General features: G+C 37.3%; 1 protein-coding gene across 1 annotated transcript; it reads left to right on the top strand.

Annotated features, from left to right (window-relative positions):
• Positions 1-13,862: 13,862 nt before the first annotated feature.
• LOC131037304 (uncharacterized) lies at positions 13,863-64,646 on the top strand. The gene is made up of 3 exons (XM_057969398.2): positions 13,863-14,292; positions 63,392-63,873; positions 64,092-64,646. The coding sequence occupies exons 1-3, from the start codon at positions 14,106-14,108 to the stop codon at positions 64,389-64,391; spliced, it is 969 nt and encodes a 322-aa protein (XP_057825381.1). The 5' UTR covers positions 13,863-14,105; the 3' UTR covers positions 64,392-64,646.
• The last annotated feature ends 7,443 nt before the right edge of the window (positions 64,647-72,089 follow it).

Here is a 72,089-nt window from a genome sequence, read left to right as displayed (position 1 = left end):
TGGAGATTTCTATGTTCTTAAAATTAGATATAAAGAAAGCATATGATAAGTTTGATTGGAGATTTCTATGTAAGTGTTTAGAAGCATTTGGCTTCAACGAACATTAATGGATAGATTTTATGTTTTATTGTATTTATACACCAAAATTTTTACTAATCATTAATGGATCTCTAGTGGGGTTTTTTGAGGCTTCTAGAGGGCTCAAACAGAGTGATCCAATATCCCCCTTCTTTTTTATTATTATGGCAGAGGCTTTGGGCAGAAATATCCAAAAGGCTCAACAGGTTGGGAAGATCAGAGGGATTAGTATCACTAGGGAGATTACAACGGTAACACATCAACAATTTGCAGACGATGCATTGCTATTGGGTGAAGGAACCCCTCAAGAAGCATCCAATTTCAAATACATCTTGGAGAAATACTCTAAAGTGTCGGGTCAACAAATTAGTATAGAAAAATCAGAAGTGTTCTTCTTTTTTCTTCAACCATGGGAGGAAGCACAAATCATCATAACACTTCATTTTCATCAGGGCAAGCTTCCTTGCACCTACCTAGGTCTTCCCTTGCAGAGTGGCATCAGACCAGTAAACTTTTGGGAAGGATTTAAAGAGAAACTGAATAGGAAACTCTCTTCTTGGAAGGGCATATGGTTGACTTGGGCGGGTCGAGTAATCATTCTAAAGGCAGTAATCTCAGCATTACCTATATATATGATGTCATGTTTAGTGCTCCCAATAGGGGTGGCTGAGAAGATCAACAAATACATGAGACAATTTTTCTAGCAAGGTTTACAAGAAAAAAAGAAGATGGTCATAATAGCGTGGGATTCTATTTCCAAGCCCAAAGAATTTGGAGGTTTGGGGCTTAGGAATCAACTATGGCAAAACACGGGTTTAGGAATTAAATTGGAGTGGAAATTATATGAACAAACTTAACTCAAATGGGTTAAAATTTTGAAGAGCAAGTATATAATAGGGGAAGATCAAACTACGATATTTAGGATTGAGTCTCCCCCGAGAGGGTCTAGAATTTGGAACTTTGTCCTTCCTTGTAGGGATATAATTATAAAAAATATTACTTGGGACATAGCAGATGGAGCTAAGGCTCACTTCTGGGATGACTCCTAGGGCAGACATCCCCCTATAAAATCTATGATGAACTTAGAAAAACTTCAGGAATCCTTGGAATAGAGGTGGGGTCTCTATGTTAAGAATTATGTGACTTTGGATGGGAATGGTCAGGTGGTTGGATGGGTTTAGAATGCCCTTCAAGATAGGGATGATCTTAGAGCTGACATTAATCAACTGAATGATATTTTGAATGATGAAATGTGGCATTCAGAGCTTCACAGGACAAATTGGTGTGGTCTAGAGCTAATTCAGGTGTAAATTCGGCTAAAGAGGGTTATAGGACAATAATAAGACAACAAGATTGGAGAATCTCAGATCTTCCTCTAAATATTTGTTGGAACATGAATCATCTATTGAAAGCTGGTATCTTTTCTTGGGCAATGCTAAAGGGTCGTTTCCTTACAACAGCCTGTTAGAGTATTCGGGTATTTACTTGATTAATTAAACATTCTTTGTTTAATTATTTAAGTTCCCTTTATCTCTTTTACACTTAAGCTAACTTTAGGTGCATATAATTAATTATTTTAATTAACTATTATGTGCAAACCTAGGTTTTCCCTTTTTAGGGTTTCTTGACCTATTAAAAGTCGAGTTCTTTCTTTTCATTGTAAGAATCACATTACATATTTTTGTGAATATTGAACTCTCTCTTTTTGAGCATATTCTCTGTGTTTTGTATGTTCTTTAGATTTTGCTTCATTGCTTCTCCTTGTAACAGGTTATTCGGCTTGTAGAAGATCTTCAGGCTCCTGTGGTGTTGTATTTTCTCAACTCCTACATGGTATCAGAGCGCAGATCTGCAACTACCTGTTCCTGTTTTTTGAGAATTTTGCATTTGAAGCAGATCTGGGGTTTCAGACATTTTTTTGTGTGCTTAGGGTTAAGGTTTTTTTTTTGAGCACATTGGGCCCAAACGGACCTCACCATCGTGCTCAAAAGACCCCAAAACCCCTATAGTCATATAAAATTTGTCCATTTTTGGCCCCTGAGCGTTTGGGTGATTTATTTTCTCTCTAAGCCAGGCCGTACAGCCCTGGCACGCAAATCGAGAAAAAAAATTTGAACGAAAAAAAATTGCCTTTTTATGGCATGCAGGCCGAATTGTTTTGAAAAAAAATAAAAAATAAAAAAAATCAAAACAAATCACAAAAAAACGTATAAAAAAAAAGAAGGTTTTTTTAAAAGCAATTTAGGGTACCGACCTGACAGGCCAGCGCCGTACGGACCTGTCAGGCCGGCCCCAACCGGCGCCGCAAGCCTCTGGCTCTAGCTCCGGCATCGCTGTAGGCTCCCGCCGGCCGAAACCTCCCGTTGTCGGCGACCACAACACCGCTCCGGCGAAGATTTCCGGCCCCCGCCGACAAGCCTCTGCGCTGCTCCGGTACCTGCTGGCGAGCCACCTCCGCCCGGCTGCGCTCCGCTCTGTCAGGCTGCGCCTCCTCCGCCCGACCGTTGCGTCGCTTCGCCCCAGCAACACCTCTGCTCCACGCAGCTACACCTCCGCCCGGCTCGAGCCCCACCTCCGCTCGGAGCACAACCATTCCCTCCTCTCTAGTCTTTTTGAGAGGGGGTTGGTTTTTTGGGTCTAGATCGTGCATCTGGAGTCGGATTTTGGCGAACGAATAGGCGTTGGAAAGGTGATTTCGAGCCGGACCTCATGGTGGTGGATTTTTTTCCTAGATATGCTGTTTGACTATGTTTTTTACTAGTCAAAGTCGGGCTTCTTTTTTGCACTTCCGGGGCCATAGAATGGGCAAACAGACTCGTTTTTTCGAGAACAAATAGGCGTCAAAAAGCTGGTTCTGAGGCCGACCTCATGTTGTTGGAAATTTTTTCCAATTTTTCTGTTTGACTATTTTTTTTGCAGTCAAAGTGAGGTCTCTTTTTTGCACTCCGGGAGACGTAGAAGGAGCATTCGACCTCTGTTTTTCGAAAACTTTATATTTTCGGAAAGCGTGTTCTATGTACTTTCCATAAATATGAGTTTTTTTTTCCAGATTCTTCTCCATGTATATTTTATTCAATTTTTTTCTTTTCAGCACTCTGGTGGATATCGTGGTTGTTTCAGGTCCTGGGATCTCTTTTCGGAGTAAGGTGTCTCTGTTCTGATTCTCATTTCTATTTCCAGTCTTCTTATCATTGTAGCTTGTAATTATGCAAATGCACTGAGATAAAGTGCCATCATGCATTGTTTACTTGGAATCTTGCATATCTTGTGTCCTGTTGTACATGCATTGTTGATCAAGTGCCATTAGGGGGTTGATGTTTGCCTTTGTTTGCCATCTTCCTTTGTCAAGTGAGTGTTCCTTCCACGACATTCACCTCGTGATAATGTGTCTCAGCACCTTATGATGTTCTTGGTTCTTCGTCATGCAGTTGTTTTTGGCTGTCCTTTTCAGTGTTCCTGTCCCTCTCCCACTTCCGCATTATGGGGAGGTTTATCCTTTTGGTTCTAATGCTTCCGTGGTTCGATTGATCAGCTCTTCAGGCTTTGGTTTCTCATGCCATCTGTATCTTCGATTTCAGTTGTTTTGCCTTGTTTGCCTCCTGATTCGAGTAGTGTCATTTGAGGGCACTCATGCAGATTACAGTCTTCTCTACCTGGTCATGTTCTAGTTCAGTGGATGTTCTTCAGATCAGCAGTTATTCTTCGACAGAGTTTGCATGTTCTTCATGCTTAAGTGGTGTTCTTTTATCTCTTTTTGGAGAGGAGTTTTTTCCCACTGGGTTTTCTCCTTTGTCTCCGTTTCATAGAGATTTCATTGTATTTGGGTACCTGATCAGGCCTTATTGCCGGGACCCATCTTTATTGCTTTCAGTAGCTGTTCTAGGTTTTAGCTTCTCCCTAAGTCTAGCTTAAGGGGGGGTGTTAGGGTATTCGGGTATTTACTTGATTAATTAAACATTCTTTGTTTAATTATTTAAGTTCCCTTCATCTCTTTTACACTTAAGCTAACTTTAGGTGCATATAATTAATTATTTTAATTAATTATTATGTGCAAACCTAGGTTTTCCCTTTTTAGGGTTTCTTGACCTATTAAAGGTTGAGTTCTTTCTTTTCATTGTAAGAATCACATTACATATTTTTGTGAATATTGAGCTCTCTCTTTTTGAGCATATTCTCTGTGTTTTGTATGTTCTTCAGATTTTGCTTCATTGCTTCTCCTTGTAACAGGTTATTCGGCTTGCAGAAGATCTTCAGGCTTTTGTGGTGTTGTATTTTCTCAACTCCTATACAGCCTAGTTCAAGAAAATTGGGTTTAGTGGACCCTCGAGATGTGTGCTCTGCGAAAAAGAAGAGGAGACCATCAATCACTTATTCCTACAATGCCCATTTACCATCAAATGTTGGCAATGGTTATGTGCAAAGTTAGGGTGGTCAACTGCTCTCCCAATAGATATTTTAAGTCTTTTAAAGAGTTGGCCTATCTTGAATAGGAATGGAATCTTTAGTGGATTATGGATAACCAACCCTTCACTTCTAGCATGGGAAATTTGGAAGGAAAGAGACAGACGAATCTTCAAGGATGCAAGAATGAATGTAGATATCCTCCTCAATAAGATTGAATTTTCTATTGTGGAGGTTGTGAATAGTAAGAATGAAAAACAAAATTTGGTGAAAAAGAGCTTCTCTAGCTGGGATGGGCAAGTGAGAGGAAAGTGGAGGGGTCTAAGAATTCCAAAATTCATTGGAGAAGGAGGAGAAGATAGTGTGCAAGCATGTCTTAGGTGCGTATGGACACCTCCTCAAGAGGGCTGGTATAAACTAAACTTTGACAGTGCTGCAAGAGGGAACCTAGGCATCTCGGGAGCAAGTTGTGTTATTCATTGTTGGGAGGGTAGAAAGATAGCTAGTATGGTAGTTCCATTGGTCATTGGTTCTAATAATCAAGCATAATTTCAAGCATTAATAATTGGTCTAATAAAATGCAAGGCTCTTAGCATCCATAAGTTGGAAATTTAGGGGGATTCAACCATTACAATCAATGCATTGAGACGTGAGGAAACATCTAACTGGAAGCTAAATGCTTTGCTTGGAAGACCATTAGAAATTTTAATTTTTTTTGAAGCCATCACCTTTAATTGTATATATAGAGAGGGCAATCAAATGGCGGATGAATTAGCGAATAAGGCAGGCGACGGGATAAAAATAGACTCATCTATTAACATTTAACAACTTTTATTTTTATTTGTTGAATAAGAGATCGAGGTCTTGGCAAGCGACTCCTTCAAGTTTCAAAAATGATATCTACCCGATTTGGCAGGATAACTTTAAATTTTTTAAAGCCGTTGATAAGCGTTGGTTAGTATGGGCCCATGGGTGATGATATGACAAACATGTATGCTGCCACCTGAGACGAGTCAGATATTCGGTCGATGCAATTCAAAAGAGTTTGACATGTAGAAATTAATGCCTCATTCAATGTCAAAGTGGGGATCCAACTAGAATGACATAATTTGTTAGAGTCTATTCATAGAGGGTGGATGAAACATTTATGGCTTGGGAGAAACTTCTCGAGCAAGGTTGGTTCAAGATTAAATACCTGCCTTTTCCGTCCAACATTCTTCAATTCTGTCTTTTTCAACATTAATTCTGCTCTAGTTTTACAAGTGATAGCAAATTTCCTGGCGGATAATGGAGTCCAATATCAAAATAGTGGTGAATAAAAGGCAAATGGCCTTTTGGGGCTCATATCAGACAAACGGCTACTCGGTGTCACCAAATTCTCACATGCTTTGAAGGAGATTTTAGGCATTGAATTTCTCATTGCCACACATCGATATTGGGTTAATACTTATATCCCAGCTCAATTTATGGCAACTATATTGATGGTAGTATAGCCGGAAATAGAAAGTCATATTCTTTGCAAGAGAATCTTCCAGGAGGAATTTTTAGGTGACATGGACATAGTTTTGGAAGAAATTGACATCAACCGGACAATCCCGCGACCTAAAGACTATGGCGTAGCGGAGGGAGATGGAAAGCTGATGACTCACCTTTCGATTCTGATCATATTAGATGTCGACTTTTAGGAGGTTAGAAAACCTCACATTCACACAAACCTGGATTTCCTAAAAAGACTTATGGTGTTTGTCGTGGATGGGTCGTTGGGTGCTCCAATTGGTGATGCGGTTGATCAGCAGGAGGGGTGGGTGAAATACTACAAAAGGATTCATGGTCTTCGAGCTGATGATGACAATTCTGACAATGAGATCTTGTCTTCAGGAATAATTACAGGGGCTTCTATTTGGTTTTCTCGCATTTTGATATGGTTTTATGGGTCTGTGACCACATTTTGGCAATGTAATAGGGGTTACAGTTTGTTAGTTTTTTTGCTAAATGTTTTCGGCGTTTATATCATGGATTGGGGATAATTTGTTGTATGTCTCCCAGAGTGTATCTGTTGTGAAATTTAGGCATGAAAAAGGGATAATGGTAGCGGTTGCAGGAGGGTGATTTGTTTTTAGGTACTTTGTTTGGTTTATGTGGGTCGTATTAGATATTTCTTGATGTAACAAAGCTGAATTTTGTTACATAAAAAAAAATACAGTAGAAAACATTTAAAAAAAAAATTATATATAAAAGAATTAATATTTCTATGGATTTGCATATGACATGGAGATATGGGATTTAGAGGGTTGAGCATAATTCTAGCATTTTTTATGCTTTTTTATGTAGATTACTATTATAAAGAAGTGAAAGAAGATATTAAATATTTTAGGGCATATTATCAAGCAACACAATTGCAATATTGTTTTGATTCTAAGAATTAAAATAAAATTTCTATCATTTAGTTTATCATCTTTATTGTGGGGTTCAAGTTTAAATATAGAAATAAATTTAAGAAATACATTTACAAATAATAATAATAAAAAAACATATTGTTTATCGTGTTCAAATATTATATATTAATTACATTATTTAGTAAAATTTATGAGGTTAAGTAAAAAATCGAAGAATACTACAATCATGAAATAAGAAACCAAGAAACCAGAACAAGAGAAAAATGATATTGTTTATGAAAAATATATAAACTAATTTTTAGAGTGTTGTGTTATAATTTATATTAAATTACCCTCAATTTAAATATCTAGTTCATGTCTACGTTGTTCTATAATATTAAAATTTAATATTTAGAAAAACTTATATATATATATATATATATATATTAAAATTAAGATATTAGATAGACGAACAATTTAAATTAATATTAAAATTAATGATATGAATTTTAAAAATAGACAAAATAAAAAACAAAATATTTTATCTCTTAATTAATTGTATAGACAAAATAATAAAGTAATCACACTCAATGACATATTCATGGGCTTTCTAGAGTAAATAATAGTGATGTAGGGGGCTCAGAGAGTGTTTGTGGCAAACCTGAGCTTGGCTGGGTTAAAGTTAATTTTGATGGGGCTTCGAAAGGTAAGGCGGGAGTCTCAGGCATCGAGTGTGGCCTGTGACGAGGAAGGTAAAGTTTTAATCAAAGGAGCACAAATATTGCAAGATGACACTAATAATAAAGCAGAGGCGCAAGCAACACTGCTTGCAGTTGAGTTGGTTGACAACCTCAAAATTTTGAAGTTATATTTGGAAGGAGATTCCAAAATAATTGTAGATGCAATCTCGAAGGGTTCTTCTCCATGCAGGTGGATAAGAAAATACATTTCAATCATTTGTTCAAAATTAAACTCTTTTCAAGATTTTCGGATTTCTCACATTAGGAGGGCAGGGAATGTGTAATGTCCCCTTTTTAGCGCAACATGATATGGGGTGTCGTTAGCCTATCTCGACATGGTCCCGAAGGCTAACAAGGACATTGGTGGGATCCCGAGGTGTTTTGGCCTAGGTGTTTTCAGTTTCAGGCCAATCGGTGCTGCTCTGACAGGGTTTCTAGACACTTACTATTAATAGTAAGTTAGTCCCCAAGCAGTGACTTGAAATTTTTAGTGTTTCCCTGGTTGGCATAATTATCAGTAAAAATGTTTGAAGGCGACAATGATTTAAAGAGATTATCAACAATGTTTTAATATTTAACGATAAAGTGTAAAGTTAAATTAAATATTTAACTTTATCGTTATATTATAAGGTTGGGAATATAAAGTAATGTTTAAAATATTAAAAGTTCCTTTTAATGTGTACATTGTGGGAAATAATATTTTATTCTAAAATGTATTATCCCACATTGAGGAAATGAAGTGTTTTGCATCCAGGAAGAAGATATAAATGGAGGTTGAGAGCTCTCTTTTGGGGTAGGCTGGGATGAGATTAATGTTATGCTGTTGGATTTCGTAGAGATCTGATTATTGGGCTTGGAGGACGGAATCCCTCTTTGCTAGCATTCTCTTCGCTGTTGAAAGACACAGTCAGGAGGATTAATGGTGTTTTCATTCAGGAAACACATTGGGCTTCATCTGGTGCTCTCGCATGAAGATTTTACAAGGGTTTGAAAGTGCAGATTTGAAAATAGTGTTTTTGCTACAGTACAGCATGAATAGTGTTTTTGCTACAGTACCACGTGAATAGTGATTTGCTACAGTACCGCGTGAATAGTGTTTTTGCTACAGTACTGCGTGAATAGTGTTTTGCTACAGTACCGCGTGAATAGTGTTTTGCTACAGTGCCGCGTGAATAGTAAAAATGCTACAGTGCCGTGAATAGTGCAGCTACAATGTGTGAACAGTGTTTTCAGCAGGTCTATACTTGTGGAGTTCAGGTTTGAATTTGTTTATTATCATATGGTCTGTAATATTCTTCAAATCTGATTTGTATGCTTGGAGTTGGAATTAAATAAATACCATCAACATTAATCTTCTTGTTTTTGGTATTTGATATGTCTGGTTGTTATTATATTGAATAAACTTTGAAAGCTTTACAAAAAATAACAGTTTATCCAATTTATCCTATTGCAAATCAAGAACCAAAAATCCAGTAGTCAGCTTGCAAGCCAACTGTTTGACAAAATTACACTAAGTAAAAAGGACATAGATTTAGTGCCGAACAGGGGGTGCCCATTACAGAATGGGGTGGACTTCTTATCTAATGCAGCATGTGAGTTAGCCCCTTTTGTAACACGATGGTGGGGTAGTAATGATGAGGAATTTATTTGGCAAACTTAGTGGTAGTTGATGTTGGTTGTTGTTTTTGCTCTAGTAATGAACTTAGTCTCACACCTCTGTACGTGAGCCCGTATTAATTGCAGTGGCCTTGGAGAATGATCTTGAGAGAAGGTGACGGTGTAGAATTAATGTTAAACATTTATGGAAGGTGGTGTGTGGGATGACAGTTTGATTTTTTACCTTCCTTTATTCCTTGAGGATTTGGTGGAGATATTTGCAGAAGGAAAGCATCTAAGACAAGGTGGTGGGAGGTGGCAGCATTGCTTTTACAAAAAATGGAAGTGAGCTTCACGCTTAAGTCCAGGAAATAGTAATGCCCTTTTCTTGGCCCTATTTCAGAACAAAGACTGTATGGAATGTTCTTGTTCAAGGATGAAAGGTTGATAAAATGTGTATAGTTGATTTTGGGTGATTCTTTTGGCTATTTGAGACATTGTTACCGGACGAACATGGATGTCTATTCACTGATAATGGCATAGGGGTTGGATTTGGGTGATTCAACGGAGGTGGTGAGAGGAGCAATGGAAGCAATTGCGCACCGAGATTACTTGGAAGGAATGGAGACAATTTTGGAATGGGCAATCTTTGGTGTGGGCTTCGATGCTCGGGAAAGAATTGAGAATTTGAATCATGAAGTTTTTGAGCACAATATTGCTTTTGTGAGGTGGTTAGAAGGTCCATTTAAAGAATGTTGCAGAGAGGAGGCTTGTCAGGGTTGGGAGGCTTTGAAGGTTTTTGTCTAGTTGATGGAGATTGAGGTTAAATTGCAAAGGTTGAAGGAGATTGAAGTTGCACAACAACGAGCGAAGGATGCGGGCCTTGAAGTATGCATAGCCAGAAGACCGAGAAAGAGAAAATTAGCGTCCATTCAGGCCTGATGGTGGCACTAGTAGTTGAACATTTTGTTACTTTCTGTGTTGATACTCGTTCTGGGGTTAATCCCTTGTTTCTTTTTCGCCATTGTAGACTGTTATGTATGTAGGGTAGTTTGTTTTGATACTCTGCACTACTCGGTGGACTTTTACTTTGGTTATTTTTTGAGCATGGTTTTGGCTCAAAACCATGGTTTAGTGGTTTGGGAGGGAGGCCTGTTAAGCAATTTTTTTGGTTGCTTAGTTGTTTCTGAAACTGGGTGGTTTGTGATTTTTTGCTGGATACTATGCATGCAGGATGTAAACTTTTAATTTTAATTAAAAAAAACTTATTACCGATAAAAAAAGAAGTAATCACACTTAATTTTAATATTGTAATTTTACATTTTTTTTAAGGATCATGATAACCAAATGGGCTATCTTCCAAAATCAACTGCCATAAATGTATTTTGCCCATGTAAACATAATCTCCATCAAAAAGATATTTTGCCCAAGTAAACATAATCTTCGTCTATAAAAGCATAAATATGCTTTTGTTTTTTCCCCTTCCTAAATTTCACGTAGGGAGGAAAAATGCTTGCTTATGTCTCTGCCTCCAGCTGTCAAATTACAATTAACTTATAATAATATTCTTCATTGAAAGCTGTCATTTCACTTACATTTTATTTAATGAGTTGTATATATAAAAATATGTAATTTTTTGTTTGGAAAATTAAATTTCTCACTTACTCTAATGTCATAACCCCTCTTTGGGCATAGGATTAAATAAAGACGATAATTAACATTTAATAATATTGAAAAATTGTCTCATTTATGAGACTTCACGATTTTCCTTTAATATATAATTATTAATATTTATTATTTATGATGATTATTATTTTACTTTAATATAACGTCCATATTTCAATTACTAATATTATATTAACTATTAAAAGGAGTTTTTACCATTAAATACATAAAATAGATATATTGAAAATATGATATAATATTACACTTACCATATAAAATAAATATAAAATATAACAAATATTGTCAAAATACATTATATTTATTATTTGGACTAATATCGTATTAATACCATATCATTGATAGAAACCTATCTACAAAATAAACAATTTATGACTACAAACTAAACACTCTCCTTAACCACACTAAGGTTATATTTAAGTATTGCATTATTTATTACCTTTTCATTTATTATTACAAATTACGCAAACTAAATAGTGTTAATATTGATTACGATTTAAAGATTAATTATCATGGAATGGTGTGATTAGAAAGTAATTATGAAGACATGAGTTGTGCCTCTACATTGTGACTTATCTTTTCAAATATAAGTGTATAATAAGGCATTTCTAACAATTAAGGGAAGGGGGAGCTCAGAGCAGGTAGTTCTCATTGGAGTCTTTGAACAATAAAGCGGAGATGGTATATGTTCTGCCATATGCAAGGCTAAGATACACACACACATGGAGTCTATTAATCAGGACTTATGTCAAATGAACCTAGGATTATAAATATTGGAAAGACTTGCATTTATCAGGGATAATTCTTAAAGTTCGCGGAAGCCTTACTATTGAGGTTGAGACTGGATAATCATTGTAAGCATTGATCCGAAGTGGTGCAAGCCATATTTTTGGAACAAATAAAGTGCAGTGGAGAGTGGTATTATTTGTATCAGATCAGACATTTATTTGTCCCCAATATCAACTATATGGAGACTATACTTGGCATGGGCTCTGGTTATGAGCAGGTTCGACAAAATAAAGAGAGTCTTTCCTTGGAATATTTTATTGTCATGACGTCAGTATTTGTAATGGGAAGATGTCTAGATAGTGCATAGAACCTTGGACTTTCGAAACAGGTCACGAGAAAGAGTTATGGATTATTCATTGTTATGAGAACAATGACATAACTGTTGGAGTATGTTCATTATCCGAGTCATTGCCTGATGTTGGCAATACCTTCTGCACAAAACGAAGAACATTGAAGACAAATAAGAGGTGTCGTTTCCATTAAATCCCACTATAGTTGATACTATCAAATAATTCGAGGCATTGGGAATGTCGATTGGGATTGTGATTTGGAGAAAATCACATCCCAATGTGTGTTCATTCATTGCACATCCGACGAAACTCCAAGATATAAGTGCCGACAAATACAAAGTTGCATTAGTCACGGATTTCACCGACTATCTCATATTATTGTGAATCAAAATGTTATGTTTGTGCGTGGTTTTGGCGTGAATTCATTCTGAGCCTTTACTAACCATTGAAGGATTGCCGGTTGAAGAATTCAGTGAGGAATCTAAGAACGTGGGATTCTTGAACTTCGGTTTGCAGATATACTTAAATGCACTTCCCGTGCCTTTGAGCATACTCATTCCTCTATAGTGTTCTCTTGCATATGGTTGAGACATTGCTTGGTGCAGTTTCATTTGAGACACTATCACAAAAACACACTTGGGGAGATTTATCAAAGTTCTAATATGTGTATTCATAGTGGGATCTGCTTGATGGAGTAATTGCCTTTGGCATCAATCAGGTTGTACAGTTCGTAGGATGTGAATAGAAGTAGGAAACACTTTCAAAAGCATCGCTTCATCTCATCAACAAAGCCCATCGAATCGGCCTATACCAATCATCCATTGGACAAGTCTTGTGAATATTAAATAAGGATCCAGCATCATAGCACCCTCTAGATAATATCTATTTCACTATACTAACTTCATAATAATATAATCTCTAATTTGACGTGGTCATTCTATTGGTGACTTCCACGAATCAGAACAGGTCATAACCGATATTAAGTTACAGGTGGTAACACCCTTGCTCTTGGTGGTATGCATAGGAGTGTACTCAGTATGAATGCTTAATATAAGAGGCATGATAATGTTCTTATGTAGAACTTAGTAATTATATATATATATATATATATAAAATTATAAAGGATAATATAATGATTATAATTACTATAATATATAATATAATACTATATGAGAATAAATTATATATATATATATATATATATATATATATATATATATATATATATATATATATATATATATATATATATATATATATATATATATATATATATATATATAAAATTGAGGTTATCAATCAGATTAAGTTATCAATTCGATATAAGATTATGATCGGATTCATGTTATGAAGCTTTGTCTCCTAATCAATGCAGTTTAAGAGTGTTGTGAAGGATTAATTATGGTTAAAACAGACCTAAACTAGTAGGGGACATTACATCTAACCAATAGAAATACCGTAAAATGATAGTTTTAAATTATTTAAAATAAAAATTTATGACAGACTATAAGATTTTTGTCCAAATTTTTTAATTCTCACCAATGATTGGATAAACTAATGAAAAAGAAAAATTGAATGAATGCATTAGTATCGTGTCTTGGAGGAACCAAAAATATATATTTTTAAAAATTATAAATTAGACCTTCATTATATATTGTGTTATAGTATATTTGAAATTAATTATTAATATTAAAATACTTTCAAAATAATCTTTTATAAAACTATCAAAAATCTTTAAATAGAAGAAATTCTTAAAATTCACAATATCGAATTTAGCAGACATAAAATATAAATAATAATAATAATAAATCTTATCCATCATTTGTTAACACCAAAAAAAAATGCTTTTAATGATTTACTGACGTCCACGAGACTGAACAGCCTATGAGACCAAGAAAAAAACACACATACGTGAAGTAATTAACCCCCCAAAAATTAAAAAAAATGAATCAGCTACAAGAGGGTGCCGACACCGGAGGCTGCGGCTCTCTGTGCCTCTAAACTGCTTTAAATCCTCTAACTATTCGTTTCGAGAAATTTTTATCATATTACGTTCAGAGTTCAAGAATCACCAGACCAAGACATACGAGAGATACAAATCAGTGTTATTCGGTATTACTTGACAGTGCTTTGCCATTGTGAATGGTAAGAAAATGGGCAGGGAAATTAAGATGGATAACTTGGAAGAAAGTGTAGTGAAGAGGATATCGGAGAGGCTATCGACTCTCACAGATCTCCATTTGCCACATTCCATGCGTTCAAGGCAGGACCCTGTTGCCCCCGCCGAGATTCAAGCTTTATTAAACGATTTGCTTTCTAGAGATGCCGCCCTTTTCTTAGGTATTTATGAAATCCTTTTTGTATTCCCGAAATGTCCATTTTGAAATCAATTTAAAAATTTAAGTAAATTAGGGTTTGTGTAAAACCCTGATTAGGTACGTGAAAGGGCCCTAGTTTTTTATTCATACCACTTGTTTGAACTTTGAACACAATAAAGTTCGGGTTTTCGTAGCAAGGGAAAATCTTTGAAATATTTTAGATATTTAATTTACTGCGTTGAGAAATGTTTGAGTTTTTAATTTGTTTATAATATACTTGTGGAGTATGGCATTTGTCATTTGAATATTCTTTTTGGTGTCTGGTTATGTGATACCTATTTCCTTCCCTTATATTTATGTTGACATTTTTTTTTCAAAATCTGGCGACCAATTTCTCAACGTTAGAAAACATTGAATCAATTACACAATAATTGAAAAATTAAAATGCGGAAGCATACACAGATAATTGCATCTTCAGATCAATCTTTCATTCTTTGAGAAAACTTGCAAGGCAATCTCTACAACTGATACAACTCATAGTTGCATGGAAATTCATTACACTTAAAATGTTACAATCTTTTTGTCATGCTCCTATCTTTATACCAATGTAGCAAACAATCTAATCTTCTAAAAATCAGAAAGCACCCTTATCACTTTTAAGGACAGGATGGAACATAAGTCTAAATATTTATTTATACTTTATTTAGACTTATTTAGCTAAATAAAAAGCATTTCATTTTGACACCAAACGTGAAATGCAAAATAGAATAACTTGAACCACTTGAACTCTTTCCACATGTTCACACTGAACATGTCTGGAAGTTCCTATCTGAACTAAAAAATCTCAGCATATGTCGAATCACCTTCCAGCTGTACTGAAGTGAATCAAAATTCATGGTTGCTGCTAAGTGATGGATTTTGGCAATCATAATAATAGTTGAATTTTCTTTTCAACTTATGCATAAGAATTGTAAGTTTCAAACATGGAATTTATAATTTACATTGAATACATGTATGCCATGCTTTCCTTTTTCTGTGAGATCTTTGGTTACGTTTTTATGAATTTTTACCTATTGAGTCTAACTTATAAAACTTAGGGGTTCGAAAAGCAAATTGGGGATGAAACGAGTGTTATTTAGTTGTTTTAATGACATGGACTATTTTCCTAGTAATATAGCATCAAAATTTCGTTTCCAATCCCATTTGAAGTATTCTTCTTGTTGGTTAACAAGTTTGCCACTTAACTCAGTTTTCTTGCGCCCAAACAAATGGCAATTGAAACCACTAGTTGAGCTCGGTGTAATGATATTTTACACATGCTCTTTGCTTATTTTACAAGGCGCAACTACCTTCAAATAGAACTTAGTAAATGAAAACCATGTATGCTTTTGATTGAAAAGCTGAAAAAGGCAAAGCTTTTAACCAGAAAGCTTTTAAAAGGGGAAAAGTTAATAACTAAATTTAGAACAAGATAGAACACAAGGATTCTATATCGAACAACTGAATCGCAACAACTTTCGATTAAATGACTGTTATAATATTGATTCAAAGATGAATTATTTACAATAGATGCTCAAATATAATTTTTTTAATCACTTCTGAAAACAAAAAGAAATTATCTAGACAGAGGTACATTCCACATAAAATGAATAAACCATTCGACCATCATAACACAAAGTTTATGATTCTCAGAAACCAATTCGGATAGTTTTCATTAATTGCTCCTTCAATAATTGTATTAACATCTCTTAAAAATTCTCTCTCAGAGATCTCTACCCCTTTTTTGTAGAACATCTTCCTATTCTTATTTATAGCTAAGCTTTAATAATTGTCAACAGAGGTAATGTCTTCTTGAAGACAATCGTTACAAAGGTAATTAAGCAAGACCTCAAGAAAAATGACTCTTGCAGAGCCATGCTGCATTCTCCTCCAAATACCTAGGAGACATGTGTCTTCCTCATTTACATTTTTCATACCATCAAGGCCATCCCCTACTTTCGGTGGCATTAGGAAGGACCAGAATTTTGAGCACAATAAACAATCAACTAGAAGAATTCTATAGTACTAGAATTCAGCAAGTAAGTTTGCAAAGGCTTAGGGGAAATACATTGAATGAGACCATGAGGGAAACATTTAAGATTTTCAAGACAACTTGCTTGAAAAGAAAGCCTTAAAGAGACTAGGGTAGAGAAATGGGTTAAATTGATTCTAACCTGTCTCTTTGCTTCTTTGCAACCTCCTTCGCGGTGCGGAAAACTCAAAGCTCGTGTCATTGTGTATTTGGGACGAAAAAGTTAGAAAGATGGCAGCCATTTTAAAGATCAAGGCATTAAATGCTTTTAATTCTGGCAGCTAAGGTATTGCAACTTCTCTTGAAAATTGAGCTAACACACTTTTCTTGTCTTCTATCATTTGTTGGTCATGAATGAACTGAATTGGTTGATGTCACGAAAAGACAACGCCTCAAGAATTGGAAATGCTTTAAGTCCGACGATCAGCAAAATATTGAACTACTAAACCAGGCTAGCGAAGGGTACATGGGTTCCATTATTTCTCGATTGACCGATTACAAGAATTCATATATCATGAGGACCGCCACGGTTTTCAGATAGTCGGCCAGTCGGGAGTTTCTTGAACTTTTGAACCCAAAGGAAAGGTTTAGAGACTTGTTAACTTGCTAACTGGGTACAAAGGTTCGACGAAAACTTGACTGCAAACAAGTTATGGCAACATTAAGTAACATGTCGGGGCAAAGAGTGACCTATGAACTAGGATTTTAGACTTAAGGCGGGAAAAATGAAAATTTCAAAAATTCGGCAACAACGGGCTTTGAAGGGGGACAAGGACTAATCATGATGCAGAGAATTTAGAATCCTCGGCCATAGGCCTTATCCATTGGGTAGCAGAGTCAAAACAAACAACAGGAGGATGGGGAAACCGAGCACAACATCAAAATGAGGAAGCCAAAACAGGAAAACAAAAGGACATGGCAGGGAAATCCCACCTCAAAAGGTGCCCAAAACTGTTCAATGAACCCATCAACGGGTTGAGAGAACTATGATCCTCTGCGAAACAATGGATTGTGGCCAAAATGTGAGGTTGAACATAATTGCCATAATGTAGTTGCCTCAATGCCCAATTTCAGATTGATGGAGTGTAGAAACCTTTCCGAAACATATTCAAGCCCGAACAACCCCTTTTCATCATACTTCACTGTATTGTCCCCATCCTAGTCAGGGACATTGGTTTGAGGAGTTAGCCTATTTTTGGAACCTGTTAACCCTTGTAGGCCAACAGGGTATGGATAAGGGGGTTAGTAATGTAGTATCATGAGGAGTGGTCTGTCTATTTGTTCTAGTTCAGTGTTGAGTTCAGTTCTAGTCTTCGTTTCATCAGTTTCTGACATTATATGAGGATTTCCTAATTTTTAGGGAAAAACTGCTAAAAATAGACACGGTCCTATTTTCATTGGCGTGGCGAATTGTGGCCCCAGCTTCTAACAGATTCAGTTTCCGAGCAATAATGAGAGGGATATGAATTTTTAAGTGGTTCCATAGGGAATTAATATTTAATGAAATATTAGTATAAAATCACAAAGTGCATCACTTAAATTTATTTAAGTGAAAAATTAATATCTCCTAAGCTAGGTGTTGCTTTTAGGGTTAAGTTGGGAACCCTAAAAGCAAGTTATGATTTTTAAATCCCTCATTGCCAAAAATCGTACTTTTTGGGTATTTAGGCAGCCAAGATGGAAATTAAACCTCATTCATTGATATTGAGCATTTGACATTTCATCTGAGCACTTGGCTATGACAGCTAGGTTTTTGGACCTGTTTTGGAGAGCGTGCATTCTTTAGAATTCAATAGCTTTGAGATTGTGAAAGATCAATCGAATTGTTGCAGCTTGGTTGGCTTCATTTAGAAGTCAAATTGAATTAAATTGGGGCAGATTTGGCTTCTTATAAGGCAGATTTGTTGTAGGTTTCCTATTTACTGTTTGTTGTTAATTCTTCTGTGGTTTGGAGGCTTCCTTTTCCCAAACACACAACTTGCTCATTTATTGGCGCCATCTTCCACTGTTTGGGTGTCTTAGTATTAAATAAGAGCAGATCTGAATTGTTTCAGAATAAAAATCAGAACTTTGTAAGTTGCTGATTGAATTCTTTTAATTCAATAAATTGGCTAAGGACCTGTTGATGTGTTTTTTACGCACATAACAATACAGAATAAATTACCAAGATAATTTACCCTCTCTTGAACAAAATCACCTCAGATGCTAAGAATGAGATCAACTAAAATGATTCCAAGGTTTCTACATGTTAGGTCTTGACGAGTGGGTAACTCAATGGTTGGTGTGAATTGCTGTGTTCACTTGGGGACTTACGCAAATGTTTGGATTATCATGAATGATGCGGAATAGGTGTGTTGACAACTTAAGATTTATCAATATGGCTCTGGACTTACTTCTTACTAAAAAAGGGACAAAAGGAATAGGGTTCAGGAAATCTATTCTAAGCCTAGGAATGTAGGAAATGATGAATGGATGTGGTGGAATCAAACTAGGCAAGGTCTCACAATCAGGTATTGACACAAGCTTAGTGCAATCATCTAAGGTATACTTAAAGATTTTCAGGCTATCACCATCAAACGTTGACACAATCCAAGTTGATGCTTGTCAAGGGATGAGTAATAGTTGAAGTTATGCTTACTCAAATTCCAGTTGACCACACAAGGTGCACTTACCAGCGGCAAGAGGCTAGTGTAATGGATTAAGGATTCCACACAAATAAATTCAACAAATCTTCCACTCAATCTAACATACATGGAAATAAAACCTAATCTAAATTTTAATCTAACTTGGAAGAATTGAGAACCATCAATGCAAATACAACACTTGAAGAGCAAAATCACCAACAATTGAACAATGATTAGGATTCAAATAGCTGCAGCATATACCAACAATTCTACAAAAACTCTCTTACAAATTAGAGACAAGGAGGCATATATAGAGTCTCTTACAAAATGGATGGCCAAGATTGATCTAAGATCAACGGTCGAGATCATGCCCACAAAACCCTAGAATTGCCCTAATTAGGGTTACATAAAAAATGGCGCCACCAACATATGGCCCAATGAAAAGATACCTAGTCATCAAATAGGGAATCTTCCAGAAGATTCCTCCCTGCATCCCTCTCTCTCCTAGCATACTCCAAGAATCTAGCCAATACTGAATCTAACTCCTCCATGGAAATGCTAAGCAAGGTATCTTGCTGTAAATCAATCACGTCCAGTGAATCCGAGCAAGCATTCAAAGTGTTCTCCCATTTTGGCATGAGCTTCTGCGAACTATGAACATGAATCAACAAAGAGACCAAGTCATCTATCTGACTCTTCTTCAAAGAGTCCAATTGGCAAAAATACATAAATTTCATCTTGTCTCTTAATTCGACTAAGTGTAAACCACTAGCATCACTAACATCAACACCCAATAACTCCTCAATCGAGGCAAGGATCTTCATCTGAATGTCCTGAATTAATCCTTCCATCTCCATACAACTTGACTGGGCGTTCTCATAAGTTGATTTCTTCACGGCTAGTGAACAATACCAGCCATGGAAATCGTATCTATCTCCACTATGCACAATGTTCTCGCTGACCAAGGTGGCATTAGAAATCTTCTTCAAAGCCCAGAGGCGTGGAATAGTCATCTCTTGGATAGGCCGAAATTCTACCCAAACTCCCTCCAAATACTGGATTCTGAATACAAGCCCTGTTGTCCTATCATATGCATGGACAAACTGAGTAAGGAAATCATCTGCCTGTTTTCTTGTGCTCTCAATCCACTTTTCCACCTCCGAGTGTGTACCTCTCACTACCTCACAGTGTGAATGTATTCCATGGTCAACTGCAATAGGGGAAATAAGGGTGGGATTTCCACCTCTTGTCCCTGCAATATACTCTCTAAGTCTGATATTCTCTTCTCTATGCCTTTCTTTCTCCGTAACCTCTCTGCCTAACCTCGCATCTATTGCCTAGAGGTTTTCACCAATCTCCTGGAATTCCTATTTTCTGGATGTACGACCAAGGGCGATTTAAGTGATCTGGAAATCCATAGGAGTAGCAATGTCCGCTGTCACGCCTGCAATAGGAACAACAATCTGCGCAATCCGCATTCCTGTCTCATCTCTAGCTATGTGTGACAAAATTTTCGCTCTCTTGGGCTCCTTCCCCTTAGCATTCTTAGCTAGGTAGTCATCGATATCATCAATAGGCTGCACCTCTATCATTTGTTTACTTTTCTCCATACTTCTCATCAGTCATTCAGGAATAGCGGCCATTTCCATACCATCATCGAGACATATTTCTCGATCAAGCTCCTTCAATGCCGAGATAACATCATCATCATCATCATTAGGATTATTCTTGGTCCAATCATATACCTCATTTCCCAAACTAACTTCCAAAAGGACGGTAGGGGAACCTGGCTGATCATCATTCTCATTAGGAGGTGCAGATGTTGCTGTGGCATGGAACTCCTGAATATTTTCTGGTAGTATCACTGTGTTGGAACACTGCTGAGTCTCCTTGTTCTGTTCTGTTACTTCAATCACTTCAATTGATGAGACACTAGGAGGGGGTGAAGGAATGATAGGCGGAATGATAGTCTTCTGTTTCTTCTTCACCTCATCAATCTTCTTCCCTCTGGCCTTGACTTCTCTTGGCGTGTTCTTCCTTCTCTTGGGTGCTTGACTCTCTTCGTCTGCATGAATCCTGACATCACTGGTAGTCCTTTGATCATCCTCGGAAGTAGACTCTTCCGGCTTCATCCTTTCATAAGTGAAGGGAACACCCATGTCAACTAACTTATTCATCTGCATATCCACCCATAGGCGGGAGAAATTCAAGACCTCTCTCATCAATATATTCAGGTCAATCTCTTTTGACTCTGACCAATTAGGCAATAGGATTGCCTTCTTCATTTCACTCTCATACTGTGGATGTGTATGATCTCTATCATCTAATACCTAATTAGGAATGAGGAAAAGTCCACACTTCCTCATGAAATCCACTGACATTTTGGACCACATTCTTCTTTTCACTGCTTGCTCGTCCATCAGGTTAGCCCAATAATCTTCCATGTCAATCTTGTGAGTGAACTTCTCTCCTTTGATCCTTTTGACCTTCTTGTTTGGATCGAATCTTTCTCTCTTCTTATATGTAGCAAATCAATAGAATGCAAGCTCCTCACTCGCAGTGCTGGCGGCTATGACGGATTGGCAAACCTCTGATGTCTTCCCAACTGAAATAGGGAATGTCATTCCTGTCCTGTGCTTCTCTCCTTTGAATAACATCGAACTCTAGAAGTTGTCTTACCACTTCCAACAATATCATTCTGTCGGTTGGATACCTAGGAAGTCTGTAGGGTTTAGATTGAAACCCATGAATCCTGAGGTATGTGAAAGTGGGAAACTGTATATACCATAATCCATACTTTTCTATTAACTCTGTTGCCTCCTTGGACAATCTTCTGTGGATTCCGCCTTGCAGCATCCGTGTGATGTACATAGTGAATGCATCATTCACTCTCTTATAGTCTTCAATTCTATCCATGCCTAGCTGGGGGTAGCATTCATAACTTTTGAATTGTCCTTGCCCATTCCCGACTTCACCTTTGCATATTAATCCTCTATATGAAACAAATCGTGCAAGCAGGTACACCAGGTAGGAAGTCATGGCGAATGACTTGAACCGCTCTACATTCCTCAGCTGAAAATCCAGGTTGTCACTTATAATCTTTGACCAATTTATTAGTGTTCCTCTAAGACAATCCTGGATGAAGTAGAACATCCATCCATCAAATATTGCTCCCTGCGGCATCCCCATCACTCTGTTGAGTAGGAATATCAAATCACTATATTCCTCCTTAAAATCTATGCACATGAGTGTCTTGGGAGCCTTGGAATCATGAGACCTGGGCTCAATCATCCACTCTTTGTTAATTAAATTCTTGCATACACCCATCTTCTTCGTGTATCTTTCTGCATAATCCTCCTTGGTCATATCCTTCATGTCTGTTCCACGTGGAATCCCGAACATCTCTACAATAGCATCCTCAGCAAGGTTGGCGATGACAACGCCCTTAGGAGTCTTAATCATTCTTGTGAGCGGATCGTAACATTGTGCACACTCCAGGATAAGCTCACTGCACTGTATGGACTGTGGAAACCCAGCGGCATGCTAAATGCCACTCTTCATAATGTTCGCATAGGTTGGGGAAGGAACTTGATCTCTGACTCCGAACATCCGACGCTGCATCTAGTCGAAGTCTAGGAAATGCATGTTTGTATCAGCGATCTCCTTCCATTTGGATGAAATCTTAAGCTCTGGATAAAATCCAGTCTCCAACATCTTCAATAGTTCTTTCCTTTCCTTATATCCCGACTTTGACATTGCACCTGTACGAAGCTCGAAGTTAGACTTAGGAAAATAAATAATGTTCTTAATAAAATTCCCGACTTTCTAAAGATTTAGCTAATTTAGAGCATGGAGTCAGGAAAATAATCCATACACTTGGTAAATTTTAACAATTAAGTTCAAAGTGTGACAACACTAAGGCATGGAAGCCTTCCATAGAATTCACGAATACCTCCTTATGCTTAGAAAATATGCAAGTTAAAATGCAAAGGAGTATACCGGATAAATGATGACTAAGAAAAGGTGTGAAAGGTTTGTGTTTTCACACAATGAATGTCTGAAGACACCTTCCGCAATCAACAATGGAGGTCAACAATTCTGAAGACAACCTGAAAATTAGACTTTTAAAACATGTTGCAATCTTAAAAAATGTGCATAAACTTGATAAAAATCAGTTTAAATGATGAAAACAATCATAGCCAGGAATGTAAGTGTGGCTAGTAAAAAAATTTAATTTCTGAGGACAAGTCTGAAAATTGAACTTTTTAGACTTACCAACACCTTGCAAAGTAGTTAAAAATCCTTGAAAATGATGAAAAATGGATAAGGAATCAGCTCCAAGCAAAATTGCCAAAATGGTTAGGTGGCTGGAAATGAAAATTTCTGAAGACAACCGCCTAACATTGGAGTTTTCAGACCTGCAACAGCAATAAGATGGTTCTGAAAATGCACAGAAAACTCCTCAAAATGCCTCCAAATGCAAATCGCCTAAGTTGGAATTGGCTGGGCAATAAAAACTTAAGTCTGAAAATTAATGGCAGCCATTAATGGAGGTCAAAATCTGAAGCAAACCTCAGATCTGAAGCGAATGAGCAGGCTGAAAATGATGGCAGCCACCAAGAATGCATGAAAATCACCAAAATGTGGCACCAAACCACTCTCAAACTAAAATCGAAATTTTTCCAACTATGGCGCCAAAATGGAATTCTGAAAATGTTGTCAATGGCAGCTTAGATCTGCAGTGGCAAGGATGGCAGCAATCTGGAAAATCGCCCAAGTTGGGATTGGATACCTCAAACACAAAAAATTGCCTTCCTTAGCAAAAATCGAATTTTTCCAGCTATGGTGCCAAGATGAAATTCTGAAAAATGTTATTAATGGCAGCCTTGATCTGCGACAATGAAGGTCTGAACAACAAGCAAATGATGGAGGAAAAAATTGCCTAAGCCTCCAAACATAAAATCGCCAACTTTCACCAAAAAATGCCAAATTTGGAAAAATCGCCAAACTTAGCAAAAATCAAAATTCTGGAACTGGTCTTTAATGGCAGCAAAGGGGAATAGATGAGCAAGCTGGAAAAAATAGAGGAGGAAAGAATCCTCAACCCAACACTTTACTTCAATTACTTGCTAAAATTCACTCAACTTGGAGAAAAAATCGCTTTCATGGAGACATTCACCTCTCACTTTCACCACACAAGCAATGTGGGATAAAAGGTTACATTCCAGGCTATTTGTAAATTTCATCAAAGAAGCTCAACCTTTTCTCGTACCAGATCAGCTAGAAGATAATGGAGAGCATACTCAAAGTGGTTTTGATGAGCATGCACCCCTTCCTCCTATCAGGTGGTTAGAGCCAGATCATGCAGACTTAACCACCCTAATGTAGCCAGTCATGAAATATACTAGGTGGTGGGTTAATCATCAGTGTCACAGGCTAAAGCAGAAGAATATAACTTTGACATATAATCTGATGGGAGTAGCAGAAGGATATTCTTCAAATGAAGAAGCAACACAAAATGCCAGATCAAGCGAGAATGCTAAAAGGAAGGGGAAGGCAATTGAGAATGAAGAACTTGCTCAGAAAAGGCAGAGGATAGAACCATCTCATTCCGCCACATCAAGAAATGAGAAATACATATTAAATATTGATGAACCATTGGTTGAAATAGAAATTCCTTCTTCAGTTCATGAGGAAAATGCAGAATTAGTCCATCAGGAAGATGAACAATCACCATCACCTACTGGCACAAAAATTCTAGAATCAGAGCATGACACAGATGTTGAAGAGGAAGAGTTCCAAGAAGGGATGATTTCTGCTCTCCGGGGGATTGCAGGTGACATAGAAACAAAGGATGACCAAGAGGTAGAAGGCATTGAGCAGCCCACTGTTCTTGAATGGCTAAAAGAAAGATTGAAGATGAACATGCCAGTAGTAGAAGAACAAGAAGAGGATGACATAGCAAACTTCCTGGCCAGGTTAGAACAAACTGCTGGGAAGAAGCCAGCCAAGAGATATTCTACTATCCAAAGAGATGAGACAGGTAACTGCAGAGTGCAAATAGCTGTGCCTAAGGTGAACAAAGCAAAGGGAGACATCGCCCCTCATGAATTTGAGATCACCACTTTTGACTTAGGCCCAATCACAAAGACCCAAGCAAAAGATGACTTAGATAATTCAGTTGCTTCCATAAAGGCAAAACCGGATGAGGATACAGAAAAGAAGAATGGGCATAAGAGAGAAGTAGAGCGTCTGAAAGTGTACATTCGACAGTTAATTACTAAGCCACTTGATCAAACCAACCTAGAAGCTCTCTTACTTTTGGACTCACAACAGGTAGTCAAAAGTTTTGAAGAAGATGCAGCGACAGCCAGAGAAACCAGGGATTGGATGGAAAGTACAAAAGAAGAGGCAGCCAAGTTCATGGAAGAAATATCATCAGCATATGAGCAAACACTTTCTGTGCTTACTAGGATTGATAACATGGCAGAAATGTGGGCTGACTTCCAGGATGTCCAGGAGAGAATCATTCCGTGCCTTCGAGAACTCAAATGAATCTCATCCCAAGAGTTGGTTAATCATAAGATAATTGAAGCAGGTGCTGTTTATGATTTCCACAGTTGACTCTGGACATTGGTTGCACAGAATGAGGTCTTGGAAAAAGTGCAAATTGATGCTGATAAAATAGAGGAGCAGATAAGGGCCATTTGGGATAAGATTTTCCTTATAGTTGCAGAAATGCTTGAGAAAGAAACCATGCGAGAAAGGGATATGCAGTTGGAGAATCTGAAGATCAAAACACAGGATATCTTCTTTGCCATCATAGGTCCGGTCTTGAAGAGCAATTTGGGTAAAGCATCGAACCTCCTTTCCATCAGAGATGCCTTTCAAAAGCAGCAACTAGACTGGGAATTCACCTTTGGTCTTTGTTCAGATGACTTAGAAGGATTGGAATTCAAGGTCAACCTTTTGCCACATGTCACATTGAAGGAAGTGGACCGAATTATGTCCAAGTTCAATGAATATCAGAAGAAAGGGATACAATCCTAAAAAATAGCATCTTGCGACACTTGTCTCTTTTGTAATTGATCTTTGATATTATTGTGGGAAACTCTATCTAGGTTTAGGTTGTTTAGATCTCAGCCGTTGATCTTAGATTGATCTCGGCCATTCATTTTTCTTTCAAAATTCTATATAAACCCCCATTCTCTCATTTCATTGTGTTGTGGAGAGATTTATGAACTTGTTGCACAAAGCTATTTGAGTAATAAAATATTCATTATCAGTATTGTTTTGAAATCTTTTTATTGCTAAATAGTTGCATGGTTACATACTCCCTTCAACAATTAGATTAGATTTGCTTAAGTAATTTGTTTTCAAGTTGTTAGATGAATGATAGATCTGATAGTATTGATTGGTGAAATCTTGCTCATACTTTTGTTGGATGGATGATTTCCTTTCAATGTGCAAAGTTAGTCTGAGCTATTTTAATATGGATGTTTAACTTCTAATTGGAATGATATTGTTCAATTGTTGGTATTCTTCCTAAGTTTGAAAACCTTAAGCATTATCTTAGAAGATTGCACCCGCTTTGCGTAGTTGTTCGAGTGTGGCGAAACAGAGCGTCGTTTCCGGTTTCACCAAGTCATTACCGTCTCTTGAATTCATATGAATAGCTTAGGAGTAGCATAGGATCCCTAAACCCTCATCCTTTTTATCTTTTTTTTTTTTTTAGTCCCAAACTAGAAAATCCAAAAATATTGAGCATAGATTCTTAAATCTGCTTAGGCACAACTCGTGAATGATTTGAGTTCGCACGTAAGTCCCCCTTGAGATTTTCAGCACACACTACCCAAGAAGCTCTTCCACTAAAGTCACTCGTTTGCACATATAGACCTTGGAGTTGCCTTGTGGTCTTTCTTGCAATCTTGGCACAAGTAGTGATTTTGTTCAGGAGAGGATAGAGTATCCTTGTGGTATTTTATTCTAAGTGTTTGGTAGATGATAAAACATAGACCAACAAGGTCCTTCTTTAATAAAGCTGACAAGCCTATCTAATTCAGTGGGGTTGAGTTTAAGATAGTCAGCTTGGGAAATTTGGATCTTAGTATTTTTACATGATTCCACAATATCAAAAGATGAAAGGATTTCATTGGAAAAAGAGTTGGAAGATACCTTGGTAGATGTAGTTTTGATTGGTTCCAACTGTTTGTCTTTACGGTTCTAGGTAGCACCTCTTGATAGAATGAATTTTGGACTAGCTGAGGCGTCACTACTTTGTCCTTTGGACTCCTTTTCCTTCCTTTGAGTGTATTGTCCTTTGGTAAATACGACATAATTGGAACCATCTACCTGGGCATATATATCCTCCCCCTTTTCAAAACCAAATTCATATTCAAAGAAATTTACATTCGCATCAACACTCTGTAAGAGCTCTTCCTCTACTTGATATTCATCTTGTTGCTCATTTGTCGTGACCATTTGCATAAACCTTGTCATTTCAAGACAAGACGAGCCATCATGATCCGTTGTCAGATGAAAATTACATGCCATGTGGTTTCCCTTGTTGAGGGAGTGTTGATGTGTTTTTATGCACTATGCAACACAAAATAAAATACCAAAGGCACTCTATCCTCTCTTGACCAAAATCTCCTTAGATTCTAAATTATGTGATCAATCAGGATGACTCCAAGGTTTCTATTGTCAGGCCTTGACGTGTAGATAGCTCAATGGTTTGATGCGATATTGCTGGAATCACAAGGGGACTTATGTTGAACATGAAGACTTACTTGATTTTAAAACAAAAGGCAAAAGAGATAGGGTTTAGGAAGCTAGTCTAATCCTAGAATGTAAGAAACTATGAATGACTTAGTGAAATTCAACCATGCTTTGTTTCACCATGCAAGGAACAACTAGGCAAAGCTGGTGTGATCTTCTAAGGATAGCTAATGATGTTCAAATTACTACCAAAGGCATAGACACCATCAATGTAATGCATATCAATGAGTGAGTAGCAATCGAAGTTGAGCTCATGTAGAGAGTTCAGTTGACCACGCAAGGTGCTTTACAATCAGCAAAATATTTGTAGTATGAACATACGTGCAAGGTACTTTACAATCAGCAAAATACTAGTAGTATTAACATACGAATTTCACCATTAATCATCCACAATAGCTTCCATCCATCTAATCAACAGGAAAACAAATGAGAAGTAGAGACCATGCAACATGTTGAATTAACATGCAGAATTTACCATAACTTCAATGAAAACAATATGTCTCTTACAATAAGATCTTGGCAACAATCTTTGCCTTCTCCTCCTACTCTACTCTAATTGCTAACTATTGATTGCTTTTGCTACTAACTATTATCTATTCACCATTAACCTTTACAATGAGAGAGTTGAGCCTTTAATAGTGCTCTCAATACAATTCAATGGCTCAGGTTGACTCAGAAATCAATGTCCAAGATTTTACAACAAAACCCTAATTAGGTTTTGTTACAACAAACTCCTTTTCGGCCAATGAGAAAATTACATTTGATTTGACATATGCTTCATATTGAATTTTGAGCCAATAGAAAATGAGGTTAGGTATCTTGAAGTTTGTGCCCCCATAAGGTGAGTCAGGTGCATTGTATTTGGACATGTTGACGCGGAGCCTCCTAATTGGTTGGTGATGACAAGGATGCCACCTCAGTTTGCACTGTAGACTCAATACTTCATCACACGTGCATGTAGTTGAGCAGTAACTCTTGATACTCAACATCTCTAAGCTTGGTGTGATGATGAATCATCTAAGCATGGTCAAGCAAACTCTCTAACATTGCTTAGCTTTTTACCTTCTTAGGAATGCAAATTGTTTCTTCATGATTATCTTCCTTGTCTTGATTTCATCATCATCCTTCTGATATCTCGGATGTACTTGACCTTGACCTTTGGATTTCCGAAGGAAATCCAAGGTCGTTGTAGTTATAGCCTTTATTTGCACTATCTTCCTTCATGTCATGATGTTATCATTGCAAAGCTTCTCCATAATATGAAGTCTCTCTCCTCATTGGATCTTTTTCATGATGTTAGAGTATCGTTCATGCTATTATATCTTGATCTCTTCCTTGTATTTGTGAAGTTCTCTATCAGCTCCTCTAAGTTCCATTCTTTGAGCTTGTGTTGTCTTCTACACTTGTGTCTTCCTTCTTGATTTCCCTCTTTTGGAAATGTGAATGTCCTTCTTTCTTGCTTTCATCATTGCATTAAGCCTGGGAAGAGAACAATACATTGGAATCAAGAAACATGTGATAATAGAAATGTAACATTCTTAAATCATGAATGAGAACAATACAAATCTCTTCAAATCTAAAAATAAAAACTATATCTCCCAAAATCAGAATGTTATAATGCTGCCCCAACTGAGAATTTTGCCCTTCATCAGATCAACTTTGATGGTCTGATAAAAATCACAGCAAGATCATGCTTAAAACTTGGCAAAATATTCCCCAAATTTGTTGAAATAATTTCACTGCCCAAACTGATGGAATTCACCCTAATTGCAAGGTAGTTAATAGGAAGTTGTCTCAGGTCTGATTCCTTCACATTGTAGGTCTGATTTGTATGCTTGCATGTCAGATTTTCCACCTACTTCTCTGCCTTAAAGTCTGATTTTTCCTTCACCGATTCGCACCTCTTCCTAATCCTGCTCCTTGAAATAAATGTATATACCTCCAAGAATGGATCGCATCTCCTCCTTGCTAAAGCCGACTTGGCTTCTCAACCACTTTGTTATAATTTGAAATTTGAAATTGCCACCTTAAGTCTGCCCTATTTGCTTGGGCGGGTTTTCATGGTTCAATTGCACAACTCTGGCACAAACTTAATGCCTGATTGCACAAGGAGGGCGCATTTTCTATGTTTAATTGCACAACCTGACTTGCTAGGGTGGCTTTTTAAGGTCCATTTGCACGATTTTTGTTTACTAGGGTGGCTTTTCAAGATCCATTTGCACAACTTTTGTTTGCTAGGGTAGCTTTTCAAGGTCCATTTGCACAACTTATGTGGTGAGCTAGCCTTGATGTAGGGCACAAAATGATGATGCATTTGCACAAAATTTCATGCTAGGGCAGATTTTATGTCTTCATTTATACAAGTGGTTTGGTTGAGCGGCTTTTATGCCTTCATTTGCACAAACTTGCTCCTGATGAGCAAGCTAATATCAAGACCACAACTTGAGGAAAGATTCACACCCCATTTCATCAATCTTGATCACTTATCTTAACATTGCCCTAGGTTATCTCATGGTTCTTGCCGCTCTAGCATGGACACAAATCCTAGGTTCAATTGCACAAATTTTGAAGGAGGGTGCAAAATGAGAGTTCATTTGCACTAATTGCTCATGGTGAGCAAGCCAGTACCAAGACCATGCCTTGGGCAAAATTATGACTTAGTCAAAATTTTCGCCTCAAGCCTTCATGAGTTCATCTCATTCATTCTTCGCCATTTGGATGTCTTTCGTCATTGGAAGGTAATTCTTGACCACCATTCCTCACTCTTGACCTATGCTACCTTAAAACCCTATGACCTAGTCATGTTTACAATTGAGATCCTAGTGACTCGATCACTTAATACAACTTAATCATGCAAATCTCATCTAACTTTGACTCCAACACTTAAGCAAATCAACCCTAGTGACCAAGTACTTTGGGAAATATCTTGCAACCTGACATTTGATGATATTGACATCTTTGATAACAATCCTGCAATTTTGACATCCTTAGCAACTTCAACCCTAACTCATCATATCCTAGCTGACTAGATTAACCTCCTCTCACTGAAAGGCTCAAGACCGAGACACTGACACCTAACTAGAGACCCTAAGCAACAAAGCAAAAAGTGGGGGTCCCCATTTACAATGGGGCGATGTGTGAAAACGTCACAATAGGGAGGAGCTTCTATGGCTAATTTTTGTGTGGGTCCTGTCAGAGACAATCGCTTAGGGAAAGTCCCTTGCTGATCATAATCTTTCCTTGACATCTCCTGTTACGATGGTTGATAGGAACTTTTAGGCATCCGTCTATTCAAAGTAATGATATCGTTAGCCAATCTTTGGATCATTGGATCCGTAGAAGTAGTTGATTGAGGTATACCGGTTTGCAATTCTTTTTTCCATCTCCCAGATGTTATAAGATCATCTTCTACTAATATAGCCAATGCTTGTGTTGCTGCTAAATCGGCCACACATTCTCTTTTGATAAGAAAATTGACATCCGAAGGGAGTGTTATCACGAGGATTTGCACCCGGAAGCTAAGTGTGATGCTCAGCAAGCCCGTGAAACATTGGAACATCTTTGAGCCTGTGGGTTACTCATTGTGAAGATGAACCTCCAGAGTATGGGCTGGCTCCCCTTTAGATATCCTAGAAACTACTGATTTTGCTTGAGAAAATTGATAGGAAGATGCTCTTAAAACTGAAACTACGGATTAATAGGTGATTCACCAATGATTGGATTTTGAAAATGGCTATTACTTCACCTACAACTTGACTTAACTTAGATCTTTCTATGTTCACAACTCTGCTTATATAATGCAGATCATAAATGTTTCATGTAAAGGTTTTTTTCTCTTTCTAGTTTTGCTTGAAGGTGAATGAAATCACACAACTGCAAATATCTGAAAATAAAAGTGAACACAATACACAACCTGATCAAATCATAATATTGCCCAAACATCATGAAAGTGAAGAAAGGAAACACAGGGTTTAGACAAAATCACAATTCATTCTCTGAAAATTCATACAAACATAATGAAAGAACTAGAAACATATGCAGGAACAGCTGATCTTTATTAATCTTCAAGAAAAAGACTGATTACAATGCATGAATAAACTATACATAAAACTCAAAAGTGTTTGAGTTACAAAGTATTTCTTGCTGGTAGAGCCAAGATAAAACTCAGAACTAGAGAAGAAAAGAATGGAAGTCTGACTTTTATTCAAAAAGGCTCCTACAATTTGAAATTTGAATTCTTGGCTCCCTTTGGTTTGATGTTCCAGCTGTTTGACTTGACTGTAGGTGGCAAGCTTGAGTGAACGTTGAATTTGAACTAATGACCTTGCTGGGCGAGCAAACTTTAAAAAGCCTATAAAATGGGGGTAGAACTGAAGGTATGGAGCTGATGATTATAGACTCTAACCTCATTGAAAGCTCAATGGAATGGATATTTCACTGTGAGCAGCATTCTAGTAACCATTTGGCTTTGTTACTGTCTCAAGCTTATACTTGATGCATATTTGAAACTTTGACAGTAATCCCTTGTCTCTGTCAAATTTTACTTTATCTTAGACTGTTATTCTCAAAGGTTTATCACCATGTGCTCTTGTGCAGTCCACTAGTACTGCTCCAACATTCACCAAGTTCCCTATTTTATTGTCCTCTATTCTCAAGTGACTTGTCTCTGAGGGATTTTGGCCATGACAAAATTACTCAATTGAATACACTGTCATGCTTTAATTTCTTCTAGATCTCACTGTCACAAAGGGTTTATAATTAGCTTTATCCATGCTTACAACCCTGGCATCTCTTTTTGACTGCTCTAGACTATCACTTTGTAGGCTCTTGTTACTGCAATGCCAATCTTTGGAAGACTTTTTTTACCTTACTGTGAACCATCTTCAAGACTGTTGAACAAACTGTAATGCTTTGTGCTTGATGCTGTTGATATGTTTGTTTGCTGGGACTGCTCTAGACTCTTTTTGTGATTTGGTCTGAGATAATATTGGTGTGAATTTCTATGGCTGTTATAAAGGAGACTTCTATTTTGAATTTTTGATATCACTCCTTAATAAGCCTGTTGTATGATACCAATGTCTCTTTAGCTCCAGAAAGACTGTCTTCTAACATACATACTTGAAAAGACTGTAGCTTTATTCTTATGTTTTTTGACAGTGATTAAAAGATTTCCTTCTCATTGTCTTCTTTTGTGGACTGCGGCTGCTATGGTCTCACTGTATCTGGAAGCTCTGTAAAAACCCTTATCACTGCCTCTAGCCTTAATACACTGCTCTATGTAACATACATCTGCTTGAAAAGCCCTATGACTGTGTATGTATTGATCATGTGCAACTTTGAAAAGATACATGTTCTACTTCTAACTAAACAGTGATCCAAATTCTGACAACAATCACGTATCTGATGAAACAATGAATGCATCTTCACATAGCAAGTGAAAGGGATTTCAAGAATATCAAAATATCTTATGGAATGGCTACATTAGACTTTTTAAACTGCAGAATGGAAGATCTCATTGTCACACTGAGGTACACGTGGCTCTCATCCACTATTTTTTTGCTACTGGAAATGGATGAAACTGGTCTTCATCTTCCTTAAACTGTTCTCTACGCATGAAACTAGAGATATGAGCATAAAATGCGTGGAAAATACTGATGTTAAAGTTCTTGTCAACAGCAAGAATGCCTCTGGCTGCCCTGAGAACAAGGAGAAACTCCCTGAAAACTTAGGGTTTCTTCAATGCAACTCACATTTTCTCACCAAACCCAAGTAAAACACACTCATGCTAAACTTGAGTTAACATAAAAGATGGCTAGAGATAATTGAAAACTTTCCCTCCAAACATTTCAACAGAAATTACCTTTATCCCTTAAAAATTGATTCCTCAAATAAACGGATTATCTATTCAATGATATACAGCCGTATATAAAGGGTTTACAAGAGGATGTTCTAAATTAAGAACTAGTCGTAGTGAAAACCAAAAAAACTAAAAAAACTAAAGAAGCAATAGTTTCACTTAACAAACTAAAAAAACTAAAGAAGCAATAGTTTCACTTAACAAACTAAAAAAACTAAAAAGCTTAAAAAGCTAACTATGCGTCTTTAATAAAGAAGCAATAGTTTCACTTAACAAACTAAAAAAACTAAAAAGCTAAATGACCATTAATAAATAACCAAATAAAGCTAATTAAAATATAATTAAATATTCTAATACCCTCCCTTAATTGTCATTCTATCTACTAATTACCCGACATAAGACACTGCAGGTCTTTTGATCACAAAAGGAAAGAACACTGCTGCGGCAGAGACCCTCCCAAGATCTGCAAAGCGTGAATGATCAAGAATATCAAAATCCATCCAACTTGATGTTGGGTAACCAAATTGAAACCTGAAACCATAGTTGGACTACTTGCGACTCGGACCGACTCGCCAAGCCCTTGGGAAAAAAACTCGGCAAAAACTCGGAAAAACTCGGCAACGTAAAAACACGCTTAATTTTAATAAAAAATGCATTTTTTTTGCAAAATTTAATGAGAAGATGTATCCAATGAGTCACTAAGTGACAACACAAAAGAAACAAGCTGATTCTAGATATATTTAAATGCAAAGTGTCTACAAAATCGCATCTTCATTAGGAATGCTGATGGCTGGAAGCAAAATAGTAAATAGTTTTTGTACAACCAAAAGTAAATACATCATTACAAATTACAATTACAACTTCCTCTTCCCAGCTCTAGCTAAAACTAGGGGAGAGGTAAAACTAGAGGGTCTAGTCCTAGAAGTCTGTAGTGGGTGTGACTGTGCCTCCTCGCTCGGTATGGCTGGCTCATCCTCCATCCTGGATGAGGTTATGTCTCCACCTGCTTGTGGCACTGGCAATGACTCCTCATTCTCATCCTCTTCCTCCTTAATGTCATCCGACGTGAAACCAAATCCACCCCCTCCTCCTCCATAGCTTGCCTCTCCAAATCAGTGTTGTCATCCTCAGAAAACAATGGAGGCTGCTCCTATGATGTCCAATCACTGTAAGGATCTATATCATCCAAGTCAAGTGGACCACCTGCTACTTCCTCTACCTTCCTTACGCGCAATCGAAGATTATATTGCACAAAGACAAGGTCATTGAGGTGTTTTTGAGCTAGCTTGCTCCTCTTCTTCGTATCGATGGCTTCAAACAAGTTCTAATTGTGCTCACAACTGGATGAACTACAAGGTTGACATAAGATTCTGATGGCAATTTTTTTGAGATTTGGGGTATTTCCACCCCAACTTTGCCACCAAGCATCTGCAAATTAAAATTAGGTTGAAAGTAGCACCCCTCGCCGAGGTCTGAGGGTGAGAAAAAGAGGGGTAGAGAGATAGGTCTAGATCTTGGTGGAGATCTACAAACGCGCAATATTTGAAATTTCATCATTCATACACAGTTTCAAACTTTCAACTCTAAAATGTATAATACTAGGATTCTTTCAATGCTAATTATGTTGTTATATGGAGCGTAATCAGACTCGGAGGTTAAATTTTCCCTACTTCCATCAGTGCAGTTTCCTCCTATATTTTTCGACGGGGGTTTGGGGGCGGCGAGTTTTTGCAAAAAACTCGGCAATTACTCGGCGAGTTTTTTGCAAAAACTCGGCAAATTTTTGTTGCGAGTTAAAGTTGTAAAAACTCGTAGAGCTCAAAAACTCGGCGAGTTTTTGAAACTTGGTGAGTACTCTGCGAGTGTTCCATCTATGCTTGAAACCATGATTTTGAGGAAAAATCGGTAAACCCTCCAAAACCGAAGTTACAAATCATCATTTTTTTGTGGAAAAAAAGGTAAAAACCCTAAACAGGACCAAAAACCCTGAAATGATTTTTGAAGAAAAATCAAACAAAACCTTGAAATGTCACGCTGCAAAACGCCAAACATCACGTGGCCAAACACCAATCATCACGCGGCAAAACACCAGTCATCACGTGGTAAAACATCAGACATCACGCGGCAAAATACTAGACATCATGTGGTAAAACAACAGACATCACACAGCAAAATACTAGACATCACATGGTAAAACAACACTCCCTGATTTTTGAGGAAAATCAAGCAAAACCCTCCCATGATTTTTTTTCAGGAAACCCAGAAAGATAATTTTCATGGAAAAAATTAACAAAACCCAGAAATAATTTTTTTGTTAGGGAAAAATCATAAAAACCCAAAACAATAATTTTTTTATGACGCAAGACCTAGGTAAAAAAAAGAAATCTATAGACTTGAGAGACCAAACGCGATGCCTAGAATCGTGATTAAATCTCGCCGCTGTCAAAACGCAAACACACAATTGGTGGCACCGAAAAAAAAACGCGAACACAAAAAATAATGTGCAGAAAAAAAAACCCGGAAATCATCTGCAGCCATCGTTGTGCGAAAATCGCGGAAAACTCAAAAAATCCTGATGCGAAAAATGAGCGAAAATATCCTTCCACAAACCCGCGAGCTTGGAGAAATTAAAGCTTGCGAAAAATCTCTTCCAAACTCGGGAATGTCTTGAAACCTGAAATTTCACTGAAAAAAAAACCTTCTTCACAAACACCCGCGACCAAGAATAGAACTTTGACCCAAAATTCTTCACACGACTGTGCATACAAAATACCCATGAACCAATGCAGAATCTCGACGCTAAAAATCACCTAAAAATTCTGCGATCTTCAAAAACGGGTTAAAAAACCTCGGTTCTGCTACCTCTTAGATTTTTTCCATAAAAAAAACTCTTAATTTTTTTTTTTTGGAAATAATATCCAGGTAGGAAGGCTTGAGAAATTTTTGTTGAAAAATTCGCCTAATCTTAAAAAATCCCATTGACCTGCTCTAATACCATGAAAAATTGATTGTTCAAATAATCGGATTATCTATTCAATGATATACAGTCATATATAAAGAGTTTACAAGAGGATGTTTTAAATTAAGAACTAGTCGTTTAAGTGAAAACCAAAAAAATTAAAAAGCTTAAAAAGCTAAATAATAAAAAGCTAACTATGTGTCTTTAATAAAGAAGCAATAGTTTCACTTAACGAACTAAAAAAGCTAAAAAGCTAAATGATCATTAATAAATAACTAAATAAAGCTAATTAAATATTTTAATAACCCTTGCCCTTTCTACGAATCTTTTTGGAGAAGAATACTCACATTATTCCCTTTTAAAATAAATTTCATGAAAATTGAAGGCTTTTGAACATTTGATAATGATAAAGCTAGGCAAATCATTCCCAACCATAAAAACTATTTTGACTTAGAATTTTGACCAAATGACACAAGTTTAAACCACATATCAACCTAGAACAGACCATTTAGCCCATAAGATGACGGAAACTAACTCATCATGTAGAATTTCAAGGCAAAGCTAAAATTAGACAATAGGGAGTGCCTTAATTAAAAAACACTTTTGAAGAGGATCCCTAAGTTTTAAGTTATTTGGGATTTCGGTTAGCTATCTTATTAAACTTTGCCACAAAATCACGCATTGGTTCATGCACTTATTTTTTCATCGAAGATAATTGAGCGATTAGAGTGTGTTCATTCACAACAAACTTTAATCTATCCTCGAACTTAGTTCTCATAGTGGCCCAAGTATCAATTGTTGCATTAGGTAGATGATAAAACCATTCAGCTGCGTTGTCAATGAGGGATTCCACAAGTAATCTAATGGCAACATCTTCATGTTGGATTCCAAAAAATTGAGCATGCTGCAAAGAAAGTATCAGTATGTTCGTCAGGAGTAACCTTTCCATATCCAAAGCCTTTGGGTATTATTTTTCCAAAGCCTTTGGGTAAATCATGTAATTGTGCCCCCAAATTAAGAGGTCCAATTGTAGCTCCCCAAGGAATGGGTAGGGCCATGTTGATAGGATTAATATGGGCAAATTGACTTGTAAGGGTAGGATAGTCCCTACTAGAAACAACTCTTGGCAGGATAGGTTAGGTAGAGCCTTTGGACGAGGAGGAGGTGGTGGTTTGCTCAGAAACCTAATTTTCCTAGTGGGTGGAAATGCCAAAAAGTTTATGGATTGTAGCAAATCAAAATCGAGATCCAAAATGTCTTTCTTCGGGTCACCTCTGGTGTATCTTTTAGAAGCTAGCCTTTAAATCAACAAAAAAATATAGAGTCTCCAACCTTCCTCTAATTATCTGGTAGAGGGTTTGGTTGATTATTTGGCTAGTCTCAGGGTAGCACTTGATTTCTTCTACGAATTGGATTCCCTAGGATAGCTACAACTGGGAATCCCCTTGCTCTGTGTCTTACCAATCTTGGGAGTTGGGCTAATTGTTCTTCCTGTAAAGTTCGATCGACACTTTTGTAATTGTTAGTGTTTCTCCTACACCTCTTAGCCAAAGTTCTCAGTTACGTAATTAGGTCTTCTTGCTCATCTTGCCAGCCCAAATTCGGTTGAAGCACTAGAAAGATATCCTCGTGAGGTGACACCATTTTGATTCATCACAGACAAACAACTCGTCAAAATCACCATGTGAGAGTATTTAATATTTCCCTAATAGAGCCTCCGAAAATTTGTGGAAAGCAGAAAAAGGTAGAGCTTTTAACTAGGAAGCTTTAAAAAGGGGAAAAGTTAATAAGTAAATTTAAAACAAAATAGAACACAAAGACTCTATATTGAACAATCGAATCGCAACAACTTCCAATTAAATGAGTGTTATAATATCCATTCACAGATGAATTATTCACAACAGATGCTCAAATATAAATTTTTTAATCACTTTTGAAAACAATAAGAAATTATCTAAACAAAGGTACATTCCACATAAGAAGAATATATTAGAATAATATCTTCTTATTCTGTTTGTTTATGGTCATCTTAGTTTAATTAGTTAGTTTTTAATTTTGTCTTCTTTTATCGATTGTTTCTTTATGGAAACATCGATCTTGTAACTCTATAAATGATCTTTCGATCATTCATTTAATATATCCAATTACCTCTGTGATATGGTATCAGAGCTTTAGGAGAATTTTTTCGAAAATTTTCCAATTAGTGAAAATTTTCGAAATTATTCTAGTTAATTTTCAAAACCCGTCTTGGGTTTTTCGGTCTTTCTTTCTGGCTCTTGTGTCTTATTTTTTCCTGCGCGTGGCTCTTTACTCTGTTCATGCCCTACCTTACGACCTGTGTGGCTAGGGTTTGTCATGCCAACTTTGTAGTTTCACTTGATTTTTGGGTGTTGTTTGTGGATTTCTATTGTCGCATGATGAATTTCGCGACCTATTTCGTAAATTTTTTCCGACGGTATTTGGTGTTTATGTGGCTCACGGCGACAATTTTCTACGCGATTTTGCATCAGTTTCTATCTACATGCGACTTTGACCTGCGATTTTTCGCGCGCTTTGTATTCCTGCACAACGGACATGTTCGACTCTGTTAATTTGTGTGCTGGTCGTGTCGTGCCTTTCGTGCGATTTGAGATTTTTTTGTCCGTGTCGGGTCTATTATTTCCAGCAACAACTTTTCCTTTTCCGACGATGACTAGTTTTTGTGTGATTTTTCACAGCAAAATTGTAATGTCCCCTTTTTCAGATGATATGGTTTATGATTGATTAACCTATTATTGGCCCTTGTAGGCGAAGACTGACGGTTAGAGGGTTCCAGTTGGTAGTGCAGGAGGCTTATTCCCATTCCGGAGGTAAGAAGTATTCAGGATTGCTCTTTGTTTGGTTCAAATTGGACTTCGTTTGGGCTTAGTTTCATATACTTACTATCTATAGTAAGTTAGGATGCGATTGAGAGGGACCCCTTCTATTTTTAGTAAGTTAGTGGGTTGGATAGAGGACAGAATGGTCAACTCCCTGGTGTAGACAAAATGAAGAAATATTGATTAATCATGGAGTTATGCTTATTTGATTATTAATAAAGTGATAACTTTATTAATAAATTTTATTATGACTCCATTTAATCTTATATTATAAGTTATTATCATTTCATAAAGAAAGGGTCATACTCATCATTACAATGGGGCCATGTTTTAATTAATTATTGAGCACCTAGCCAAGGAGGAAATTAAATGACATAAAGTACAAATATAAAATTATATTATTAATGATTTCTTAGAAGATTCTAGATGGCCGACTTCGAAAGGAAGAATTAAAAGTAAAGGAGGATTTATCCCACCTTGAGCGTGGAGATTGATTTGGAGTTTGAGGAGTCTTTTTAAACAAACCTTGTCTTCCTTCAAGAGCATGTTATGAGATTATTTCATTGAAGCTATTACTCCATTGTTGCTGGAAATCAGTGACTGGATTGTTCTAAGGATGAAAACCCTTGGATTTCTTGGTGTGGGACGGAAACCCAAGCACCATTGTGAGGTGGTTTCACTCAGGAATCACTATGGAGTTTATTGCAGGTTCTTAATTCATGCTTTTACCATAATGGCAGCTAGGGTCTGCACACAAATTCATATTATCAGCTGCATATTTTTCCCAGAATGTTACAACAGGGTTTGAGAGCAAATTAAAAGGGACAAACATTTCAGATTGAAGAACTCTTTACCAGCAAGCACACCATCAAGTATTTTCAACAACAAACTGCCATTACGTTCCAGGTTTCTCATTATATATTAACATCATTTAGTTTGGCACATTGTACTTGGCTTTGGCATTCGAAAATAAGGAGTTACAAGGTTGCACAATAGCTGTTTGATGAAATGTCTTTGCTGTAGTTATTCATTTCAGCTTATATTGAATCACTAGTTTGCATGGCAAGTGTTTGGGAAAATGTCCAAGGTTGTAGGTGCACATTTTGCATTTGAAATTCATATATATGCATTGGAAAGATCGAGAGAAGTCATTAATGCATTGAATCTATAGTTTAGATATTATAGAAATCGTTTGCAAGCATTTCTAGTGCCTTGGTTTCAATAACACGCAGTTATATCAGACTGATAACTCAGACCAGCAAGCTAGAAGATTGTATGTGAATTGTTTGACAATATTCCTTGTGTTATAAACGGCAAAAAATTACATCAAACTGGACAAGGGATATTACAAAAATCGCGATTCGTTTTTCCGTGATCTGTGATTTTATTCTGCGTCGCCTGTTCCATTTCTGTGTTTTATTCTGCTTACGCCCGTGTTTCCAGTCTTATATTTCTGCCACCTAGGGTTTTTACCTTCTGTATATTTTTTTTTAGCGGCCAATAATAGTTTTTTGGGTGGGTTTATAATTTTGTCCCTTACAAAATTATTGGTGAGGTTTCTATAAATTTTTTTCCTAAAATTTTTTTCGATGGGTTTTTATAAATTTTTTATGGGAGGGTTTTACTAATTTTTATCCTAAAAAAATTCTGTTGGGTTTTACTGTTTTTCCTCAAAAAATGAAGTTTTGTATTTTGATTTGTGTCTCGGATTTTGTGTCTTGGGTTTTGATTGATTTTTGACGTGTCCGGTTTTGATCGATTTTTCTCCTCAAAAATTGTGTTTGGTCATCTGTAATTCGCGATGTTCACATGGGATTTTGGGTTTTGCATGATTTTGTCCTAAAAAATCATGGGTACAGATGTTCTTGTCTTACGGTTTTTATCGTTTTTTCCAAAAAAAACGATGCTTTGTAATCTTCAGTTTCTTGGTTTGGCGATTTTTTTCCTCAAAAGTCGTGGCTTCTTGCAGTCTGTTTTGGGGTGTCGTGCTCATCTGCAAAAGTTTGTCGCGGGTTTGCCAGTTTTTTCCTCAAAATCGTGGTTTCAGTTTCATCTTCATCTAGGTGTCTCTGGCTACATAGTGATACCTTTGTTACCCAACATCAGGTTGGACGATTTGTGATGATTTTTGATTTGTGGAGATATCCAGAAGTTCTGCAGATTCTGGAAGGGTCAGCGGCAGGCTCGTCGCATAACGTTCTGAGAAGAAGGCCAACCTTCTTTGTTTTTCTCTCGGTAGCTAGAGCGATGACCATTAAGGGAGGGTATTAGAATAATATCTTCTTATTCTGTTTGTTAATGGTCATCTTAGTGTAATTAGTTAGTTTCTAATTTCGTCTTCTGTTATCGATTGTTTCTTTATGGAAACATCGATCTTGTAACTCAATAAATGATCTTTTGATCATTCATTTAATATATCCAAATACCTTTGTAATAGAATAAACCATTGGACCATCATAACACTAAGTTTATGATTCTTAGAAACCAATTCAAATAGTTTTCATTAATTGCTCCCTTAGTAATTGTATTAACATTTCTTAAAAATTCTCTCTCAAAGATCTCTAACCCTTTTTAACAAAACCTCTTCCTATTCTTATTTATAGCTCAGCTTTAATAACTGTCAACAGAGGTAACGACTTCTTGAAGACAACCGTTAGAAAGGTAATTAAGCAAGACCTCGAGAAAAATGACCCTTGCAGATCCATGCCACATTCATTTTCAGATACCCAGGAGATATGTGTCTTACTCATTCACATTCTTCATACAATCAAGGGCATCCCCTACTTTTGGTGGCATTAGGAAGGACTAGAATTTCGAGCACAATAAACAATCAACTAGAAGAATTCTGTAGTACTAGAAGTCAACAAGTAAGTTTGCAAAGGCTTATGGGAAATACATTGCATGGGAGCACGAGGGAAATATTTAAGATTTTTTTTTTCTTCTATTAAAAATAATGAATCCGAAGTACATAAAAAATATCTGAGTTCCATCATAAGACCACCAATCTCAGCAGTACTAGAAATATTTACAAAATATAAACCTTTCTCACATTCGAGTCTGAGTCAAAAGGAGAGCATACATCAAGTATAAAAAAAATAACAATAACATCATTAATCTAAAAAAGATATGCATCTCCATCAATCCTGCTGTTATGGATGATATTTGTCCAGGCCATCCATCCTAACTGCCCATCCTGCCAAAATAGCTCTCTGTTTTCCATCAGCAGGTCCAGGTATGGATGTACGAAGGTCTCAGCTACAGGTACTTCATCAACTTGCTGTTGGGTAATGATGTTTCTTGTGGCATTGAGTTCTCTCATGAAATTATGAAGTGCTTCTTCAAAAGTGCTCCTGTTACCATCCTGCCTAGTTCAAGAGAAGCCGTGAGACACTTCCCAATAGAATACCCTGACTTGGCCATCTCTCATCAAGTCTTGAACTTCTGTCTGGCTAGCCTTAGCACATCTGTGACCTGCATAGAAACATTATGTAAAATGAGCCTCCTCAGAGACTCAGTAAGTGCCCTATTCTTGCTGTTAAAAGCATTATCATTCCTAAGCTTCCATATATTCCAGAGAACAACAGATGAAAGGGCAGACCAAAAGGTATTGCAATCTTTTCTCAACAATGGAATATGCCCACAAATGACATTCATAATATCCACATTACCATAAATGACAAGGCCAAAAAGTAACCAAATTTCCTTCGCATTGATGTACTCAAAGAAAAGATGCCTGATGGTTTCTGGGAGCCTATAGAAGGAGCAAAGTTTATAATCCCCCATCAGGTATCTTAAGAGGTAATCTGTCAAGAAGGAGATGCCAAATGAAAAACTTAATCTTGGGCTCAATGGGTCTGCGCTAGAGAAGGTCACAAGTACGCTGCCATTTGGATTGGTTAAAATCAAGAAGCCAAGTCTGATTACAATGCTCAAGGATGTCGTCGTTATTTGAGAGGGCAGCATAGATGGTTTTGGCTTTATCAGCATGGAGGGAAGACCCATCAGACCAAACAAGGGAGGAGGTACAAAGGAGAGCAACAACAAAAGGGGAGGGGCAAGAGAGGGAGTCACAGGCAGATTTCAGCATAGAGTAAGTCCTGAAATGAGTGCTGGGCACTCCAAATCTGTTCATCACACATTGCCACTCTATCAATTTCCCATTTTCTACAATGTCATCAAAAGTCCTGATACCCTTGTCTGCCCACAATTTGGCGGAGCACCCTTGTAATAGGGCCATAAATTTCTCCTTATATTTAATATTCCACCATATGGACATGTTGCCAAACATAATAGTGTTGCGGCATTACTGTTTTCCTTAAAGCAGATGAGATGCCTAATACTGTCCCAAGCTTTCCATATGGATTTAAACACTACAGCTATAGAACCTGGTGGAGATGCAACAAACTTTCCAGACAACAGATCACACATAGGGAGCTCCTTTTAGGAGCGGTTCTGTTTGGGGATAGACTGGGAAATATTGTGTCTAATCAAAATTTTCCATGGCTCATCCCCATGTATGGCATTTAGAATCCACTTGGCAACTAATGCAATCCCCTACCTCCTCAGGTCTTTTAGACCCAGTCCCCCTTTAGTTTTAGTCATAGTGCACCACTTCCATCTTACCGCATGTCTCTTGAGCCCTCCTTTGCCATCTGACCACAAGAAATCCCTGACCACCTTCTAAATCTGAGAGAAGTGCCGAACATTAAATAGCCAGGCTGAAGAATAATAAATGTTATACGAGGAGAGGATCTTTTGGCAAACTTGAAACCTACCAGCCAAGGATAGGTATTGTCTGTTCCAATTTTTTTAGACAACTCGCTTGAAAAGAAAGCCCTAAAGAGATGAAGGGTAGAGAAGGTTAAATTGATTCTAACTTCTCTCTTTGCTTCTCTGCAACTTCCTTCGCGATGTGGAAAAATCAGAGCTCTTGTCGTTGCGTATGTGGGACAAAAAAAAGTTAGAAAGATGGTGGCCATTTTAAAGATCAAGGCATTAAATGCATTTAATTTTGGCGGTTGAGGTACTACAACTTCTCCTGAAAATTTTTGCTAACACACTTTTCTTGTCTTCTATCATCGATTGGTCATGAATGAATTGAATTGGTTGATGTCACGAAAAGACAACGCCTCGAAAGTTGGAAATGCTTTAAGTCGGCTGGTCGACAAAATATTGAGCTGCTGAATCAGGCTAGCAAAGGGTACATGGGTTCCATTATTTTCTGATTTACTGACTACAAGAGTACCAACACGTTTTTAGGATAGTTGGCTGGTTTGGAATATCTTGAGCTTTTGAACCCAAAGGAAAGGTGTGATGTCCCCTTCTAGTTGACATCTGTCAGCTGAGTAGATTAGCCTATCACCGACCCTCGTAGGCTGATGAGGTTGGGTAGAGGGTCCTCCAGAGTTTGATTCACCATCTTCAGAGCGAGCACTCCAGGTCTGGTTTTCGTTTGAGGTCTCCAGGACTCTGTTTGAGATACTTTCTATTTTTAGCAGTCCTGCTATTTATAGCGAGTAGGTTGGGCAAGGAGAGATTATGGTTGGGCAGTCTCCAGTTTAGACGGCAGGCATTTCTGATGAATACTTAGAGAGATATTAATATTTAATTATTTTAATTAAATATTAAATGGCGAACTTTAATGTTTTAATGTTTTAAAAGTCACTTTAAGTTATAACTTAAGTGAGGGTCTATTTCTCATCAGATGGGGCCAGTTTTATATTAAATGGAAAATGATTTATTTTTTGACATTTCAATAGTCAAAAATAAATAATAAAAGTTAAAACATTATTAAAGGCCAAATCGCACCTTTCTTGGGAATCGCGCCAACCCTAAATGGAGAAGATTAAAGAAGATTTTAGGTCTTCTTTTCATTATGCTGAGTTTGGATAATTTGATTTGGAGCTCTGAGAGGAGTTTTGGCCAAGGGTTTCAACTTTCAGCAGAAGATTCTTCTGCAGTGACCAGGGGTATCGGTGGAGGAAAACGTGGGATTCTTGTGCAACAGCATCAGAGGTTGTGAAATATCAGCTGATTTTGCTTTCAGTTGGTTTTATCCGGAAACCAAGATTGGGCAGATTGGGAAGGGGTTTATTAATTTTTATGCAAAGGATTGATTGCAGCCGCAGAGTCAGAACAGAGGCAGGAATAAGTGTGTGATAGATGGGGTTTTTGTGCATGTACAGTTTGCTGATCTGCCATACCTTTCTTCCTTGAAAGGGTACGATTTTGCTGAGGTGGAGTCCAAAAATTCCAAAAAAAATGCTAGAAGGGACGCCTTGCCAATGTCTTTCTGTCGGGCTAACATGCAAGTATTTCGGGTCAGTTTAGAATAAATTGCAGCTTGCTGTCATAAAATCTATGTATGACCAGCAATAGGAAAATAAGGGTTTTATCAGAATATACTGGTATTTATCAGTTCTTCTCTAGCTTCTTGTTATTTTTATTTGAGTATTAATAAATGATGAACGGATGTAATGAGGGTTTGATCAGTGTTGTTGAATATATATTGATTTTCCAGCAGATACCATTAGTTGCTTTTTTGTGCTTAAGATTGTCAAAATTCTATTTGCTGTCATTATTTGCAAAGAACACACTTGAAACGCAACAGGTTCAGCAAAATGATAGTTGTCTCAGTTGAGGGCCTTTTGAGGTTCTTACAAAAGGTTTGGAGACTTGTTAACTTGCCGATTGGGTACAAAGATTCGACGAAAGCCCGACTGCAAATAAGGCTTGGCAATGTTAAGTAAACATGTTGGGGTGAAGGGTGACATATGAACTGGGATTTTAGACTTGAAACGGGGAAAATGAAAATTTCAAAAACTGGGCAACACTTCCAAATCTCTTTTATCGCCTAGAGTGAAGTTCTTTGCTGTTTTCTAGATATGTGTTATGGAAATGAGAACCTGTTGAAATCATATAAAAGAATGAATAGTATTATAGTGCTCTTATTGAACAAGAATAATTTCAATATCTATAGATAGAGTCTTGATTTGAAGAATACACAATTTTTATTAGCATTACATTAGCCTTTTGAAATAACATGTGCCATGTCACATAAGTTTGAACTTTAATTGGTCTATTCTTTTGTTAATTGATTTTGGTGTCGGTACTTAAATTCATGGCAAATTCTTGAGTTTAATCCTAATTATTTGATTTATTAGCTGACTTTAGTACAAGCAGCATAGTATACTGATATGAAAAATTTAGAACAAAATATAAAGAAATCAAAATAATATTAAATGCTTCATTTTAAATCAAGTATAATTTCAAATTGAGCAATAAAGGAGACCAAATAATTAGATTTATCATCACTTACCAAATGAAGGTCCTTTATCGATTAGATGTGCTCTTGGTTTGTGATTGGTCAAGGATCATGCAAAGTTTTTTGCAGCATGCACTTGTCAAGCTTAGTTGTTCATGGATCATTTGATGGAGGATGAGGGTAGATTTATAGATTGTTGATTGGAGATATAAATGGTTGAGATTTAAAGATGTAATATAAGAATGAATAGCTAAGATTGATTGAGATGACTTTAGGCTTATGGTGAATATACTAAGTTTTTGGTAGCTTCTAAAGAAGGTTAGCTTTAAGGCAAGATACAGGGGTGTTGGTATATATTTAAAGATGTAGTACGAAAATGGATGGATGAAACTGATTGAGAGGATTGACTTTTATTCACTAATTATAGACAGTCACATGACTAGTTGAATTATTTATTTTTCTTTTGAAAATGGAGAAAATAGATTTATTTATTTATTCTGGACAATAAATTAAAAGATTAATTAATTAGAGATGAATAACTAAATAATAAAAAATAATTTAGTTAATTAGAAAATGTACTAATGTGATTTTTTTTTTGATCAACGAATTGCAGGCAAGGTGACCCACTCCCATAGTATTATTATTTAAAAAAAAACATTACAGAGAAGAAGTTTAGCACACTAAGCTAAGAATGGTAGCAAAAAACACCATATTGACAACAAGAGGGATTCCAGGCACTAATCTAGCTGCCAACCCTTGAAATATACGCCACCTGCTAGAATTTTTTCGTTGAGGAACGAAGTTCAAGGGAATCCATCAATGGGATTGATTTCCTAAGCTTGTATTGTGTCCATAACTCCCTTGAGATCTTAACCTCTCTACACACCTAATTCAAGGGACGCTAGAATGAATAGAAAGCCTCCAAAAATCTTGGATGATCCCATTGTGGGCTAAGAATGAACTACCCACTATAGGAGTTGATTGTGAACTCCCCACACCACAAGATCACCTGCAAAACAAAAATATCCTTTGACAAGTGAGAATGGCAAGAATAGTTTGCTTGATCATGGATGCAAGATTGAATTGATTGAATATGAAATGTAAATAACATGCCTTGCTTATAAAGACAAGGTTGATAGGTAGGATTGGACAAGATAATGATGTGTTTTAATCCTATACAATGAGACAACTAACTTGACAATTATTAAATGACCTAGGACAAGAAGTAAATGCCAAGATAAGTTCACATGACAACTAAGAATTCAAGAAAGATCCTAGGACCAAATTAAACTTAACATGTGAATGGGACATACTAAGTAAAATAGTTAGGTAAAAGACCTTATTCACACCAACACCCCCCCTTAAGTACAACTTAGGGAGAAGTAGACATATGCAATTGATGCAAAGTGTGATGATGGTTATGGGTATTGACTATTAGGCCATGTTAGGTACCCATTTACAAATGCATTCTCACAAATGGAGAAAATAAGAAAACCCAGTGGGACAATACTCCTCTTCAAAAGAGAAAAAAGATACAAACATATGCAAGTGATGAATAGAGAACTCAATGATAATCCCCAAGGACTACATCCATTACAAATTTACAATCAATTGTCCCTATCCCAAGAACTACATCCATCACAAATATACAATCAATTATCCCTCCATAAGAAGGAAAGAGAGACTATATTGTCCTCCCATAATGTATAATATCTTGCAAACTTGGTGAATGCTTGAAGACACAACATTATCCAATGCTTACAAACAACATTTATCCCTTTAAGAAGAAGATAGGCCAAGTGCAAATGCTGGAATTCTTCAAATATGGATAGCAATTGGTAGGAAGAAGAATCCAAATGTATGAAGATTGTGTCTTTGAAATCTGCTCATGTGTCACCAAGTCCTTGGTAGAGTCGATGCCACAATCAAATCAGGTACATGCCCAATTAAAACAGAAGGTGACAAACTGGGATCAAGTGCTAATTGATGTTGAACTAGATCCAAAGACAAAAATGATGTGACAATAGTTGTGCAATGATTGTCATCAAAGAGGAGAGATAACCCCTCAAATTGGTCCTCCAAATTTGAAATGTGAGACTCCACTAACAAGTCTGCAATACTTGTCAAGTAATCATCCCATAAAGATATATCTGAAAGACTATGATTTACTTGCTGCAATGAATCATTGGAAGCTCTCAATGAATCATCAATACAAGATGGATGTGTGATTTCAAGCGGAGAAGTGGGAGCTGTAGGAGAGGTCTCTTGATCATCATGCTCAAGTGCTACATCACATTCAAACTCCTCTAATGTATCATCATCAAAGGGTAGATTATCAACATCATTAAGTGGAATGGGACAATGTAATGCAAGATCATCTGAGAATGGAGAATTATGTGGATCTCCATAGATATCCCAAACCTTGGTCCAAATTGTGTGTGGGCACCTATTTCCTGAGATCTGATTGTAGGTCTTTCTGAAGATGCTTGTGCTTATGCTTATACAAATCAAACCTATAATGTGATCATTTTTATTACCCCAAATTAATTTCTTCCATTGTGTGTTTCGCTTAGGGATGAGTCCATAAAGATGAGGCAAAAAATTGAGCCATGTCCATAATGAATGGTCCATATGGCACAACACTTGCTGAAGGTTTTGCAAATGTGGTTGCAAGCTAAGTGGGCTTAACCTCGGAGGAAACTCCATGGTTAAGCTTGCTTGAGTTGGAGTAGTACTAGGATGGGTGACCTCTCGGGAAGGCCCAATGCTTCATTTCTGTGAGCATCACCTAGATGCAATGAATTGTAAGTGTTCCATTCATTCTCATGAGAGATGGGTTCTTGTGAACCACTACTCATGAAACATGGGTTAATGAGTTTGACTTGAAAACTACACAGTTGAATGTTGATAGCAATATCATAATCATGTGCAATGTAACCCATGATTACAACAACGATACTCTCCTAAAATGATTAAATCAGAGATTAATACATGAAATCAGTCTGAATCCGAAAAAAGTGCATAGATGGATTGAAAGAGATCCCAAATACTTTTCCAACAATGCAAGAATTGCGAAAATCAGAGTTCATGGCAAAAAGTTGTGAGCTTGGGAGCCAAAAAGTAAGATCTGACTTCAAACAACAATAAATTTCACTAATAGCCAGTTCTGATAATGAAACTTGTGTTGGAGCAGCAGCAGATGAATGCAAAATTCAGAACTTGCACAAATGAATCAAGCACAATGCGATAGCCAATAATCTATCATAAAATGTGTAAATGTACAATGAAATCTCCTTGCATACATAGATGCAGGAGGAAGAAGGAAGGTGAAACAAAAAGATTAACCAAGCCTCCAGGAGGTTTGACACATGTAGAACACTTGAGATAAATGTGAAGGCATGTGTCAAGTGTGTATGAAGTGAGACAACTAAACAACTAAGTGAACTATAGTACTACTAGGTTTAGGAACCAGATAAAAGATAACTAGATGCAAAAAGACACTTTTCACACTAACACCCTCCCTTAAGTGATACTTAGGGAGCATAGTTTTAAAACTCGTGGGACTCGCCAAGACTCGCAAGCCCAGTGGCGGGCCGAGTCAACTCGCCTAGGACCCACGAGCCGCGTCCTAGCGAGTCCTTCCCAAGGACTCCCGCGAGTCTTTCACTCGGACTCGTGAGTCTTTCACTTGGATTCGCACCATTTACTGAACACGCCCAACCACGATTTTGTGTTTTTTTTTTACCTTTTTCACTCATTTGGCATTGTTGCTTGCTGAAAACAGGTTTGTAGGGTTTGAAGGAGGAGAGGAAACAAGATTAAAACAGCCTCATTCTCTTCATTAGAATATATACATGAAATATAACATTTAAGTATAACTTATACGTTAAGTTATATTTCATGTATATATTGGCAGGATGTTTGAGAGTGGTTTCAGATCTCTAGGAGTTATAATGCAAATTCTAGGTTTTAGAAGATCTTTTAAATTTTTCAGACTTAGTCAAATTTCAGTAATCAGTAGGCTCCTATTAGCATTCTCTCGTTCTCTCTATCTCACTCACTTTATTTGCCACGAATTTTAGACCTATCTATCTCCCTATCACTCTTCCTCTATCCCCTCTCTCTACCACTCTCTATCTTACTCTCTCCTCTCTCCCCCAAGATCTAGACCTATCTCTCTACCCCCTTCTCTCTCTCACCCTTAGACCCCAGTAAGTGGTGCTACCCTCAACGTAATTTTGGCGAGTTGCAGAACCCACATCGGACTCCTAGAACTAGACCCTCTAGTTCTATCTCTCCCTTGGTTTTCACTAGAGCTGGAAAGAGGAAGATGTAGTCTTCTCTTTAGTTTGTTCATTGTTGTTTTTCACATTTGGACATATCATTATATGTAATTTTGTAAACATTTATAAACTTATACTGCTATTATACATTTTAAAGTTTGAAACTAGGAGTATGAATGATGAAATTTCAAATATTGAGTGTTTGTAGATCATATGACGTGTAATGTTTCAATTATGGCTCTTATGTTCTCTAAATGCATTAATTTCTTTATGTTTTTTTGTAAAACTATGGTTTTTTTCTTGCCGAGTCTTTTGCGAGTCTTTCACGAGTTCGAGTCCGAGTCCGAGTTTTAAAACTTTGTTAGGGAGTGTATCACTAGAAAATAAGCCCCAACAATATGGCCTGATAAGGTACAAATGTATAAAATAAAAGTCTCACATAGATAGAGTAAAGGAGAAAACCTAGTAGGAGAAAAACTCCTCTCCAAAAAAGAGATATATATATATATAAAGGAAGAAGGATTCAAGACCCCCCAAGGACAACTTCTTGCACCCCAAGCAATTGGCGCAATGCAAGATAGTGTGGTGATGCTAAAGGTTTAGTGAAGATGTTTGCAACCTAATCCTTAGTGCACAAGTACTCTAAGGTAGAACTCCATCATGGATTAGCTATCAAATGAAGTGCAAATAATCCCAATGTGCTTCGTCTGCTGATGGTCAACTGGGTTGCGTGAAATATGAATGACACGTTGATTATCACACCAAAATATTGTAGCATGATTTGGTAGATGACCAAACTCTGTCATAAGTTGTCGAACCATATTACCTCCTAGCTAGCAAGAACTACTTCTGGATACTTAGCCTCAATGGATGATAATGCAATAGTAGGTTGCTTCTTGCAAGACCATGCAACCAGACCACAACCAAGACAAAATACAAAGCTGGAAGTGGGCTTTCTAGAAGCAACATCTCCTGCCCAATTTGAGTTGGTGTAGCCTACTATCTGGGAAGCCCTTGGTGTGTACTAAATGCCAAAATGAGTGGTGCTCAAGATATATCTCAAAATACGCTTGGTTGCCTTCCAATGACTCATGAGGGTCATGTGAAAAATAGGAGACAAGCCCGACATTGAAGGTGATATTAGGAGTGTGGGTCAAATACAAAAGACTACCAACTAATTGTCTATAAAAAGTGGCATGAACACTAGGTGCTGTGCAAGTAGTAGTCAAAGTGACACCAGATTGAAATGGTGTAGGAATGGGCTTACAATCGATCATATATAATCTGTGAAGCAAGTCAATGGCATACTTCTGTCAATATGTGGAAATTCCCTTAGTAGATCGAAGAACCTAAAGACCGAGGAAGTAAATAGCATTGTGGGGAGTGTGGTTCTGAATATAGTTGGCACAATTGAAAGCTTAAACCCAAAATGGTGGGGCCATAGATTGTTACTGAAGCATACAATTTGCCATCTCCTTTAGTGATCTGTTCTTTCTTTCGGCAACACCATTCTATTGAGGAGTGTAGGGAACCAAATATTGATGTTGAATGCCATGCTCAACACAAAAGTCAATGAAAGCTCCCCCCATTATTTATGCATATACGTCAAATAGAACCTGATTGCTTCTCCACAAACACCTTGGAGGTCCTGAAAGTGCTGAAGATGTCACTTTTGTACTTAAGAAAGTACACCCAAGTATGGTGAGAGAAATCATTGATGAAGGTGAGTACATACTTGGCTCCTAAAAATGAAAAAGTTGGAAATGATGACACGAGGTCACCATGTACCAACTCAAGTAAGTTAGTAGCAAGATGGGCGTACCGTTTGGAAAGGGTTCCTGAAGATGTTTGCCAAGTACACAACCTCAACAAATGCCCGCTGTGCATGAAACCTTAGGGAGTCCAAGTACCATATCATGAGTACTCAACTGCTGAAGATACCTGTAATTAAGGGTCAAACCTCTTGTGCCAAAGTCTTTTCAAAGAGTCAGCATGTGCAATAAGTGATGCTCCACAAGATGACTCAAAACCATGAAACCTGTACAATTGAGACCCATGATCTGCTCTGCTTGATGTAACAATACTCTTTGGATGATGAAGTTCTCTAATAACTACATCATGTGGCAAAAATTCAGCTGCCTTTCCATGACCAGTATGAAAAATCTGGTAAACTTAAAAGAAGATTAGCTGAAACAGGAACATAGAGAACATCTTCATTGCACCCCTCTATCAACTATACTGTACCTGTCCCCAAAACTTGAATTCATGATGAGTTTCACACTGAAATCTGAGAAGTAGTGTTGTCAGAAATAGACTCAAGAAGATCATGTTAGTGAGTAATGTGATGTGAGGTTCCTGAGTTAACTATCCAACTGTCCTTGGATGAATCCAAACCTCTAGCTGTAAGGGCATGTCCCTTAGTAGGCTTGGGAAGATCAATGCTGTGTTTTTTAATGGCCTCTTCCATTTCTGCAATCCTCTTAAAACAAACTCTAGTATCATGATTATTCAATCCACAATAAGTACATTGAACATTTCCTTTATTTTTATACTTGGAAGTAATTTTTTCTAACTTGGAAGAAGATGTGACCTGTGTGTCCATATTAGTCTTCTGCTTAGATGATTGATCATTTTTTGAAACCGATTTTGCTTTAGGTTTGTTTGAAGACTTCTTTCCCTTTCACATAGATGATTGTACAACAAGTCCCCAACTTTTGAAAGAGGTGATAGCATCTGCAGTGATTAACTTAGATTGTTCTTGTATGAGTCTACCACAAAACTGTTCAAAAGTAGGCAGGACATGCACTGTTTTAAGAGCATCCATAGTAGAGTTAAAAGGAGAAGCAAACATCTGATAAGGCTCTCTGGTCTTAGATAAGACCAAGAACACACACTCTTTGTTTTGTTTTACCACAACCTTTAAGTCTAGAAAGCAAAGACTTAAACCGAACCAAGGAATGTTCAATAGATGGGAAGACATCAGGAGACAATGTGGTCAATTCTGCATCTAATTGTAGTCTTTTGAACTCATCCACTCTACCAAAGAGAGTATTAAATTTATCCCACACATGCTTAGGAGTAGTACAATTAGCAATGTGAAATTGCAAATTATCAGAAATGAGAAGACCTATAATATGCATCACCTCATCTAACTTGTATCGATAAGTGAATTGTTCAAAATCTCTAGTAAACTGCACTTATTGTCCATTAACCATTTGCTATAATCCTTAACCATTTGCCATAATCCTTAGACTGAAAAAGTTGTTGTATTTTCACTTTCCAAGTTTGGTGATTGTGTGGAGTTTAACAAATCAATTTTAGGATCCATGATGCAAACACAACAAGGCATGTGAATTGTGCCTTACAATATCCCCTTGAAATTGTATTATAGCTGAATGTTGACCTCCCCAAAAATTTGGCACTCAATAATTTAGTGTACTTTTCAAAGAAAATAGGTCTAATGCATGGGAAGTCTCAAAACTTGAACTTTTGCAAAAAATGGCACTCACTTTCGAGCTACTGTTTAAAGTTTATAAAACAAATTCTTGTCATGACCTATTTTAAATAACAGCAGCACTAAAATAAGAAAAAAATATGCCTATAGGGAGATCAGACCTAGGCTTCCAGTCTGTTGTTGGAATTGGCTCTGAAAGAGATTTGCAACAAGTATTCACACTCTAAGAAACACCCCTCCATTTGCAAGTCACAACAAAAAGAAAATGCCACCCCCCTTACAAGCACTTAATAGACAAAATAAAAAGAACCCCTCTTGCAAGTTTTATGCTATGAACAGTTTACAAAATTAGTTAGTGAGTAACAATATCACTTCAGAAAGCAGAGCAAAAGATAAATGATGAGTCCACGTGTTGTAGAGATCTCCAAAATATGGTTTTGCTGGAGAGAATTGTGGAAAAGATATGCTGCTTTGTGTGCTTTGACTGAGCCAAGTAACTGCCTGCTGCTATGGAGAATTGAAGGCCGTGTTGTGAGCTCCACACACACTACAGAGGACTCGAGACAGATTGTGGCAGTGAAAGCATGGGTGACTAAACCTCTCGTTGGAACCGTTGGACAAGAAAAAGGCAACAATGAGCAGGTGGAGTGGTTATTGGTGTGTGCTGTGACCAATTCAAGTGGAAAAATTTCCTATTGACCCCTTGTGCTGCCAATCTCTGACACCCACAGTCAATCAAAGTTTGTATAGAGAATGACTTGGCTGTGACAGTATTCCCAACTTAGCGTGAGACTATGACTGCTATTGCAACAGAGGGAAGTTGCTGGAGGTGGTTTGAAGCAACATGCCTCTTCGTGAGGCCACTGGAATGCACAAAATGAGTATAGACTGCAGCTCAATGAAGGGGGCACCGGAATAATATTGTGGGTGTTACATGATAGCAAAAAGTGCTGGAAAAACTTGCTTCCTGTGTTGTACTCTTTCTGCTAGGCTTTACTGGTATGCTGATGTGAAAAGTGCGCTTACTCTTGTCACACTGCGCAAGCCTGCAAACTACAAATTTGATATCAATTCTCATTTGTCACCTCAAATAGTCAGGCACTCAAATCTGGTGCTTATTGTGCTATGTTGGGCAGGACAAGCCAATGTACAATGACAAGAATATGTCACAAAGGAGCCTGCAAACATGCAAACCACATAATTCTCCAAATGACAAAATAACCCTGCAAACAGGCCAAAAAAGGCCACAAAAACCTTAAAAATGTCACAATTTCTGAACAAACCAAAATCTCTACCAAAGGGCAGATGGGGATTTGCCCATTGCAAAAAAACAACATTCAATTGATAGAGATTTGAACTTGATTTGCCAAAACGAGAAGGAACTTGCAGTTCAATGCTGTGATACCATGTTGGAGCAGCAACAAATGAATGCAAAATTCAGTACTTCCACAAATGAATCAAGCACGATGCAATAGCCAATAATCTATCATAAAATGTGTAAATGTACAATAACTCTCCTTGCATATATAGATGGAGGAGGAGGAAGGTGAAACAGAAAGGTTGACTAACCCTCCAAGAGGTGTGACACTTGAGACAAGGGTGAAGCCATGTGTCAAGTGTCTATGAAGTGAGACAACTAAACAACTAAGTGAACTTAAGCTACTGTGAATAGGACTACTAGGTGTAGAAACTAGATAAAAGATAGCTAGATGTAAAAAGACACTTTTCACACTAACAATTTGCACCACTGGAAAATGCTCAAAACCAACTTTCCAATGATATCTTTTTTGCAAAAATCTGACTTCTGGATCAAAAGTTATGAATTTTTGAAAAAATTGAATTTTGTTTGTAGTGATGACTCTCTTAGCAAAATATATATTTTTTTTCCAAAAAATCAAATTCATTGAATATAGACAAATTTTACATTGAAAGAGGGGTTTGTAGTTGTTTTGAATGTAATAGCAGCATCCATTTGGGCTATTTCATTTTTCTTTTGTAGTGACGACCCTCTTATTAAAGTAAAAATTTGCCAAATATTAAATTTGTCCAAATTGACAAATTTTATATAAAAATAGGGGGTTTTGGGCCTTTTGAATGTAATGACAGCATCAATTTGGGCTAAAAGTGCTCCAATAAAAAGTTGTTCATTAGAACTAAGCTTCAAACCCCAGTTTGCAACTGTATCATACAATGGCCAAATTGAGTGAAATAAAAGCTAGATTTGACTCACTTGGTCGCTCTAAACTCAATGGTGAGTGTAGATTTGTATTGGCATGCACCAAAATGAACCTGCAATACAAAACCACAAAAATAATTCCCCAAGATCTTCAATGGTAAGGTCCAATTAATAGAATATTAAAATAATGTTAATTTTAGTATTAATGCTCAATAGTGTATATTCTATTTTAGTTAGATCGTCTTCGATCTTGTCAGCAGTTTCTTATTAGAAACTTGCTATTCTTGTAAATATTCGTGTATTATTTATGAGCGTCTTGCTCATTCTGTTTATATATCAATTCTTTGAAATCCATATGCTTCTGCATTTGTTTCATGGTATCAGAGCTATAGGAGAAATTTTTTTCGAAATTTTTTTAATTCTAATCTCCAATTAGTGGAAATTTTCGAAATTATTTCTGGTTTTAAAAAAATCTATCTAGGTTTTTTAAGTTTCTAGCTCCTGTGTCTACCTCGCGGGTTTGTACAGTCGCCTTTTTTTGCGACCTGTGTTTGGTGGCGTTCGTGGTTGGTGCGCGACCTGCAGAGTCGTCGCAACCTGTGGTCGGTGGTGCTCGTGGTGGTGCGCGGCCTGCAGAGTCATCGTGACCTGTGTCCGGCGGCGTCCGCGGCTCTGTGCGCGACCTGCAGACGTCGCACTGTTTTTTTTGCGTCCGCGGCTCTGTCTCTGGCAGCGTCCGTGGCTCTGTGCGCGCCCTGCAGTCGATAACACTGTTTTGGGCTCGTTTCTGTGGGTTCAAAAACCGCGTGAGGCCATCTCTACTGGTGGCGTGACTTTGTTTTCTTCCCTGTGCCAAGTTTCTTCTGTCTGCAGATTTTCTGGGTGTATCATGGCTTCCACGACCCTCTAGTTTTTCGATTAAGGTGTTTACCTTCAAGTTTTTATCGAAAATAAATTTTTCTTGCAGATTCTTGGTGGGTTTTTCGAACCCCAATCTAGGTAGTTGTTCGTTTTTCTGGGTGCCTCGATTTTTGTGCCTCAATTTTCGAGCCCGCGGATCCAGATTCTGACAACAGATTCCTTCTGGGTTTTTTGCACGCATTTCTGGGTTGTCTTTGGATTTTTGTGGGTCAATCGGGAATTTTTTTTGGGAAACGTGCAAATGGCTTCTCTAACCAACCTGATGTTAGAAGGCAGTCAACGCTTTAATGGCAACAATTACAACATCTGGAAACAACGTATGTTGACCATTTTTGAATATAGGCGTCTTGACCAGCTTGTTTTGGGAAAAGAGCTCAGTCCTGGTACACCTGGTGTAGATCAAGATAAGTTTGATGAACGCAATCGGGAGGCAGTTAGGCTTCTCAAACTCTCAGTGACTGATGATCAGTTACCGCAGATTCCTTCCGGCAAGACAGCTTCCGACATCTGGAAGCATTTGAAGGAATTGCATGAGACCTCCGACAAGAGCCGAGCATTCTTTCTAAAGAATCAGCTGTTCTCCATTATGATGGACGAACGTATGTCCTTATAGGAACACCTCACGAGGATTAAGGACATTCGAGATCAGCTCGAAGCTATTGGTCGAACTATGGAGGAAGAAGACATGGTAGTAATCACTCTGAAAAGTCTTCCGAAATCGTATGAACACTTCATTGAGACCCTCAATATTACTTCCACTAATGTTGATCTGAAGTTTTCAGAATTGTGCACCAAACTTCTACAGCAGGATCGTTGGAAACAACAGTTTGGTAGTGGTACTACATCAGCCTCCTCGGAAAATGCTTTCACAGCCCAATCCTTTCACAAGGATAAAGGCAAATTTCAGTCCTCTCAGTCTTCTCAACAGAAAGGCTCTTCGCAGACACAGGATGGAGCTAAGAAGAAGAATGTGCAGTGCAATTACTGTCACAAGTACGGCCATATGAAGAAAGATTGCTGTCAGAGGCTCGCTTCTGAACAAAAGAAGCAGGGAGGGTCACACCAGAAGGCGCATGTTGCTGAACATTCCGAGCAGAAGGAGTCTACCTTTTATGCCTTTATGGCTAAGAGGTCTTCAGATCATGCCAGGTCTTTTGCTTGGTACATCGACTCTGGTGCATCACGTCACTTTTCTCATTGGCGTGACTGGTTTACAGACTTCTCACCTTTCAGTGATTCCGTTGTATTTGGCGGAGGTGAGGAGTATACAGTTGTTGGCAGAGGCACTGTTCAGATACAGTCTGGTGGTAGGACTCTCCTTTTTCTAAATGTGTACTATGTTCCTGGAATGGAACTTAATCTACTCTCTGTCAGCCAGATTATGAGGAATTCTCCTCAACTAGATGTGGTGTTCAGTGCTCACAAGTGTTCCATCATTGATCGGGAGACTTGTCTTACTGTTGCTGTTGGTCTAGAGGATCATGGCCTATATAGGCTTCTTGACACTGGTGATTCTCCTGAAGTGGCTCTGGCAGCTCGTGTTTCTCCTCTCAGCACTTTGTGGCATCAGAGATATGGACATCTCAACATTCAGTATCTCTCTCAGCTATCTCGAGAGGGACTTGTTTCAGGGTTACCTGATATTCAGACTCAGCATCTTGGAGTATGTGGCGCTTGTCAAGCTGGCAAACAGCATCGGACTTCATTCACACATGGAAAGTCTTGGCGCGCATCTAAGGTACTTCAATTACTTCATGCTGATATTTGTGGTCCTATGAATACATCTTCTGTTACCGGTTGCAAATATTTTTTGCTTATTGTAGATGATTTTAGTAGAAAGATGTGGGTGTACTTTCTTAAACACAAATCAGATGTATTTAGTATCTTTCAGAAGTTTAAGTCCTTTGTTGAAAAAGAGTCTGGATGTAGCATCATTACTCTTAGGACAGATAACGGGGGGGAATTTTGTTCTTCTGCATTCTCCAACTTCTGTGATACCCATGGCATCAAACGCCAATTGACTACACCCTACACTCCTCAGCAAAACAGTGTTGTCGAGCGTCGCAATCGTACGGTTGTTGAGATGGCTCGCTCTATGTTACAACACAGGAGTGTTCCGAATAAGTATTGGGCTGAAGCAGTGTTTACTGCTGTCTACCTTCTTAACCGTTCCCCTACTCAGGCTGTTAAGGGCAAGACTCCAGAAGAGGTTTGGTCTGGTCGGAAGCCTAAGATCAGCCACCTGAAGGTTTTTGGCTCTGTTGCCTATGTTTGGATTCCAGATGCTAAGCGCTCCAAGTTGGATTCCAAAAGTCAGAAACTCATGATGACAGGATACAATGATCACCATAAGGCCTACCGACTGATAGATATAGACACTGAACGTCTTATCTTCAGTCATGATGTTGTATTTGATGAAGATAGAGGATTCTTTCAATCCCCTTCTTCTAAGCAGAGTTCTGAGGATCAGCCTCACAGTGTTCGTATTCCATTAGGTTCGCCTGATGGGAGGGATGATGCAGAATCTATTTTCGATGATGCACTACCTGAGTTCCCTCCGGAGAATAATCCTCCTCCTGTTGCTCCTGTTCCTGATCCTGAGCCTCTTCCAACTCCTCCAGATGTTAGCACGTCTCCTCTCCGACCTAAATGGTGGGCCAAGACCATTGGTGATCTCAGGGATACTGAGCTCATTGAGGGTAGAACCTCCCGTAATAAGAGCAAACAGCAGCATACAGTCAATTTTGCTCTCATGGCTAACATACATAGTGTTTTTGAGCCTCAGACATACTCAGAGGCTAAAGGTATACCTGAGTGGGAACAGGCTATGGAAGCGGAGTTCCAGAGTCTTTAGAAGAATCACACTTGGGCCCTTTCTGATCTTCCTTCAGGGAAGAAGCCCATTAGCTGCAAATGGGTGTACAAAGTAAAATACAAAGCTGATGGAACCCTAGACAAGTATAAGGCTCGTCTTGTTGCTCGTGGGTTCTCACAGAAAGAAGGCATTGACTATGAGGAGACGTTTGCTCCTACAGCCAAAATGAGTACCATACGGCTCGTTCTTGCCTTGGCAGCCCAGTTCAGTTGGAAAGTCCATCAAATGGACGTCAAGAGTGCCTTTTTGAATGGTGACTTACAGGAAGAAGTCTACATGACACAACCCCCAAGATTCAAGGTTGCTGGTCAAGAACAGAAGGTCTGTAGACTAGTCAAAGCACTCTATGGTCTGAAACAAGCTCCTCGAGCTTGGTACATGAAAATTGATAAGTACCTGACAGATCATGGTTTTCAGCGGAGTCCATCTGATGCAAACCTGTATATCAAGCATACTAGTAATGATATTCTGTTTGTGGTTGTCTATGTGGATGACTTAATCATTACTGGCAGTTCAGCACATTTGATCACTGGGATCAAACAGGATTTGTGTCGCACCTTTGATATGATAGATTTGGGACTTCTACATTACTGCTTAGGAGTTGAAGTCTGGCAGACTGAGAACAATATCTTTCTCTCTCAGTCCAAGTATGCCAGAAGTGTTGTGGATAGGTTCAGAATGCAGGATTGCAAACTTGCCTCTACTCCTATGGAACCCGGGCTCAAACTTTCAGCTCAGTCATCTTCACCAGTTGTGGATGAATCTCTGTTCAGGCAACTAGTGGGCAACCATATCTATCTTACTGCCACTAGACCTGACATCAGTTTTGCAGTGAGCTATATTTCAAGCTTCATGATAGCTCCCAAGGCTGATCATTGGATAGCAGCGAAGCGTGTGCTGCGTTATGTGAGTGGCACTCCTGATTATGGACTTCTGTACACTTGGAGTTCTGATCCTATACTTAGTGGCTACACAGATTCTGACTAGGCAGGTTCGGTTGATGACCGAAAGTCTACAGCAGGGTATGTGTTTAGTTTGGGATCTGGTGCTGTCACATGGACTAGTAAGAAGCAACAGGCAGTGGCTCTCTCCTCGACAGAAGCAGAGTATCGGGGAGCAGTTAAGGCATCTTGTAAGGCGGTTTGGCTTCGACGAATGCTTGCGGATATGCATGTCTCCCAGGCAGGTCCTACTCCCTTGTTCTGTGATAATCAGGGAGTGCCCAAACTCGCCAAGAATCCAGTCTTCCATGAAAGAACCAAGCATGTGGAAACTCATTGTCACTATATTCGACAACTGGTTGAAGACGGATCCATCCAGTTGCTGTATGTTCCTACCTCGGAGCAGCCAGTAGACATGTTCACCAAGCCCCTTGGTCCTGATAAATTTGTAAAATTCAGGGGGTCTATAGGTGTAGTTAATAGATTGAGCATTAAGGGAGGGTAATAGAATATTGTTAATTTTAGTATTAATGCTCAATAGTGTATATTCTATTTTAGTTAGATCGTCTTCGATCTTCTCAGCAGTTTCTTATTAGAAACTTGCTATTCTTGTAAATATTCGTGTATTATTTATGAGCGTCTTGCTCATTCTGTTTATATATCAATTCTTTGAAATCCATATGCTTCTGCATTTGTTTCACTGATTTGCACCAAAGTGCACCTAGCAAAAGTTCAAGCCCAATTATCTCTCAGCTTCGAGAAGGGGCTTGCAGATCTGAAGCTCTGATACCATGTACAAGCTGATTGTGAACTCCCCACACCCCACGATTATCTGGAAAACAAAAATATCCTTCCACAAGAGAAAATGACAAGAATAGATTGCTTGATTATGAATGCAAGATTGAATTAATTGAATATGAATTGTACATTGGATGCCTTGCTTATAAAGACAAGGTTGATAGGTAGGACTAGACAAAATTATGATTTGTGTCTTAATCCTATACAATGAGACAACTATCTTGATGATTATTAAATGACCTAGGACTAGAAGTAAATGCCATGATAAGATCACATGACAACTAACAATTATAGAAAAATTCTTAGGACCTAAGTAAACATGTAAATAGGACTTACTAGGTGAACTGGTTAGGTAAAATATCTTATTCATACCAACACCCACTGCCAAAGAACGAATGAAAAGATGAAAGAGTGCTTGCCATCTTTCCAACAAGTTTCGGGCCAAAGGACCTCTGAAGAACCAGTCTTTGATTTCTCAAATTGATCAATTGCCGCATTAGTCTGTGAATCAGCCTGTGTTTTCTGCTCTTGGTTGACATGATTTATATTGAGAGGATTTAAATTATCTAGTAAAGGCTGGATTTGAGAATGAATGTGGTTTGTGTTCCACTTTGGTGATGCGTTCAGAAGAGGGCATTGACAATAATCATAGAATGGCCTTCGATTTCTACTGTTATGCATTTGAAATTCAAACAAAGCTGCAGTCCCAGAAGCAGAGCTTGAGCTTCTGCTTCACAAGTGCCATCAAAATTCAATTTCTCCCATCCTAAAGTTGGTAAAACTCATTTCAGTTCACTCCTTCCAGCTTTCCTTGGTCATCCTTGTTAAGAAGACTAATGTGATATTTTTAGTGGTATGGAAAGGGGAATTATGGATGGGATTGGCACGGTATTAAGACAATATTTGACACAGCATCAAGTGATCAATTTTAAGTATTGACATAGTATGGTCAATTTTAGATGCCTATGCATTCAATGAATGATATTGTTCATAGGAGTTTCTGGTTCTTACAGCCAATCTACATATATATACTGAATTATTCTATAGGATTGTTTTCTTTAACAGGATTGTTCTTACAACCAATTAATATTTGGTTAAACTTAATGCCTCACATGATATAAGACTGCATCCCTTGTTTATGTAAAGACTTCATAGAAGTTATGACTGTTTTGGATGGTTGTTTATTGGTGTGTACATCTTTCATTATTTATATGCATTTATCTTTCTCACCTGCTGTAAGTGCTCTCTTCTTCATTTTGCAGAACGATATGGATCTAAGTTGAATGTGGAAGAGCTACAGGAGTTTGAGGTCCTTAAAGATGATTATGAAGTTACTTGGCATTTGAAGCATATTAAGAGTTTCCTAGTTCCTACCAAAGAAGAGAGTAGATTACAAGCAGTTGTAGCGAAGAACCGTCGGCTTGCATACATGAACAGACTTATTGACGAAGGACAATATTTTTCTGAAGATGCCATGAGATCTAGAGCGCCCTTTTTACATCATGAATATGTTGGGAAATACCAGGATCCAACTCTCAGGGGTTTCTCGCGACCTGGGGAGCGTTGGTCAGAGACACTTATGCGACAATCAGAAGAAGCAAGGATAGTTGCAAAGATTAAAGAGGAGCAAGAGCGTCTGGGCATTCAAGAGGAAGAAGATCAAAATGTGGAGGAAGAGGATGAAGAAGAGGAAGAGGATGAAGAAGAAGAAGAGGAAGAGGAGGAAGACTCTAAAAATGACGAGGTATGCTTGCAGAATAATTAAAAAAAATCAGTCTAACTTGGAGCTGGTTTTGAAGTAAGCTTCAGAATGCAGTGTTCCTTATTTTCTCGATGTTTAGGATTCTTGTCATTTTGATGAAGTAAATTAAAACATCAACTGCATTTGCCTTTGGCATTTAATTTTATGACAAAAGCAGGATTGATTTTAGATTTAAACAATACACTTTGATGTGATTGCAGAATATTATGCATGCAGACCCTAATGCAAATGATGGAGTTGCTGGCATTGATCAAGAGAAAAAATCAGCATCTGAACAATTGACGTCAGACCTAAAAAGCCCCAAAAAAATCCTGTCAGGGGAAGAGCTACAAGAGAAGATGGATCATTTTACTCGTATTATGCAGGAGAAATTCCTTTGTGGAGAAGATACAGAACATGTAGATTACGCTAATATAGATAATAATGTTGCCTTGGATGATCACTGGTTAAGAGAGATCTCCCAGGATGCAGAGGAAAAGTATTTCGAAGAAGATGATTGAGGGGTAGTTGCATGCTTCTGTTAAATGGTGTTATGTTTGTTTTTGTGCTTTCTTCTCTTATCTCATATGATATTATTTGTATCAATGTAAATTTTGTATAAAAAGTTTGATTCTGGACCTGAAGAGCTTCCTTAATTTACATTTAATGTATATATGTAATCTATATCTGTAAGTTACTGTCATTAAGAAGTTTTAACTTTATAATTTAACTTTTTCTACATATTAACAATAACAAAATAGACTACATTAACATGTTATATGTGCGAATGAAACAATTTTGAATATTATTATTTAATATATTTATTTAAATTACAAGATGCTGATTTCTTTCATTTTATTTGGAATTTATCTATTCCATCTAAGGTATGCATGAGAGGCTTTATCTGATTGCCTTGCTATTCTGGCTTTTGCAAATCACAGAAGCTGTCTTTGCATGCATCTCCAGACGATTGTTTGTATACATTATTGCAAAGATAGTCTTGACATTCATCAAGTACGTACAATCAATAAACAGGATCACTTTGTGCTTGTTTCAGGACTGTCCTGGCCACTTTCTTCTTTGACCAAGCCATAACATGGTTATTTTCCTCATTTGTAATGTCTGGTGGGTGCTCTAATTGTGCCAGCTCAAAAAGTTTGATGTTGGAGTTTCGGTTCATCTATACTGATTTCTTTCTCATTGATTATCTGTCTACCGTCATAACTTTTCATCAGTAGGTTGTGATGCACTGTCACACAATGTCTATCATGTTCAGTAAGACTCTTCTTGCTTTCATTTTCTTGAACATACAGATTGTCCATCCTAAATCAAGTATTAGTCCCATGCTTATTGTCCAGTGGACTCCAACCCATATTGTTTCTTCTTGTCTATCTTGCCAAATACACCAAACAGAATAAATTATCATTTCATTTTTCCTTTTTAGTAGGTTTTCTTGCACATGAAGACCAACCCCATTTCTTTGGCTATCACTCTCGTTAAATATTCTGGTAATCTTTTAAATGTAGAGTAACTTACGCATGGTTCAACCTCTTTTTCCTTGTTATCATGGAGATGAAAACATTTTTTGATCTCTTTTGAATGCAGATTTTTCATCCCAAAGTAGCCCTCAAGCTCATGTTACTCAAGCAAACAATATTATCTCATTCTGTCTTTTGATCAAACATATCAAATATGTCTATAATATCATGTTGCATCTCATGTGTGCTTAGATAAACCAGGCCATTTAGATAATTTATTTGTCTTCCATAACAGTATGTATGAGACTCTGTATTCATGCCATTTTTCCAGGTTTGCCTTTGCTTTCAAAGTTGTCAAATCATTCTAATTTCTATCTGACGATATGAATTCAATAACCAAATGTTTAATCAATTATACAGTCGATTTATTTAAAGTTTTGTAAGTCGTCAATTTAAACCTGTTCTCTAAGAAGGAAATTGAAATTATCTTTATGGTGTGTGTTTCTGGGGCTTGAATAAATCTTTGTTTTACGTAGTTCATGCTGTCTAGAGCATTGCTGCATGGTATTTTGAATTTGTGAACGTTAATTTTTGCGAGGTATATTATGATAATTTTGTGGTTCTTTCCATGGAATTGCTAAGCTATCTGGATGATTAGCTAAACCCAGAAACAATTTGTTGGGGCATGCCCAAGCTGGCAAACTTTGATGCCATTTCCAAAGCATCTTTTGGGCTCTCTTCACCAAAGATCGTGCTGTTTATGAAACATGTGCGATACACATAAAACTACTTTTATGATGACTCGAATGAAACACTTGACCAATTGGTCACCTTGGAGAGTGCTTGTTCCGTCGCTTGGAACTGACTCCCTCGTACTTTTCTCTTGGTTTGTGTGTACATACAAAATGCATACATGCAAGAACAGGTTAAACAATATAATCTATATTCTTTTGTACTTAAAATATATGCAACACTTTGATTAAATATAAAAGCTAACAAACACAATGAAAATACAATATTTTTATCGACAGCAACCTTTGTTGCTCCAATCCATGGTGGTGGTGCTCCAAAATATTGATAACATGTGATTGCTCCTACTTGCAACATAACATTACACTTCATATTTTATGGGGTTAAGTTGAAAATGGTTCAAGTTGTATCCAATTCTTGGATGAAGGATTGTATTGAGAATTTTGGTAGAGTCCAAAGAAGCTGCGTAAAACTGAACACAAAATAATATGTGCTTCTATTTTAGTTCATTTTTCATTCAATAGACATTATGTATTTATAGCAAAGTTGCATGGACACGGATACGGATACATCATTCATAAAAAAAACACACACATATACTTAATACAATTTTCTAAGTTATTCGAGGAGATTTTCATTACTTTAAAAGCAATATAGACACATAATTGCTACATAAATAATGATAAGTTGATTTGACATTTTACAATATGCAAAAATAGTCGAGCTGCATTGGAAGATAACCCCAAAAATGGGTCATTGAAATAGAAAATCATTTCATTTGTCTTTCTCATTTGGTGTAGGTTTTGTTGATATCATTTAAAAAAAAAAAATTGCATGAATAAAGTTTTTTAAAATTAAATTTAGGAAGATTTACGTCAATTTTTTATTAAAATCAAATCACATTAGTATCTAGCATGGTTGGAAATCAAGGATTTTTGGGCATGCATGGGTACAATATTCGATGTGTATCCGAGTTGTATCAAATACGTATCCATTTCGGAAACAGGAACGGATACGGGGATACGCGTTCCCAGGGAGGGACAAAGGAGTTTTCGACAACTCTGATTTATAGGTTGTGTATATCCTATATTGTAAAAGCTTCCTATTACAAATGCTCTTAGGTCTTTATGTGAGTTGTATTAAAAACTCATTATTCTCACACATTATAATATTAAGTTGTTTCTCAATTTATATTTTATTTTATGATACACCCATGCAAACACTAAGGGCTTTCATTGCTTAAGAGGCTTGGGAGGATGGGGAGAGAACATGTGCTTCCATATGGCTGGTGAGAATGAGGGGATCCAAGATTAAAAGGTAATCAATAGTTGAGGATTCCCTTGGAGGAAGTAGATGAACGAGATGGAAAACACTTTGGAGTACCTTGGGGGCATAAGCAAATCCTTGATGAATGTGACGTGTTAGAAACACGGTTGTCGTTGCATCAAAAGATCGACTTGTTAATACTCAATACAACCGCAAGATTTAATGAATCCATGGGAGGCGGTTAACCCATGTTGCAAACCCGAGCACTACACAACACAAGAAGACCAAGGGTACAAACCTTGCAACAATCTCCCCCAGTGCAAGTAAGGGTTTTGAACTCGTGACCTAGGTTCTGATACCATTTTTTAGAAACAAGGTTGCTGTTGCTCTAAAATATTGACTTGTTAATGCTCGATACAATTGCGAGATTTAATGAATCCACGAGGGGTGGTTACATCATTTCGCAAACCCGAGCACTGCTCTACATAACACAAGGAGACCAAGGGCGCATACCTTGCAACATGTACTAAAATTCATGTCACATGTACAACGGTCCATACCTATATACACTTTTGGAGGTGTGCATGATTTGAGGGAATTAATGAGGCTTGAAAATGTGGAAGTGGAGGATTAGTCAATTAATTGATTTCAGCCCATTTAATGAAAAGTGGATAATAGCCAATTAAATAAATAGGGTATATTTATTTAATTTTTGGGATGAGGATGGACTTAATCATTGGAATTAATAGAGATTTATTCAATCAACTATAGAGGAAATAATTGGGATTAGTTGAAATGATGATGTGTCAATTTTAGGTGTTTATATTTTGCCCCCTTTTGAGATGGTGTTAATAAAGAAGCATCTTTTCAAAGAAAAATAAAGTGGTTGGAATAGAAGAAAATATTAAGATCAAGGAAGATGCCCCAATCATTCGAAGGAAGAGTGACTTGGAGGAATGATAATACCCCCTTGAAAGAACATTTAAGTTTGGAAAACATGGGTGTGCACTTGAAATGGATGAAGAGATGAAAGATAGACGGGACAAAAGAAGTTAAAGAATAGGTGATAAAAGGATGAAGAGAGAATGGATTATGAAGGGGTTGGATGTGATGGAAGAGATTGTGTTATGTTGAGTTGGTTTGAATACACTTTATTGATATTGTATTGGATGTTATGCACCAAGGTATAAAAGATTAGGGTGACATGTTTCATGCACACAAAAAGTTACAAAGAATTCTATGTTGTATAGTATAATGATATGGAAGATCATGCATGATATTGCCATGATAGGTAGGCTAAAGGGATTAATATAAATTTAAGACAAATGATAATGCACACAAACAAGTAAAACTAATAGAAAATAATACAAAATAAAGATGTTGCTTAGGTCATGTTAAAAAGCCAAGATTGAATGATAATGGGAGTGCTGTTGATGTGGGAATCATATATCTTGAGAACAACAAAAGTATTGGGAAGGATACATCTCAATGATGATGATTGGATTTTGATCAAGGCTTGTAGCTAGGTTAGGAACACGACTAATGGATGTGTTTAGATGACTTGCTTAGATTGCATAGCTAGATCACATGGATTAATATTTGCTTGTGATTTAGATTGTTAGGAGCAATTGCATCGGGTTGTATGGAGGTAGCCTATAACTTGATACCAATGACAATCTGAGTCGAACAACAAGGGATTATGAGATGATAAGGGGATTGTTGATTGTAGGGGGAATATAGATGGGGGAATCATAATGGATGCAAGGGGCTTGGATGGGATCTCTAAGACTATGTTGCATATGAGCGATATGCCCTAACCAAGACGTGTATGATAAAGTCCTAGGATGCTTATGACTATACATCATAGGATGATGCTGAATGGAGGATAGATGATATGAAGGTGTTAAGATGGTTTGATGGAGGACGAATAAGTATAGAGAGTATCTATATCATGTATGTATAGGATGAAATGATTAGAAGGGATGAAGGAATGAATTGCCCCCAAGTGTTTGGCAGGGTTAGGGGTGAGGTACTTCACAAGTTTTATAAAATAAGATGTGGGGTGAAAGGAGAGCGACATGATGAGGTCGTGCAAGTGGGATTGGAGATAGCTTGATGGTTGAAGGTATTTAAAGATTCATGGAATAGAGGATACCTAAGGGGGAATATGCTATAGAGGAAGTAAGGTTTGTATTGTCCAAATCATGTGTGGATATTTTGCCCTTATCCTTATCAAGATCTAATGGATGATGAAAGGATTGGAAAGGATGGGGGACAATTTTTAGACATGGGTATAATGGATAGGTAGATGGGATGAAGGGGATATGATAATGTATATATGATAGAGTGGACGAGGCTTGCCCCCAAGTGTAGAGTGCAAGTGGATGTAGGGATTTACACATGATGCTTGTTTACCAAGTTTTCACCACTGGATACATTAGTTCTCTTTACTTTGTCTTTGATTTTTTGATTTTTATTTTTCTTTTTGATTTTTGAGTTTTGGATGGACGAAGGTGGAAGGATGAAGATAAGGAGTTGGGTAGAGGATAAGTGGATTGGTAAGACAATGGATGGGGGATAGGGAGATGGAGGAAAGGACTCAAGTGTCTATTTCTATACCAAAGGTGATATAAGCTTGTTTGTAATGATTGTGGTGTGTTGTTCAAAACCTTGTGGATTTGAAGATGAGCTTCCCCAAGGAAAACATGGGTTATATTATTATATCATTGTTAAGTGGAATTGATAAGAAATTATATGTTTTTTTGATTTATATCCTTTATGGTATTAGAGCATTGCAATATCTTGTGCCTATGATTCATCAATGTGCATGTGATAATTAAAAAAACTAGTATGAAGAAGTTAATGCCATGAAGATCTACATTTTGAAAAATCACTTCCATAACAAAGGTCGATTTGAAGACATACACATGGATTGTAGATGTCTAGAGGGGTTGCCATTGAAATGTTGTTGATCTCCCACTTTGTGTATTCGTTGATCTTTTTTGCATATTGAGAGGAATTGGACAAGCATTGGAAAGTAAATCAAGTGTTGCTAAGTGAGATGAGTGCTAGAAAGTGAGATGCCTCATGTTGAAACATTGCTCAAGGCATGCTATCACACAATGTAAGATGTGTGGAGCACTCATTCGGCTAGTGCAAGTGAAAGAAAGACGACCATCATGGAACTATTATTCTTGGCACATGAAATTGTTATTATTATTGGAAATGATATTAGATGTTGATATTGTTGTGTGTGATGATAACTCTTGTGTGTGAAAGTAGTGTTAAGGCAGTATGGAATTGGCATCCATATTTTGCATTTCGAATATGAGAACCATCAAACATACAAAGAATTGGGTTTTTTGAGAGAAGACAAGGTGCGCTATATTTCAATTTCTCTCATTTTTTTAGAAAAGCTAAACTTATTGAAATCACTTCAAATTTAAAGTAGAAAATAATTAAAAATAATAAACACCATCATAAATTATTATTATTTTTTTTTCTAAAATAATAAACTCAAAACTATATTATTTATTATTCTATTGCACTTAAAATTTGAATTTGGAGCAAAAGTATGTTTACTCTATTTGATAAAATGAATACATAAATTGTTAGCATTACATTATGTGTTGTCATTGATGTCAAATCCTTAGGTATGGATTAGGTCTGGATGGGGTATGATGAGCATAAATATTTGATTAAGGTATGTTGTGCATATTGGAGGTTTCTTGATTTTACTGGATGAGTTTGGTACCTCGACAGATGTTACTCAGTATTATCTTTGGGTTCGGATTGCTCCGGAGCTCGAGGACCAGATCTTAAAGTTGTCTAATATAGTGTGCAGATGCATTTTGGGTTAGACTTTGGTAATGTATGTAGCGTGTTGACATGTTCAATGAGGAATGGTGTAATATGGTCTACTTCTCATTCCTTCCCAACATCGAAATGTTTAGTGGAGGCCCATTTTAGATATTTGTCTTAGCTGACATTGAGAATTATGATTTCTGGAGACAATATATGTAGGAGTATGGTTTGATGAGATCATATACGGACTTTTTGTGTTGAAGACATGGGAGCTTAAAATTATCCAATAGTCATGTGACTATAGTGTTGTAGATTGTTACCGAAAGCAGTTCCGATATTGCAGACTGTGTTTTTGTGGTGGATTCTCTTTATCTTTCTTTCTTCATCGACATGAGCCTTTCAGGGCAGTGAGCCCACCTGCAGTGAGCACCTTGGCAGTGAGCCATCCTTTGTTAAAAATCACCTTAATCGATGTTTATATATTGAGAATTGGCATTCTCCGTGGTTTTTCCCTTCTTGGGTTTTCCACGTAAATTCTAGTGTTTCTTGTGTCTGATCTATTTCGTGCATGTGCTTTCATGTTTTGTTAATTCTGTTAATTGTTCCAAACAGGTGGATTAAAGTTAAAAAATATTTTATTGTGAGTTGATTCACCCTCCCTCTTAGTTGCCTGATTATTCAACATAAATTAGTAATAGAGATGACAACACATACCAAATACAAGAGTAAAATATATCTTTATTTGCCATGAAATTATTATAGAAGAAGACCAGAGATGGTCAACCAGTGATTGGTATTGATCGGATTAGATCATACGACTTTCCTTGATGACACACAATTTATTTAAAAGACTCGACGATTGCCAGGAGGCTTATAACTACTTGAAGTCGAGAAACACCTAATACGAACAATCAATACATA

The sequence above is a fragment of the Cryptomeria japonica genome, chromosome 3 (genome assembly GCF_030272615.1).
Source record: "Cryptomeria japonica chromosome 3, Sugi_1.0, whole genome shotgun sequence".
Lineage (NCBI taxonomy): Eukaryota > Viridiplantae > Streptophyta > Pinopsida > Cupressales > Cupressaceae > Cryptomeria > Cryptomeria japonica.
Note: the sequence above shows the minus strand (reverse complement) of the source record. Positions and strands in the feature narration are given on the sequence as shown.

Bases quoted from the DNA above. Each gene is read 5' to 3' on its own strand.
- LOC131037304 (XM_057969398.2), top strand. From the start codon at position 14,106: ATGGGCAGGGAAATTAAGATGGATAACTTGGAAGAAAGTGTAGTGAAG. The intron at 14,293-63,391 runs GTATTTATGAAA...TTCATTTTGCAG, and splicing joins AGATGCCGCCCTTTTCTTAG to AACGATATGGATCTAAGTTG. The intron at 63,874-64,091 runs GTATGCTTGCAG...ATGTGATTGCAG, and splicing joins AAGACTCTAAAAATGACGAG to AATATTATGCATGCAGACCC.